General features: G+C 39.2%; 1 protein-coding gene across 4 annotated transcripts; it reads left to right on the forward strand.

Annotated features, from left to right (window-relative positions):
- Positions 1 to 18,919: 18,919 nt before the first annotated feature.
- Positions 18,920 to 34,460, forward strand: MBIP (MAP3K12 binding inhibitory protein 1). Of its 4 annotated transcripts, none has more exons than XM_082058253.1 (10): positions 18,920 to 19,077; positions 23,204 to 23,323; positions 24,135 to 24,218; positions 25,072 to 25,293; positions 25,401 to 25,497; positions 26,955 to 27,020; positions 28,680 to 28,832; positions 30,861 to 30,958; positions 32,393 to 32,431; positions 33,514 to 34,460. In XM_082058253.1, exons 1-10 carry the CDS (start codon positions 18,958 to 18,960, stop codon positions 33,622 to 33,624), a joined length of 1,110 nt encoding a protein of 369 aa, XP_081914379.1. In that variant the 5' UTR covers positions 18,920 to 18,957; the 3' UTR covers positions 33,625 to 34,460. The 4 variants fall into 4 exon arrangements, with proteins under 4 accessions (XP_081914379.1, XP_081914380.1, XP_081914381.1 ...); XM_082058254.1 differs by having other exon boundaries at positions 33,517 to 34,460; XM_082058255.1 differs by lacking the exon at positions 24,135 to 24,218.
- Positions 34,461 to 72,089: the final 37,629 nt, after the last annotated feature.

A 72,089-nucleotide genomic window follows, 5' to 3' on the forward strand; every position in this document is an offset into this window, starting at 1 on the left:
GTATTTTGGTTTTAATTTCTTCCAAGACCTATGCAGACATCTGTCTGAGACACAAACGTTATAGTTAATATATTATAAATGTGTTAACATCACATTACCCTTCAACCTCTTAATATATTTGAGTGTCTGATGAGAGGAAAACCAGGAAAAACATGAGAGAGATGGACAGGGTTAAAAGACTGACAATATGTAGGAAGATTTTTAGCGATTACCCTTGATATAGCCTTAATCCGGGAATTCAAACGTTCTCCAAACCATTTGTAAAAGATAGTGCTCCAAAAACAAAGCTCAGGAATGATACAAGATAGTCCTCTTAAAGAATCATAGAATCATTTTGGTTGGAAGAGACCCTTGCGGTCATCGAGTCCAACCATAACCTAACTCTGGCACTAAACTACGAACCTAAGAACGTTGTCTAAATGCCTGTTAAACACCTCCAGGGATGGTGACTCCGCCACTTCCCTGGGCAGCATGATCCACTGCTTCACAGCCCTCTTTGTGAAGAATTTTTTCCTAATATCCAATCTGAACCTTCCCTGGTGCAACTTGAGGCCAAGAAGAGATCTTGGACATCCAAAATTGTGCATTCCAATTCTGCATAAAGAAGTCAAGATAAAACTCATCAATTAATTACAGCAAATGACAAAATCTCATTGAGATTTAGGATACACACAGTTTGTACAGAGAGACAATATCTTCTGTAAGACACACCAGTGAACGTGGGAAAGAAGGACAAGCTTTCAGGCAGTCCCTGATCACAGCTCTGCAGGGTAACAGTTTGGTGAGCTGACTGCTCCCAAAAGCTTGCCACTCTCTTGCAGTTACACCAGCTGATCTGTTCTACCTCTTCCTCCATGCCCTGTATCTCTGCCTGAGTGCTTAAACAGCACAAAAAATCAAGATGTTGAGAACAGACTCGAAGAGCACAAAGAGAAGAAATTGTGGAATTGCCAAGGCACCACTGCTAGAAGCCCAGCTGAAAAAAAGTGGGGACGGGGCAGGACAGGGTTAATTGGAATAGGTCAATTATTAGCTTAAAATCAATCCCGTTGGTATTACTGAGACCTGAAAGGACACTCACATGACTGGGATGTTAAAATCAATGGTTATTGCTTATTTAAGACTGAAGGAGGAGAAGTGGTAGTCTGCCATAAGGCCGAGGCTGGCTCACTTCTGCTCCCCCTCAGAGGGCTCCTCTACAAGAACTCATGTTTCTGAAGTTTCCAAGATTAAAACATCAGTGGATTGCTGAGAATTCTTAGGTGATGATGTTTTTATTCAGATTGTTGCCTCTACCATGTAGGTTTCCATCTTGGACCTCACAGTAAGGAGGTAAAGGGCAATTATTTGCAGAAATAAGCATTAGTGGTTGCCTGGGCACAAGGGATTGTGAGGAAATTTGATGGTTGAACAGAATAAAATCCAATCTGGAAACAAATCAATCAAATCTAATGTGAGAAGAACATGAATGATAAAATGTGACCAGTAATTATGAGCTGCTTAAAAACATTTTAATAAGATATCTCCCAAAACACTAGCATAACAAGGAAAGAAGGGTAGACTAATTATGAAACAAATCAAGCCTACAGCCAAATGAAAGCAGCTGTATAAGTAATTGATAAGTGAATTAACACTTCATATAAAACAAATGAAGGAATAGAAAAATTAAAGGTAATGGATACAGAGAAGAAAAATTAGAGTAAACTAACAAGAATTTAAACTACACAGAGTTAAATTTTAAAAAATACTTTAAAAAATTGGGAACAAAAGAAATCCAAAGAAAGATATTGGAACTTTATTAGATTGAAATGGAAGAACTAGTTATAACTAAATAGAAGCTCTATATCAATATTTAGATTCTATATTTGGAAAAGCAAGATGATATAATCATAGTATCATCTGATGGTAATATTAATTCCAAGAGTAAGTACAAAAATTTTGGTTTAGGCCATCTCACTCAAAGGTCCTGCTTCCCAAACACGTGGCATAACTGCAAGGATCCAGTACAATTAGATCTCACCACAAGGCCTCGCCTTTTCTGACTGGGAGACATCTTCCATCTCTTGTTAAAACAGGGAAGAATATACAAGTCATAGACTTAGGTAGAGACAAAGCATGACCGACTCTGATTCTGGCTAATGTGATAAGAGGACTGAGATGGGAGGATGAGCTTGGGTTTCCTGACCCTGCTCCCCCGTAAGTGTGCACACATATACATCTCTGACCCACCCTCCTTGCACACCAGTACGCGCGTTGACCCCGCTTCTACAGGAGAGGACATTTCTGCTCAGAACTGCTCCACAACTGCAGGTATAGTCCTGTGGCTGGGTCATCCTAAAGGCGTCTCAGGCAGAACTGCCTGAGGAGAAACCAGTTCCCAAGTCTTCTGCATTGTTTGGTAATCAGGTTCAGGCAAACAACACTGTTTTTATATGACCTGATTTTGTCATAGGAACATGGAACCTCAAAGCAATTCTCTCAGTGGGAGACCCTGAATCAGAAATCTGCAAGGTTGTTAATAACTTCAAGCGTATGGCAGAAATTCAGATGAGATTTTTCCCTGAAACACTGTGTTCAAGCTCAACTTGTAGTACTGACAGCTCTTTGGGCTCTCAGTTTCAGATCTTTTCTAAGAAGGATGCCCTGAATTTGGATCAGGCAGTTACATCAAGCTACTGACATAATTGGTATCTGTAGGTAAATGTTTCAAAATCATGGTCATGTATTTTCTACCTTAAGAATGCCTTTCTCAGGAGCTGCATATCTAGCTCAGCAGGGGCTAGATGACATACCGCCCACATTTCAGTGTTGCTTTGGATGGATTTTGGAAATACCACTATCATGCTGGTAACACCAGCTATTCAAATCAATATTTTAAAAGCTTGACTTGTTGGATCTTTCTAGAGGTCTACTTCTTTTGGGCTAGATGATCTCCAGAAGTCCCTCCCAAACCTAATCATTCTGTGATTCTTTGTGGGGGGGTCCTTATCATCTCTGTCTGCTCTTTAGCAGCAGAATTCTGGGTTTCCATGGGGGGCTATGAGCTGTGGTCATTATCTTGCAATCCCATGCAGTCACATGCCTGTCAGTGGTTTTACTGTCCAAATCAATATCCAGGTGTGCTGGGTTAGCTGAACTGAGGTAATTTTCCATACAGTTAGTCAATTTTCTTCTTAGTAGCTAGCACGGTCTTTTGTTTTGGATTTAGTTTAAGAATAATAAGATAGATAAAGTTAATGTTTTCTTCCAGTAACTTTCCAGTGTTTGTGATTTTGTACAAAAAGAACATAAGACCTCAGTGATATCTTGGTGTTTCCCAAGGGGACAAAGGAATTTTCAGCTGTCCAGCTAGAGGTGCAAGACAGCCCCTGGGAGGGAACATAATGAGACTGGACCTTAGACTGACATCCAGGTTAATCAGTGAAGTATTCCATTCCATGAACATTACTCTCCATATATAAGTGAGAATTTGCTTGGGATGGCCTTTTTCTTTGATGGCCGCTGTCTGTGAGGTGTCCCACTCCCATGGCTCTCCTATGCCCTGCTATTGACCTCCACGTTTTACTAGAGTTGCTGCGCTCGCAGTGTCTGCCCTCCGGCATTCACTGCTTGGAGTGTGTGTTCCAGTGGCTAAACATTGCTTTGTATCACTCTTCTTTTATTATTGTTCTATTAAATACGTTTCCTTTCCAACCCATGAATCTTTCCTCCTTTTCCCTTCCTCCCCCGAGGAAGGAAAGGCAAGAGAGAGTGGCTATTTACTGTTTTGGCCGCTCAAGGCTAAATGGTAACAACAGGCTACTAGTACTGGGTAACATAACCCACAAGATAAAATAATAGCAAGATTCCCTTGACATTTTTCTGTACTTGTATCTCCTTAACCTTTTTCCAGCCTCTAATAATTACTTCCTTGGAAGGTGAGTCTTCCCTTGATGTCTTACTATTAATAATAAACTTCTTGTTGGAAAAGATTTTTGCATCAACTGTTTTCCTTGCCTGACAACATTTTTATCCCCCCTAATTAATTTAAAGCCAATACACGAGCTTTAGGAAAAATCCTAACTACAGCTATAGCCTACTTGCAATGCAGACTACAACTCAAATAATATAGTTCTGCTCTCTAACCAGACCAGATGGAAGTATAAATGTATTGAATACTTTTGAGAATACAAGGTTTAACCTAGCTCAATGCATATATATCAAAGATAACTGTGACCTCATGTGACCTGCACAAGTATAAGGGTATTGAGTAAAGGGAGAGGGTGTACATCACTTTTTTTTTTTTGCTTGCTGCTGGTTAAGCAGTTTGTTTCATCTCATGTATAGTACATTAAAGTTGTCTTTAAGGTAAGGTAGTTTGTATCTTAGCTACTTAGCATTTGTCAGATGGGTGTGCCTGGCAAACTAGAGCTGACTAGCTCAAGCAGTGTGAATTCATATGCTTTCTGCACACTAAGTTCTGTCTGTAGAGAAGCACAGAAAGAAAGTTAAAGAGTGATTTGTTCAAGTTCTATAAGGCTTTTACTAAAGAGAGATGAAGTTTGATCAGTATCTTCAATCTGGGCAAATCAATGTGTAACAATACTCAGTGGCTGAAATTAAAGGCTACATAAATTTAGACTAAAGGTCGCATATTTTTCATTGTTATGATAATCACTGAAATATCATACTCAGAGATTTGGTAGATTTTTTTTTTTACCTCTGGAAATGTTATAATGAATAATAGCTTGTTTTCTCAGACATACACTCTAATTCCAGAAGGAATCAATTCCACGAAATTCTTAGATCTATGTTATGTGGGAGGTCCAGCTAGAGAATTGCAATGGCTTCTGCTGGCTTTATACTATACAAACAACCTAAGAACCTGTGACTGAATAGTTGTTGCTACACCACTCCTGTTTGAGGAATAAGCATTACGGTCACAATGCTCTTTCAGTGGCAAAGCTCATTTTAACTACAGGCTAAAGTATCGGACCCAAGAAAAGACTTCTAATTTGGCAGTATCACCCATTCTGGCTCTTTGTATGCCTTTAGTAATTTCACGTTTCTTTCTGGTTTTACTAAATCACTGTCACTGAATAAACTCACAAAGAATTATTAATAGTTTAGTAAATTCACTCATTTATGATAGAAAATACTAATCTGTAATGTATAAATTGGCCCTTAAAGTATAGTAATTCAGTGATTAATGCATGACTCACATGTATATGTCTACCCAGGTAATGCAACTGTGAAATAAGCATTCAATAATATATCTTCTTGCCCAGTATTATAGTTTTAAATAATACTGATGTGAAGAAGACTGGCAATCACCTAAGACACCTAATTTATGTCTTAGGTGATGACAAAGGAATTACATTTAAAGCAAAGTTTCAGTAAATATAAACTCAAAAATCAGGCTATTACAGCATTTTCTGGTTATGCTGTAAGAAAGTTCTCAAGCACATCACTGTATGTATTTTAAATATCTGGCTCCTTCCACTTTTTATATGAAGACTGGTACAATTTCACCTTGGAGACAGCTTTAGGATAGGGTTTATGCATGAGATCAGCTTTTTTACTTTTCAAAAGCACAAATGTGTCAGGATCTGTCACTCTACTCTTTGTGAAGAATGCTAGGCTAACTGAATCTCATTCTTGGGCAAATGTAAAAATTGATCAGGATGCAAGGTATCCCAACCTTTTTAAACACTGGCATAATCTGCAGAGAGACAAAGAGAGGGAGAAGGAGAATGTGAGACACTGGTGAAAGAATTCACAGTGCTTAGCAGCCCCGATTATGGGCCAAGATCCTATTTGCATTGTTTAATAACAAAAGATGGTTCTTGCCCCAAAGCACTTACAAAAATGTGGACTTGAAATTCATTTTCAAGGAATGCTAGGGTACTTGTGTGTGTACTGTGTTTAATATATAGGCAACATACTTTTGGAAATGGCATGTGTTAGTGAATAAAACCAGCCTGAGCCCACATATTGCTAAACTCTGTTCACAAGATAAAAATTATTGTGTGGTATTGGGCAAAGACATAATTTCTTCATTAATGAATTCCAATTTTTAAACGCCTTTCTACATTAGCTATAGAATTTATGCACCTGACAGAATCTGAATGAGAATAATAAAAGATTTTGCATTCTGTCACAGAATGACCTTGATAATCATAATAGAAATTCGAAAATATGTTCTATATTTAATATTGCAGATGTATTCTCCGAAGTATGACAGTAATTCTTTTTAGGATCATCGTAATTGAACAGTCATTCACTTCTTCAGGTACTCTGGCCTTGGATGATTGCTTGAATCTTCACATGAACATTACCTGCAAAATGTTTGCATACTTTTTTAGTACTCCAAACTCTTTACTTTTCTTGAAATATGGTTAAAGATAGTGTGGTTTAATGAAAGGCCAGATGCAGATATTTCACGGTGTTTCATACCACAGCTGAAGTAAAATGAAATTACGTTCACAGACATTTTATCAAGTGTTTATTTTACTCTTCATTTTTACAAAAACATTTTTCTTTTCCCCTTTAAGGAAAGAAAAGAAGTGAGCTTCCAAAGAAGATACAACTTTCACATGGAGCAGCAAGCACCATTGTTTCACTCTCATAGGCTTGGACCTAGGAATTAAATTGTTCTCCACTAGACTCCATAGCTCAGTTCTTCACAGCACTGGTAATGGATGAACTCGTCCCTGTATCTCACTGTAAAATCATTAAAAACAGTGTACAACACTGCTGGCACCCTTAGGACCTTGCTACTCTTTTATGCACAAAGTACCTTCCTGACAGCTATGATGGCTGGTGGAACTCTTTGGGAATTTGCAGTTTGTTCTTATGTGTTTTTTTACTTCCACTCCCTGCCATCCACCCCCTTCTATAAGCTGATCTCATGAAGCTACTCAAGGGAACGACATTCCTTCCCAAATCTCCTCTACAGCACTGTAACCAGCTCTAATGTTTCATGCAGACAATTAAATAATGTTGCCTATAAAACTACTGGAGAAGCACAAAGCCTTCTCAGACACTAGGCTTTGGCTTGACTTCTGGTCCCTTAGTGTGTCAGTCACAGTAGGCACCATGCCCAGAACTCCCTCTTACGTTTCCTATGTTCCTTTGTTCCCTAAGCTATTTGAAGTTCTTGGACCTATAAGGTGCAAACTTCCTCTTCTTTCCCAAACTGCTTCTCATGTAAGCCAATGCCTGGTTCCTTTCTTCCTCAGATTTCTTTCCCCCCTTCAGTGAAGCTTCTCAGTCTCCCTCCTCTTGCATTTCTTTGCACATGGGGATCAGCAGCATTAGTCTGGAAGAGCTTACACCTGCGTTGTCTACTGGTGTATAAATGCAGTACCTACAGAAAAGTATAACTCACTGTGGCACCATCACAGGAAGGTGCATCTAATGTATCACACCACTTTTCTCCCCATGACATTAACCTCCACTATCAGAAAGGAGCTGTTGGGTGCATCTGAGCCCTATTAAGAGAATGTCAATTTCACAGAACTTAGAATGACATCATCCTGCCCTCCCAAACTGCAAGAACCAGTTCTACTCTCCTAGCTGTCATAGGACCACGTGACTTTCCCCTTGGCTTTAAAGATTTGTCTTTCTCTACTGGAGTCTGTCAACAAACCTGAGTAGATCTTCTGCAAATTTGCTTTAAGTATAGGTGATTATTTTAATACTGTTTATACTTATAGGTGGTATATTTATATAGGGCCTACACTTTCCCAGTATTTTACATCATTAAGTCCAACCTTTGCATCCACAGCAGCAAATGCAGGAATTCTTCTGAGCATTTACAATTAATTCAGAGCAATACTTCCTCTGACTTCTGCCTCCCAAAGTACCGTGTAATTGAGTGTAGCCTAAAATTGGCCAGAGGTACTTCCAAAGGTTATGCAAGGCCATGATTCAGAGAAATGGCACTGAACATCTATGTCAGAAAGTGAGCTGTGCTCAGCTGCATCCACTGACTCAGCTGTTACACAGACACCTGGCAGATACAGACCTTCAGCTGCCATCTGCGCTGCCTGTATTGTGCAATCACGTCCCTGTAATCTTAGAGTGAAAATGGAGGGGAAGAAGTAGCAATAACTGTGGAGAAAGGAGAGTGCAGTAAGTTTCATACAACCTCTAATATCAAGAAGTGTAGGTCACAGAGTAGTTGATTTTGCTTGCCACCAAAGCAATTGTCACAGTAGGTGATATACAAAATTATCCTAGACTCATTCAGTTTTCTAGAATAATTGAGGAGAATTACACACACAGAAGACTCATGTTCTATATAGGGCAGTAACAGCCATTACCATAGGAACAGTCTGTCATGTGCTGGCTTCCAAAGAATCCTTCAGAGACATCACAAGGAGAAGCCATTAGGTTTTTGTAATCTGCAAAGTGTAATAAATTCTGAGTGACACTATTGGTAGGTACTTTTTACAACAGCATCTCTGCTTGCCTATAACTACCCCTTACCTTCTCCCCCAGAATGAAAAAAAAAATTAGGATGTCTACCTTAAGTAAGAGGTTTTATTATTTAATACCCAGTTCTGCCTCACATGCACAGGACTACATCCCAACACCAGAGATTTGAGACAGGGGAAAGCAATAATGCAAAAGCAATGTGGTATTGTGGTGGTCTCCTCATGCCTTTTGGGCTAAAAGGTAGATAACCAAAGGTTGACCGTTCCTACAGTTAACGTTACCTCTTGCTTACCTTCCCAACCTTTCACAGAACTCCTCAGAGCTTTCCAAGTTAAGCTGGGCTGCTCTCAATATTAAAAGGTTTCAGAAAGGGGCTATATGGAATAAATGTGTTAAATTACTATATTCATTTGTACAATGGCAATCATGCCTTCAGCTTATATAATTGGGCTTTTGTTCTCAGGCCTTTTCATATGTCCTTTCCTTAGAGGTAACCTCACATGTGAGAGATAAAGCAGTTCTCTCATAGATAGCCCTTTACTCCCCAGACGCCAGGCACAAATTAGCCAACGAATTATTCCTCCCTTCATTTTCTTCTCTGTACCTCTGTGCTTGGTTTCTGTATCTGGCTTTGGCCAGATTTAGAGGCTATATGGATCACACATGTTCATTGTTGTATTTAGAAACTTTTTTGAACAATATGTGATTGTTACATGAACAAAATATATATATATTCTTAATATATTTCTCTAATTTACCTTCACTTGTTTTTTTACACATTAGTTACTGCATCTAGTCTTCAGGCTGAAACCAGGCTCTTCCTACATGTTAGTATATTCAGTATATTCAGTATGTAATGTGATAAGATTCTAATTTAAACTATTCTGCAGTTCTACAAAATATTAAATGATATTTCACACCTGTAACTGTCTTTTTCTTACAGAGTTGCTAAGGTAACATGGTTCAGTTCTGTGCAGCTGACTGTTTATTACATTTTAAAAATAAAAGATTTATTATATTAAGCTGTGTTTATCATTTCTATAACCTCTGCAATTCTCCATGGGCCTCTATGCCAGAGACAAAGGCAGCCTAATGTTTGGGAGTATCTTTTCTCAGGGGAGATGATGTAGGTGAGAGGTATATAGGATTAGACAGTAGATCTTTAAGTGACTTATTGCTCTTATGGAAGACTCAGGTATCAAGGGATATTTATCATCTCTCAAATTTCCTTTCTTTTGTCAGTACATGGTAGATGCTTGTTCTTCCTGCATGATTAGCCTAACATTTGGCATTATTCTTTGTTGAAGCCCTTTTCATCCATGCTTGGACCAGGCATGTCCTATCACCTTCAGGAGGAGCAGCAAGCCTGCCATAACCTGACTGTGCTGTTCTCTACTGGGGCTTTTCCTCTCTTACTGCTCGTTGGAGTACCTGGCAAGCTTGGGAAGTGCCTCTGTTGCATGTTACGCCAAGCGCAATCAGCTGGGCAGGCTTTGCTGCCTGTGCTTTTCACCCTGCCCATTGTGTCTACAATTCCACTTCAATGTCATCACAATTCCTTGTATTCAAGGGTTTCTGTGCAAGCCACCCACTTCAGTATGTATTTTACTGATTCATGAATATTTTAAAACACATTCCTCTTGGAATCATAGAATCCCATCTTTTAATTAAAAAGTCAGGTGACCATCAAATGCCTGTAGACTGTAGTTTCGTCAGATGCAGGCTGTTTTAACACACAATCTTTAGTGAACCTCAGTTTCAAGGCTTAGGAAAGACCTTTCTTACCCGTCACTTCAGTAAGTCAAACTTGCTGCTTCAATTGAATGGGGAAAATGGTATGAAAGTAAGTTCAATGTTTTTGTTCACCCAGTTTACTGCCTTCCCATCTGCCCTTTACTAACAGAGGACTTAAAATAACGTAGAAGCTGATGAGAATGCCATTATCCTGCTGGTGTCTATTTAACTTTCATTAAGTAAGTTGGTGCACAGCTCACACTCCTTCTCGAAAACAGCCCATCATCTAAAAGTATTTACATAAGACTCTTTGCATTATATACCAACTTCTGCAACACTAGTATTTACTACTAACATCTGCCAAGGCTGACTAGTAAGTGCTTTACAGTATCAATTCATCCTAAGCAAAAAGCATGTTTGAGTGCTGCAGTGCTCTTATTAACGCCAATAAGAAGTATCAGAGCTCATATGACACCTAGTAGAAATTAGTACCCACATTCAAAGAAAAGCTTTTGTTATTTTCCAGAGTATTATGTGGACTTTATTGAGATGACTGCATCTGACACCTGCTGTAATATAAAATGCAGCTATAATTAGCCAACTGATGCTCTCTGCAGTTTAGGTCGAATCCCTTCTGTGGGAATTATGCTTTAAAATATTCAGAACTCCAAGTGGCTCTCATTACATTTAATTTTTACTTAGAATTAGGTGGTCTAGAAAAAAAAAATTTAGGATTGTAATAGCCCCCCGCTGAATGCCACACAGCAACGTGAAAACCCATAGATTTTTTTTCCAAATAAAAAAATGAGAACAGCAGACTACACTACAGCCTTCAATTGAAGTCTGGCTTTGCTTAATTGTACTTTTTGCACTCATCAGTCTCTCCTCTTCAGAGCAAGCTACAAAAATTGCCTGAATAGCCAAAGAAAAGTTTCCCACAGTCACTGGCCACAGAAAAACACCATTGTCCTTCCTCACAGTTTGATGGACAACATTTCTATAAATGGGTAGCCAGTCTGTCAATGGTACCCTTGCTGAAAAGGCAAAAGAAGAGAACAGATTCTGCCAATATCTGACAAAGCATGTTAACACATAATCAGGCATTCACTAGTCAGGCAGCTGCCCCTGGGACCTTCATAACACAGGTGCCTTTAAGCCATTTCCTATTCACAGATAAAGGAAACAAGCAGGAGATACCTGGGAAAGGAGCAGTCTATTGTGGCCTGTCAAATGTCCATCTTCCAGGCTGCCTGCATAAAAACAGAAAGAACATAAAGGAAACTTCAGCCTGAGCTGCTAAATTATAAAACAGCAAAATACTCTCCAACTCCATAACTTTAATATTTGTGTAAATAACAAGAATAATTAAACAGTGTGGCAAGGGAGCACTGTGCTTTATAAGAGGCACTTTCTTAATTATTTTTCCTGAATGAAGCTGAGCAAAAGATCTGTCATGTCTCCAAGGCCAACAACTAGAACAAAGCCAGCAGTGGTGGTCTCAGAACTGTTACCTTCACCTACTGCATCTTTGGTATGGTTTTTTCCATGTCTAATCTGCCCACTTCTTCACCCAGCTGAGATTATTAAATTAACCTTTTAACTGAGGAAACTGGAATTTTCTGATGGACCAGTCTAGTATGACTAAAAGTTGACTAAGCTGCAGGACAAAAACTATTTCCTTCTTTTTTTCCAACTTCATATTAGTGAGCTTAACAAGCAAGTGACATTTCATAGTCAATGTTACCTAAAGGCCACAAAGTAGAGTGATCATTTTATCATGATGAGGCAAGAGCTAGTTTTATGCAAAAGAAAACATTTCTTTTTTTGTGATGGTGCATAAACACACCTATTTAATACACTCAGCATATTAAATGTCAAAATCTGTAACCCCAAGCAGGAACTCAGTTTACATTTAGGTAATCTCATTGATTTTTCAGGGCCAGCTGAAAACACAAAATGGTGATTTTAGTAGCACTGTCTGTGTGTTCAATGCTAAATATGTGAAAAAAAAATGAAATTCTATAGAGGTTCCTGATAGAAGCACCTCATGGAATCACTATTGAGAAAAAGGTTTTAGAAGATGTATCACAACCACTGGAATTGCCCTGATGTTTTTGGGAGGCTCTTGCAGGTGATGCACTGTCTCTGAGAACATAAACTGCTGCAGTGCAACACAAAGCAGTTGCAGCAGAATATGGCACAGTAAGAACAAGTAAGTGTGGAAAGATCTTCTGTGCAGTTCTTTATGAAACAGTGTTGACGTCATGCATTCTCCTCACACAAAAATGTTCCAAAGAACACAGTTACGATATCTCACAATTATCATTCTCTAAACACACCTACTCTTTTGTACAGGCTACACATTTATACCTATAAGAATTTAAACCAGGAACATTTCTGAGATCCTGCAATAAAGTTATGCAAATGGAATTCATAGCCATAATGAAATTAAGCTGAAGCCAAGAATTAAAAAGATCAAGGTAAAATGCAGTAATATAAAATGAAAACTATCTACTATACCCATTGTCACGTTTTCTTGGTCAGTTTTGAGAGTTCCATGTGCTACAAAGTTTCTTAGCACTGCCCATACCTGTGTAGTTGAACTGGAGTTATACTTCTCAACCTTTAAAAAGGACTGCTTGTTCTCTGTTGAATCAGCCTCAGGTCATTATCAAACTTACAACCTAGGCCCAGTCTTGCAAAGGCTTTTACACGCAGGCTTAGCTTTATGCACATGAATAGTGCTTTAGAATTCATTAGAATGATTTGAGCACAAAGTAAGCAGGTGCATGACCAGCTTCACTGAAGGATTGGGACCTAAAATGTCAGACTCCATATTCCCTATTAACAAATGCCTCTTCTGACAGGGTAAAGATGAGAGTGATCTTTTGTTTTGTCTGTTTACTCTAATACAATGGAGATCATTCAAATAACTTTATAGCTACTTTATTTCCAAAAAATGCATTATGTATTTACTTGTACAGATGTAGAAGTTGAAGAATACTGATAGTGGTATGAACACAGAGCGATATATCCAAAGGATTTAAAGGATTTAGGTGCCTATCTTAGATTGTAATATGGACCCCTTAAGGCTATTTTGAGAGGCTCGATTCAGCAACATAATATAGGTCTGTAATTTCAACTTGCAGTCCATGAACCTCCTAGCTAAAGCAGATCTAGATCTGGCTCCTGAAAGTCAATGGAGGAGCCTGATAGGATACTGAATGATTGACTGGACCAACTATGACAGAGGTGGCCTGTTAGATTAAAACTGTCCAGATACTGGATTATATACATGTATAAGCTAAACTGTTGAAGCAGGAGGTAAATTTAAATTTGAGCAACTTAACAGTTCCACAGAAAAGGCTAGGAAGACTTTATGTTCTGTAAAGGACTTGGCTCCCGGCTAAGCTGCGTGAAAAGCTTGTATATAGCACAACTGAAGAACCCTATTTTAAATATTCCTAAGCATCCATTACTTTTATTTCTTTAAAAATAATAGTCTAATACTAAATTATACTAATAAAGATGCAAGCTACAACTTTTAAAATCAAACACTCAGCAATCAAGGAATCCCAAAAGTTAAAGTTTCTCTGAAGTGAATGTGCTATATTCCTTCTTCCCTGTTAAATATAGATTTTCAAGTATCCCATTAAACCTGAGTTAAATATATAATATGTGCAACATGTACATATTAATGCAGTGGAAAATTATTAATTTTTAGACTATCTTCAGGTATGAGTGCTTAATTTCACAATGCTTGTGTCAATTTACTGAGAGTTTACAGACAAGGGAAACACTGTGAGCAGACACCTACTCTGCAAGACACCTTCATGGGATAGTCTCAAAAGGAAATTATAGAAAGGTTGATAATCCAAACTTTCAAAGTAGCTATAGAAGTCTAAAATTTGTGAACACAGAATAATTATAATAATAGCCCACTGACTTACAAGAGAGCTGTTGAGCTGGGCCTTGCAGAGGTCAGTTCTTGATCCCAAATTATATAACTGAACTGAAGAATTTTGTGCAGAGGATGCTAGTCTTATTTGCAGACAGCTGCAATAAAGAGAGGGCAGGCTGGAAGAGAAAACTACGGTGTAAAATTACTAAACAAAGTCATTAACAATAATGACCAAAGTAAAGCAAAGCATAGACCAGTATTAGGAAATCTCAAGGTTAAAAAATTGTTGGATTCAGACAAGAAGGGTCCCATGGGTCTATATGCACGTCAGGGTAAGGACACTAAACAGAAAGTGGGTAACAGCCTCATGTAGATTTTGCATTTTATTATTGTAGGAATGATAAAATTACCGCAAGATATTGATGGACTTTTTTTTTCTTTAAATGCAAATACATCACAGCTGTGTTTTCCACAGGGCATTTCATACAAATCCCGTTCCAATCCTGTCTGAATGGGGCTTTCAAAAATTTGATAGAGTGAGAGAAACACCAAAAGGTCAGCAAAGACATTTGCTTTGAAGGAATGCAGCTCCTATTGGAGAATTAGATTTGCAATTTACAGCCTTTATTTGACGAAGTTAATAAGCACGTGGCTACATTTTAGGGAAGCAGGATTAATTTTTTCAGCTGGGGTGGTGCTTAAAATTAGACACCAGCTTAAGCAACTTGTTGAATCCATAACCTTTGCTGGAGCGATGCCTTTTACTGGGCACCCAGGTAGCAACAGAAATGAAGTACTCTTCTTCTGAAATTAATGCTTGGAAAAATAAATAAACACTTTTATTCTGGAGGAGAGTTTGTTATGTCCTATTCTATTTTAATCCAATGGGTGGGATACTATCAGTTTTCTACATATAACCTGAGATAATTTAGAGCAGCACTGATAATCTGAATATTGAGGAAAACTACATTTACAGCAGTGAGTGCCAAGCTTCACCACTTGTGTGGGGCTCTGGGCAGAATTCAGGGTATTGTTTTTATCTTTGAAGCTTCAAATTATTTCACTTTAATTTTTTTCTCAAGTGTTGTCTCTTTTGCCTTTCCAGCTGACATAAGCAGAAATACACAGCATGAGCTTTTCAATTCAGGAGAAAAATCTGCTTATACGTTACACAGGCTTCTTAGCTCAGCACTTCACTGTCTAGCACAACGAACCTCAAACAGTGGTACATCCTGCAAAGCACCCACTTTTCTCTGGATGTTAGATAGGGACTAAATTAAAGTGTGAATTCAGACATTACGTTAACGTCGTATTCAGCGGAGGAAATCATGTTAGTAATTATGACAGTGGTGACCAGCAAACAGAATGTGTCAATTTAGTAAACTTTACTGTGATTGTAAAGTGCTTAAAGGCACCTAGAGTTGGAAAGAGGTGTATACCATTTTGTGAACAAATAAAAAGGAGCAATAGTCCAAAACCAAAATAAAATTATTTTCCATTTTGAAATAATTTTCAAACAACCATGTTTGCTATAGAAGAATTTAGTGGTTTGTGTTTGTATTTTTTAAGGTAGTTTTGGTGGGAGAGGCTTTTTTATGTCTCAGAGACCCATTTGAGGGATCAAAGCTGCAGACTCTTACCATGATAACTCTATCTCTGAATGTTGAAAGCAATTCCAGATTAATCCCTCCCTTGGTAGTCACATTATTAAAATATCTGAAAGCAGACATTACAGACAAGTTACACATATTTACATCTTCTGATCCCTCTTTCTAAACCAGTATCTCTATCTCTTGCAATCCATTTCTTGCGAGTTTTCTATAAATTCCCTCCAAATTACCAGTATCTTTCCAGCAATGAAAGGTTCCAATATTTCATTGTTTAACTATCTTTAGTGACCATGCCATGCAATTTCTTCTGTTGTTACGGGAGGTCTGGATTTACTGTGGCCAGTTTTCTGCCAGAGGTGATTGCAAGTGTATTCCGTTTTATAATACCATGCACTACATGGAGTGAGCATATAATCATCTTTTGGAACCATTCTGCTCCAGTCTGACTCTTCCATTAGATATGAACGTTTAACATATTTTGTTTTAGCTGTATTTGCACGTTTTTTCCCTATTCTCATTTTCTTATATGCTCTAATTTTTCTAAACTCTTAAATCACTTTGGATTATTTCTGTTCTGCTCATAAGGCATTATGTAATTTAATTTGTGCAATTTCAGATGACACCAAATTTATTCAGCTAGCAGCTGCAACACAGATCAACACCTTCTGAGACAGCGAAAGCAGGAAGAAAATCTGTGCCCTCTTTACCCATAGGAATCACTACTGTTTCTCTAAGAGCAGACATTTGCCATCAACCGGAAGAAGGTCAAGATCCAGCTTCTTCTTAGTAAATAATAGGTGGTCATCAGCAATTCTACAAACTAGTTAATGGTCTTTTGTCTACTTTGCTTGTAATGATCACTGAACAAATAACAGTACATCATTTCTGCCATCTCTTGATATCCTCCACATTAATTCATCCTCCCTTATATTTCCGTGTATACAGCAGTGTAACCCTCCAGCAACTTTCTGACATTTATGTGCTCATCTCTTTAGTTTTCATTTGAATAATTTTATACCTCAAAACAACCTCTTGCAAGAGGTAAGGATAAGATGCTGAAAAGCAAAGGAAAGGTCTCAGGTCTCTCAACTAATAAAGCTACATCTAGCCACTGCTAAAGTAGGCATAGACCAGCTCCATCATTTCAGGAAAGCCACATTTTGTGGAAGTGGAATTTATCAGGTATCTGAGCAGTCACTGCTTGAAGTTAAAACTTCGTTCAAATGTCTGGACTTGATCTACCTTTATAGGTCATTGGAGATTCAGTCAGGGCAAATTGCCTTCTCTGACACTGAGAAGCAACATCAATGGCAGGGTGTTACATCTGTGCTCCATATTCTGTTCTGGACAGTAAATTACTTACACGTTTATTCAGTGTTATAGTGCTGGTGGAGGAAGAGGAAAGGAGATTGTGTTTTCCTTTATTCTTGACAACTTCATGGTTTAATCCAAATGAGATTATTACATTTTGCAGACTTGCTTCAGCTGCCTGTCCAGAGAAAAAACTGCAAGAGGCAAGGCAGGCTGAAGCAGCCAGTCCTTGACCATAGGCTGGAATTAGCATTGTTGGACAGAATGGCGAAATAAGATTTCACAGTCTTTCTTAATTGACTACCATGTCCTGTGTATGTGTTCAATATATTGTCATTTGACAAAAACAGAACCTTTGCAGGAATTAAGTAAAATGATCTACATTTCAGAGCTTCCAAATCAGGAACACATTCTGCAGTAAGCATTTCTGAATCCAATGAATGGTTTTCATCATCTGAATCCGGCCAAATGCCATCTAGCTCACCTTAGATAAGATATTCTTGCAAAACACAGTTCTCTATGAAATTGATTTCTAGCCATTAGCATCAAAGTGCTCTTTGGAACTAATTTTCCTCTCAAACTGAGCAGGACTTACTCTACTTCTCTTCTGGGTCTTCTCAAGTTTTAAGTTGATTGCTGAATGAAGACACAGAATACCATGTCTTCAGGTTAGTAGGATTTATTTCCACTACATTAAGGGAAGTTTTATCTGGATACTTTAGAGAGGAATGCCTTTAAAGTATCCCTCTCCCACACCCCCCAAATATCAGTCAAATAAATTAATCTGCCTTTCTAACAGTTTTATTTAGGAGTGCTTTAACATTTGTATATACAACATCACTCACCATTTTGCAATGGAACAAAAAATGTTGGGGAGGGAACAGGAAGATGTATGAAGATTAAGGGATCAAAATTAGGGTATCAAAGGAAACATCATGTGGAAAATCTTTGTCAGCATTCATACTGTCCTAGGAAACAAATCAAGTAGACTGTCTTAGAGGGAATACAGTCCTGCAAGCTCCATAATTAGAGTACTCTGATAAACATGCTCCTTGATGAAAAACCAACCTTGCTGTAACCAGAAGAGGCAAGGTGTTGAGGAGAAGCACATAGGAATGTAAAAAAAATTGAAGGTATAACCAGAAAAGCACAGCTGAAACAAGCACAGTAATCTAATATCTTTAAATAAACGTGTGGTGGTGTTTCCTCCATGAACAAGCCCTCAGTGGAGGCACTCCTATAGATATGCCTGCCATGTGTCCATGCTGACAGGTCCATGGAGGCTGCTGAAGGACAAGGAGCCTGGAGGCAAAGAAAAGAGTGAGGCAATAAGTGACCTCACAGGGTGAGGATGCCCCACAGGAGCTGCTGCAGTTTAGGGTCCCAGCCTGGTGGGACCACAGCTGCCAAAGCAGCACACAGCTGTGAACCTACATCCCTGGACCAACACACACTGTGACTGTGACTGTGACCACTGAGGTGCTGTTTTGCCTGAGGGCTGCAACGCACCTGAGTTGAGAAAAGCTCCAGGGTGCCAAGAGAGGTCTGAGAAGTGAGCAAAAGCTAAGGTGCTTCCTCGGGCTTGGAAAATGGAGCTGCTGGCCAGGCTGGAGAGACAAGTACTGCGGGAGAGGGTCCTACACAGCACCACAGCGGGGAAACCCAGGGGCCGGGGGAGACGGGCAGGACCTGGCAGGGCCAGCCAGGCCTCAGGCTGCCTGCTCAGCCCGGGCGCCGAGCCGCGACTCCTGGGCGTAGGGGTCGGACAGCCCCTCGGCCCCGGCCCGTCCGTGTCACCCGGCACCCCCAGGCCAAGCCGCACCCATCGCGTAGCGCCGGCCTGGAGAGCGCAGCTCGCGATTGGCTGTCGCGACTGTTGATCAGCCCTGGGGGCGGGGACAGCGGCCACGGCCACCCGAGGCCTTCGTCATCACTGAGCGACGGTGGGAATGCTGCTCTGGTCGCGGCTCGGCTGGTGTCATGGCGGCCGTGCCCAGCCCCCTGCAGCCCGACGGCCACGCAACGGACGTCGGCGCCGACCCTGCGGCCTCGGAGGTGGCGAGCAGCGCCCTGCGCTCCCTGGCTGGGCTGGCAGGGCAGGTGAGTGCGGGGCGGCCGGAGGAGGAAGCCTGGGCAGGGCTGACCTAGGCGCCGCGGGCCCCGCACCCGGCCCCCCTCGCCTTGGGGCCCGAGCAGGACGTGCTCCTGCTTCGCCCCGGCCTGTGGGGCCCTTCCGAGCTCCAGGGATAAAGTGCGGCGCCGGAGAGAAAAGAAGCCTGCCACAGACAAGGGATCGGCCTCGCTCTCGGAGGCTGTTCGGCCTGCCTGCGGGAGCGGCGGAACGCCTGGCGGGGCTGCGGGCTGGCGGGGCCGGTCGGGCCGGCCGCGTCCCTCCGGACGGGGGCAGGCCCCGGGATGTGGGCAGGCCCCGCGGGCGTGTTCTGCTGCCGCGTCTCCTGGTCGTGCCTTTGCGTCTTGGTGACGGGACGTTTCATGTCACTTTGTAGTTTGACGGGCGATCTCTCCCATGAGAAACTGCAGTCTGTCTAATTGCGATATCTTAACAATGATTCTGAATTTTAAAGCTACTAGAAGACTGTCGTACATCAAAATAAATGATCCGGAGCTTGAAGTTAGCCTTGCCTTGGTAACAGCATACTGTGAAACACACGATGCATCTCAAGGGGTCAGACTTTTTAAAGCAGCTTTGCTCTCTGGTACTTTAGTTGAAACACCTACTTTAGATTAATGGCTGTGAATTATTTAATTGGTGTTATGGTAGTGGTGAGGGGCCCTTATAAGGAGAAGGTATAAATAACAGCTTAGTTATTACCATAAATCCTTTACAGATTGATTCCTTTTCCACTGTGGAAATACACGTCATTTTGTGAAGGCAGTAGAAATACAGTTTTGATTCTGAAATTAGCTGTTTGAAGGTTTGGGGCCAGGTGACGAGTGATATGTGTGGGAAATAACATAACTTACTATATGTTTGTGTTACAAAAATACTCAGAAATGTACTCTGATACAGAGGCATTTAAGCAGTAGCTGCTGACTGATGCTAAATTATTTTTAGAGCATTTCACCTCTCATCTTAATAGAATTGTGTATTATATTTGCATCTTATCTCAAAGTCTGCTAGTAATTGTTTCCATTTTCAAGCAAAAGTTGTCCAAAATTAAGGGCCTGAAAATTCAGGCAATGCCTAGTAAGAGTCTCAGTTTTCTTATTTCTAAAGTGATCAAGAACTACCCTAGCTTTTGAACAGGAGTGCAGCACTAAACATCTTGGTGGTCATACATCTCTGATTCATAGGATTACAAAGACAGGATAACTGTCTATGTATTGAGGATTAAATATGCTATAATTCTTCCTGGTGAAAATTGTAAGTGTAATCAATAAAGAACTAGTGACTGTAATTTTATCCAGGTGTGATACTGTTGTTCTTACAAAGTTAACATTAGTGAAAAGTTGAACTCTTGTGTTTATGAAAAACACAAAGAATAAAGGAAAACTTTCATAAGCTCTTTACTAGGCTACTCATCACAAGTTTAGTTGTTTTCAAAACTACATTAAATACTGTAGTTTCTTGTTCTCTAAACTTTACTCTATGTCTAGTATGTCACTGGCAAGAGCTTAGTGACTTTAACAATATTTGGGTCTGCACAGACAGTTACAAGAGACTGGTTAAGAGTTGCTACATCCCCTCCATAGAGTTATAGTGGTTATGGTGCAGAGTAAAAGGTCTTCATTGGCATTTGGAGTGTATTCTTCCCATGACAACAAAGCCATTTTACTGTGCACTGAACTATAAGTATGGGTCTGGTTGCTTCATCTTAGCTGAGAAGGCCCTTTTAATTGCTTGGTCATTACTGTTTCCAGTTGTTGATTTACACTCTTGTCTGCAAGCACTTGATTTCTGGTAGGTTTAAGTGCGTTGCTTTACCAGCTTACTGACTATCAATCCATCTTGCATTTTTGACTGAAACTACTGATTCCCCGTTTCCCTTTATAGAGGTGACTGAACATGTGCCAGATCATTAGCTGTCACTGTTTGATCCGCCATAGTAGTTTAGGTTGGATTTATGCTGGCAGGTTGGCCTGTAAACAGGAATATTTCTGGCACAGGCTTTTTTTACTAGAGCAGTTACAGCACAGTGACTAGGAGGACATCTGGGGAGAACAACTCTTAAAACCAATATGACTGTTGGTGAAAAGTTCTTTAAGCCCCAAGTGACAGTCAGTGTTTTTCATAAAACAATTTCAAAGGGCTGAAATTATTTATGATTCTGTAAGTTGCTACAGATTAGGCTGTGGACTTGCAAATATACAAAGGCTTTGAAGTTACCCAATCACAGAATTTGTAAACCTGATTGTCACAGTTTTTATAGGCAGAAAGATGCAAAATACTGAGAAAACTAATTCTATTGTACTAGAAACATGTTTCAATGCAGGAGGGGTTTATTCTTTACTCATATTTTGTTTCATTATGATGACTTACATCTACACCTTTTTTACCCTGTCAGTGGACTGTAATGTAGCAGATGTAAATCTAGAAACTTTGGGAAAAAATACATGCTTCAGATGATCACATGTGCACAGTGGCTTAGTTCTGAAAGTTTTACTAAATTCTAGATACATTCTTGAGTTTGTAAGGTGTTCAAAATTAGTATTTCCTAAAACATTATTTTTCCTACATCCTATGGAATTTATGTACTAAACGGGAATAACCATTTGTGTGCAAGTTACCTAAAATACATTATATATTTGGTCAGACCATCTCCCTTGCTATGTAATTTGTAATCTAACACTGTATTTAACAAAGCTGTTCTTTGACCAAAGACAGAAGGCTCAGGCTTACAGTTCTTTAAATAAAAAATTGTGATAATGCTGGGGTGTCAAACTAATGTAGAACAACTTAGTATTCACTATTTTGTCTTCAGAGTGATGGAGACATTCTTGTGTTTAGTTCTCGTTGTTTCCTTATACACTGTAGTAGTGGATTCAGGAAACAAGCACATGACCATTCTGTGTTCTTGTCCATATTTGATGCCATTAGAACTTAGATATCTTTAGACTGTATGTTAAAGGTCATTTTTGTAATCTGCTTGAGGTCTCTTTTTTTCCCTTCTTAAAAAAAAAAAAAAGGAGTGAGATGTAGACCTACAAGTATGCATATGACTTGGGAATTCTGTGTCTCAAACAGAGTACCTGTAGGTCCTCTTGATTTTAAACAAGGGTTTTATCTGTATTTAGAACTTGGTGGGGGTCACTTATGGGTTGTTTGATTGGAGAACAACCTACTTGGCTTTGGAAATGAAAGTGCTCATTACTTCCAGATCCTGAGAAGAGCTTTAGTGTAACAAAAATGGCAAAGGTGGTGTGAAAGTGTATATTTTATTAGTGATTATTAACAATCAGCTTTGTACTAGAAAGTGGAAGTTTTATTTTTAGCTTATAGAATACACATAGTTCCTTTAATTAAAACTTCAGATTCACTATGTATGTTACTCTGTATTGTCTTGGGAGTTAAATATTTTCATTCCTTGGCAAACAGAATAGACTATGGTAATTGTTATTTTTATGTGAATACTTATAAAGGGAAATAGTGTAATTTATAAATGGGTTTAATAGTGGTGCTGTGAAGTCTAGAGTTTGTTTAACCTCAAGTTTTTTTCAATATTTATTTTTTCAAACACTTATTTTCTAATATAAGGTCTCTTTTGGATTAGTGGCAAGTAAAAATTTCAAGAATGTGGTATGGTACAGTATCAAGACCTTGGTCATACAGACATAGATAGATTTGCAAATCTCAGAATAAAATGCATGAACTAACAAGAGACTGTCAACCCGGGTACGAGTTTTGTACTACTGATGGTTCCATCATCTGTTAAAAGAAAATATTTGAGACATTAATGTGAACAGTATATTTTCATACAATAGTTTATTGAATTGAGAATTGACTAAAGATCAGATTAATACAATGAAAGTGTGATGTAGTAGTAAGGAATTTTTAATTTTTGAATATATAAATACTAGCTTACTTTGAAAATGACAGCTGCTTGAACTATAATTAATGTCAAACCTCTCCAATGTCCTCATATAAAAATGAGGTCTGCATGTGATTGAGCATAGTTGTCGGCCTGTAGAAGTCTTGTATGCTTTTGTGATGTTAGTACAACATAACAACATAATTTTTTGTTGTGTTTGTTTTGCCCTCTTGAAGTTTAACCTTGGAGATGATATCGTGAAAGTTGTAATCGATTGGAGCAAGCTTCAAAGCATGTCAGCACTTCAGCCAACATTGCTCCTTAGTGCACTTCAGCAGCATATTTTATGTTTGCAGGTAAATATTTAATTGGACGCATTCAACTTGACAAAAGTGATCAACAACCAAATGTAGTTATATTATCTAAACTGTAAAGTTGTAGTCATTTTGATCTTATGTTGATATGTCCAATAAAAAACAATGCAAAGGTATTATACGCTTGGGATGCCGCTGTGCTTTGTAGATACCCACGCTTATGGATTTTTCAGATTAGTGGTGGGAATAGCCACTGTAGGCAAGCAGGCTGAATAAATGCAGCCTCATAGATTTCTAGACTCGCATTGTAAATGTGATACATTTCCATCTATGGTGGGTTATAATTAAGCAATAAGACACGGCAGGTGTGTGTCATGCTATGATAATGATTCCATGCGTTGGGTGAGTTTGGAGGCTTATGGAGTGCTTTCAGTGGTTCAAGAAGTGGCATTATCCCAGCATGACACATCCTGGAGTGTCTTACTGCAATTAAATATATTTTCAGCGTAGGTTGTTTTTTTTGTTGTTGTTGTTGTGTTGGTTTTTTTTTTTAAGAGTAATTTCTTTGACATTAATGTCTCATCTTGCCAAGTAGCCAGTCACCATTACTGTCATTTCTTTTAACTATTTGAAACTTTCCAACCCTGCCAGAAGTACATGTAATTTAGTTGCATGTCAGGGAGGGTGAACACTCAGTCAGCTGGTAACTGAACAGTGTTTTGACCTTGGTAGTTCTTCTCTAGAAGGTGGTGATTTGAATGCCAGTTTTTTGCTTCAGCTAGTCAATGAATTATTTCAAGTGTTTAGCACTGAGAGGGTGAAAAAGGAAGTTCCTGTATTTGCTTGTCTTTAGGTAAAAGAAAGACCCTTTATGTTTTCCAGACATCCACCAAATCTTTGGTGTGATAAACAAAAAGAGAAAATATGCAAGATAAAAGTAAGTTAAAATTACATACAACTGTAAGAACACTGCGAATAGGAATTTTATTCCATTTCAGAAAGTGTGGCTGGTTAAAATCATATTGTCTGTAAAACAAACAAAAATTCCTCGAGCAAAAAATAGCAGTGAAATTCAGACTGGATGAAACTGGTAAAAATTTTTAAAGGGGGTGTGACATATATATGTATTAAGCTTTTGTTATTCCATCTTGTCTAAGAGATATTGCGGTAGAATAATAAGCATTTATTTTTGCTGCTACAAATGTTAGTGCATTCTCATTTAATTTCATGACCTAAGTAGATAATCAACCATGTCAAGAAAAGCATGTGTTCAGGATAACCCTATATATTTCATGTCTGTGTTCTCTCATTCACTAGGGCAACTGCAATTTCAAGTGGAGAATGTAGTGCTGTGGTGATAAAGTAAAGGCTTTACAGTGTGAAAGCATTGGCTTTCATGTTAAGGAGGAAAAATACTAAGCCTTACTGTTCTGAGTAGGCATTTGAATGACATGTTAATTAAGTGGCATTGATGCCAACGATTGAAGCTTTGGTTTAGCTAGTAACAGATGAGTAGCAGGCAGATTTTCACTGAAATTTAAAAGTTTTCCTATACAAACCTCTAAAAGGCACAGGTCAAAAAGGCCAGAACCATGGTGTGCACAGTATTTGGAGTGATTGTTTGTTTAATTTTATTGCTGCGTTGCATGAGAGGCAGATGTTGTAATTCCGTAAACTATTTCGGTTAGTCTGTTTTAGAAATTGCAATAGTACTTGTTTTTTTACTTTTTATTTTGGGGATTTAAAAAAAACCTTATTTTTAACCCTAGCATACTGCTTTCTTTGTTCAGCCTCTTTTAGAAAGACTCCAGTCACTGATTAAAGTGGAAAATATAGGCCATGTTGAACCTGCAGGTAAAACAGAAGGACAAACTTGTGAAACAAGTTTAAATGTTTATGATGGTAACTGTCAGACTGAAGAAAAGTATGCAAATTATGACTTGGGAGATCTGAAGGATGCTCATATTAATTTTGATCCAGAGGTGGTCCAAATAAAAGCTGGAAAAGCAGAAGTAAGTGATTTACTCTACTTTAAAAAAAAAAAAAAAAAAAAAAACCTTTCTAAATTTTAAATTTAAAGAATTAAATAGATATATGCCATCATGTTTATTACCTGCAGATTGACAGACGGATATCAGCCTTCATCGAGAGGAAACAAGCTGAGATCAATGAAAATAATGTCAGGGAATTTTGCAATGTTATTGATTGTAATCAAGGTAACTGGCTAGCCAGACTTTAATCTTCATAGCAATTTAAGTTTTTTTATTTTATTATTTTATTTTTCAAAAGCACTTTTCTGTATTTAAAACAGAACTTTATTTTACAGTAACTTTGTTTTTGTTAGGAACTTGCATGTGCACTGCAGATGTTGTCAGACAGAAAAAGAAAGTAGTCACTGGATGACAACGTTTAATGCATCCCATACAGAAAGTTTATAGCTATTACTGTGTTCATTTTAAGAACCGTGATCTTAAATAATGTATTTTTGTAGCTATTGTTCTCAATGTTTTAGCTAGATGTTCCTTCCAAAGTCAACAGAATTGCAATTCAGAAATGTCTTGTGAATTGCATATTCAAATTGAAGTTAATTTAATGCTAGTTAAATTGCAAATAAGTATTTTTTGCAATCAATTTGAATTATTAGCTACTTAGCATAACTTTTTCCTTTCAACGTTACTTGCGCTATTGATGTTTTTAATACACCCAACTGGCACAATTGGCAGTATCTATAACCAAACAATCTTAAATCCATCTGATAGGCTGGATCCTATTAGCACAGTCAGTAACTGTGTCTAAATGTGTCTTAAAAGTGAAGACACTTTTATATGGCAAAGTAGTCAGAGATATTTTCTAAGTACCTGTGAACCCAGATGTGCATTGTCTCTGTGATGTACTTAAGCTTTTAGAGATCAAAGCTTATTGTTCCAAAAGCTTTATAGGGAGTTTAACTCCCTGAATATTAGTTGGAAGAAAATGATATCTGAAGTCTAGTAGAATATGCTACATAGTAAAATATTGATTCCTAAAATTTTTAATTATGTACAGAAGAAATTACGATAAGACCTTCCTTTGTATGTTCGGGAGTAAAAAAATACGTGTAAAGATTTGGTGTATATGAACAGAGATTAAAATACAAACATTAGAATAAATGAAGACGGTCTGTACTGTAGGTTTTTATGGTTAACCTAGTTAAAGAACACACAGGCATCAGAATAAATGCAGGAAGTTGAGGAAAGAGTGCTGATGAGTAAACTAGACCAGTCTAAAAATAGGAGAACGATTTCAAAAAAGGACATAAAACCAGAGTAACAGTGATTAGCAGGGAAAAGTCTTCTGTAAAAGAAGAAAGAAATAAGTTACAGAGAAACACAGTGAAAAGTAAGAACCAAATAAAATGTGAATGGGAAGAAATTTGGTCCTGATTCAATAAACTTTTATGTACATGTGTGCATACATTTATATAAGTGGCTTATCCAATTAAAACCAGTAGGTCCAAGGAAGTGTGTGGAACTATTAATGACCAAGTGTTTATAGAATGAAGTATTTTTAATGATTTTATTTTACAAAAAATTAAATTGGAGTTGTTAAAAGCCTCAAAGCTGAGGATGAGTAGAATATTTTGAATCATAAATACATAATTAGGACCTCACTTTTTATATTATTATTTATTTAGAAAACAGCTGTGCCAGAACAGATGCAATTTTCACACCCTATCCTGGATTTAAAAGCCATATAAAGGGTAAGCAACTATTTTAATACCCATTTATTAAGAGTGTCTAGGTAGAACAGCACTGATGAATTTTTGACTTAAAAACTTTTTATAGAATGCTCAAAGATGCAAACTTAACATATTGGGTTTTTACTTCAGTAAATATTTTTACATCTTTGCTTACTTCCTCAAGGTTTTCAATCCCATAACTGCTTCATTAAGCCGATGGTTATGCACTAAAGACCAAAACGAAGTAGCCTATTTTCATTGTCTGAAAAGAAAGATGCAAAAGATAAAGCAGAGCAGAGAAGCTGAACAATTCTTAGCTTTTCTTCTAAGGTGAAGCCAGCCATCCGGAATTGAGATGATATAGAATTAGCTTCTATTCTTCTTTAGTTGGTGTAAGTGTATTGAATTAGAAAATAGTTTTGGCACATGGTGGAAATTCTGGCACGTACATTTATGAGAAGTGACAAGCTGGGTAGAAACCTTACCACTGCACTACATTTTGGAGAGGAGTAAATAGTGTAGAAATTATTACCCATCAGAAGTTATGTATGAAAGATTGGTTGTCCACCTACTGCTTTCTAGGTGTACATAAGTCACTCTGTGTTTAAAAACAAACAAAATCTCCATAATGAGAATGAAAGTAACTCTCTCTTCCATTTTTGAGAATGCTTGTATTCAGTTATCCATTTGATACTGATTCTAGAAACCAATTCATTATTCTGAATTCTAGAATTCAGAATAAATACTGCGAAGGATGATTATAAGCATTAAAATGTCTGGTGAGCTAAGAGGGAGATAGGGAAGTGATTTTGAGTTTAGAATCTTTCACTAAGAACCCCTTTCAGTAGTTCCTTTTATAAACTGAGTGCTAGTTTGTAACTTGGATGGTAGCATATTACAGCAAAAAAGAAAAGTCTGTATTTCAAGTAACTAAAACCCTAACAGTGCATAACTGAAACGTGGATAACACTTAGGAATTGGAAGTAAAACCATCATAAACTGAATCAAGAATGTAACATGTGGCCTTCATGAAGTAAGAAGGTGTGTCTGGAGTTGCCAACATAGTCTGTAAGTCTGCAAGTCTGCAGCAGTCCTGTCAGGTAGGACATGAGAAATTACTGTAGTTTAAAGAGGAGTGACCAAAATCTTCTCATGAAGACACAGTTCAGCAAGGGGGAAACATAGACCCAGAAGCAGCTGAAGAGTCATAAAAGCTGTTACCCAAACAACAAAAATTAGAAGAGAACTTCCTTGCTGAGGTTTGTAGTATTCTTCTAGTTGTTTATCTCCCTTCATCTTCATGTATTTATGATGCTTCCTGTAATGTTAGGTCTGGCCTCTTCTTTGCATTCACAACAGCTCACATGTAACTGCTGACACAGCTACTGGGTTTTCTGCTGTATATCAGCAGCTGATGACAAATCTTGGTATTGTCATTCTACGTGAATGTATGAGTAATTCTTTTACTTTGCATATGTGAAGTCCTACATTTTTGTTTACTTTAGGAAAATTCTTTTACTTGAAACTTTGATTTTCGTGTGTGTGGGGTCCTTCATGTGAGAGACTGGTATGACATTTATTTAATGCAGGTTTTCATATGTTAATATTTTGATGGTTTTAGTTAGATGTACTTTTGTGTGTTGTGTGCATACATGTTACATTTGTATTCTCTTTACGTAGTTTCCAGGGTGGTAAATACATATGGTCCTCAGACTAGATCTGAAGGAGCACATGGGTCCAGTCACAAAGCCAATGTACCCATTCATGACTGTGGAAATCAAGCTGTTGAGGAGAGATTGCAAAACATTGAAGCACACTTACGGTTACAAACAGGTTTGTATCATGCTTTAATTTTCACATTGGTATGCCAGTTTGTACTACAGTTATCACTGCTTTAGTAAAACTGGGCAAGTCTTTAAAATCTGTGACTGTTAAAGCAGTGGATAGATCCACTGAAGGGTTTAGTCACCCCAGGTACTACAATCTAATGCTTAGGTTCTAATGCCAACATAGAGTCCAGATTTATGCCCAAATTAGGGTGTTGAGTTAGTAAATTTACGCTTGATGTGGTAGCAAATGACAGAGAGGCACTTAAAAATGGGATTTAAAACCATCTGTAATATTTGGAGGTAGTGGTTTTCTGTAGCAGTGGAGTCCTTCTACCTTGACCCACTGAACAGGAAAAGCTGAGGTTAGGATTCAGTCCTGCTTCATGGAGACCTTGTGGGTGGGGGATAGGATGAACCTAAAAGACAACCTGAAACCCTTTCCTAAAAGTGGATGATTCTTGAAATACAGTTAGGTAAGAAGCTTATTTCCCAGCATGTGCAAAGTCGTCATCAATATTTGCCTTTAGCCATGCAAACATGAGTCCACACATTTAACTAAAATAAATGCCACAGCCACTAGGCTACTGACTTTTTTAAAAGTTGTTTTTCTCACCCCAGGCCCAGTTTTCTAGAATATAAATAAATGAGGCACTTGTCAAGGAGGGATCTCTGTTTTTCCTGAACAATGTTTTCAGAACAGAAGCCCAGATCTTCACCTAATAAAGTGAACGTTCTACACATCACACTGCAGACACACGCTGACATTTTTTGTCTTCTGAATAGATGCTAATCCATTCTCTAGGAATATGGTGAACATTCACTAGTTTACGAGATTCCTGTGAATGCATACTGGATTGAAATCCTCTGACAGCAAGGAGAGTAGAATACTCCTGGATACTGTAGAGGCAGCAGTCAGGGCTTGACAGCTGTGCAGCTGTCTCAAAAGTAAGGAGTTTTGCATGGAAATAGAATTTACAAGTGACTGGCTAGCATTAAGGTTACAACGTAGTAACTTTGGAGTTTATGTGCTTCCAGGTTGTTCCTATAATAGGTGGCATAATTTTGTTTGAAAGTCAGATAAACTACAGCATAGGGGAAGACAATGAAAGTGTGCAATTCCAGATCAACTCCTGTCCAAGTCAGCATTCCTGAGGAAGGGCTCGAGATCATTTGTTGCTTACCCCAACAGCTCTGCAAAAGGTTTTCATCTGAGTAGGTAACCAGCCTCAGTTACCTGCTCACCAGTTTTTATTTATGGTGACTGAGAGAGTTGTTCTTGACTCACCTGCTGTTTTTCAGAACAGCTTCTTCTGGTGCTAGTACAGCTCTTTCCCCTTTACATTAGGAGACAGCAATATGAAGAGTGAGAGGTTAGCCAATTTAATTAGTAGCTGCTGCGTGACAAGTAAAGAGCAGAACTGAGGGAGGGAAGCTACCTGCAAAATTGTTTATCTGAAGTGAGGAAATAGATGAATGGCAAAAAAGCTATTAGTGCTTATTTCAGTAGTTTGTGGAATAGAATTGTCTTACGTAACAGACCTAGAAATAAGTGGAAATGAACTGGCAAGAGAAGAAGTAAAATCTTGCGAAGGCCTTGCTTGTCACTACTGTTCAGAACCAGACTATCAGTAGTTAGTTGTGATAAACAGTGATTTCTGTTTATAGAATACTATGTAGCATAAATCAGGTGCTCTCCAAGGCTGATCTTTTGATCAGTTCAGATCTTACACGGGGAAACAAGTCCCAGCTGCTGTAGTATAGCTGCAAATGGTGTGTGACCAGGGACCTTGTCAGACGTATTTCAACCACCTGCAGAAAGTTGTCTGTTGCCTTCACTGATGACACTGGCTTATCAATCAGATTTTACCCTGAATCATATTAATTACCCTTTTTATTATCATGTCCACTCATTTTGTTTCAGCTTCTGGTTAATTGCTGGACTCAAACAATTCGTCTGTAAATTTAGCAATCTTTAGTATAAAAAGTTATTCAAGCACTTTTCCTGATTTCTTATTTGTACTGGTGTATATAGGTGGTCCTGTACCAAGAGACATTTATCAGAGAATTAAGAAGCTTGAAGATAAAATCCTTGAGCTGGAAGGACTGTCTCCTGAATATTTTCAATCTGTAGTAAGAAATTATCTCAACTTCTTTTAGCATACCTAAATGCATTCGGGACTTTCATGCTTAAATCTTTGTAGAGGAAAAAACCTAAGGAGTTAGATGGCAGACGCTTTTGGTAGACAACTCTGGCTTGGTGTAATGGTTACATTTAATGTGGACCATCTGTATACAGGGTGTTTGAAAAAGATTGACCCAATTTGAAATCACTACTGCTTTGAAATTGGGTCCATCTTTTTAAAACAACCTGTAAGTTCATAAATTCTACCTAATTTCTCTGTTGAAAAAAAGTAGTGTTTGTTGGGGGGGGAGGTGGAATTTCAGGCACCCAAGCTTAATTAATTTGTAAGAAATGTACTATAGCGGTTGGATTTCTCCCGCCTCGACCTTGCCTTAAAATATGAAGTGTTTCTAAAGACAAGAAGATTGACTGAAGTTTTGATCTCAATACAAATCATTAATGGCTTAAATCAGCTTAAATCCTTTCGGCTTTTGTACATGATCTGGCTACTAAAGATCAGTTATATGAAATAACTGTTCCAATAGGATGAGAGAGAGTAAACCCTTTAAAAATTGTTTATTGTGATTCTGTGACTTAGATTTATTTGTTGCTAATTTTCAGACAGAGTTCTCTCTCATTCTGAGTAGTAAACCTAATACTTCATTCACCAAAAATTAAGACAAGGAGAACATTAGTTGTTACTACATCAGGCTCTGCTTAACTATAGAAACTTCTTGTCTGTTGTCTTGCTCTTCCTTCTTTCCCCACATCATGGTAAGAATGCCTCTTTTACTGTTGATGGTATTTTAATTTGTATCTTCTCCCTTGAGACCAGCCAAAGAAGGGTCAGCATTTAAAAATCTGTAGTGGTATTATACATTTTTGCTTTATTTTTTTTGTGTCAGAGACCAATTAAGTCCTTTATTTGTGAGGCTATTTCTTCAAATTGTTGGAAACTAGAAGTTAAAACATATGCTTTCATAATCTAAAATTTCCACAGAAAGCACTTTAGGATCTCCTCTACAATGGGGATCTGGGAAAAAAAAAAACTTGTTATGGTGGCAATAGTAGTATTGGTAGTATTGTGCAGCTATTAGCAACTTTTTGCGCAAAGTTTTGCATAAGTATTGGTGTGGATACAGGAAAATTTTAGCGAGAAAAATATTGACAGTTTCAAATGCTGGATGTTGATCTTGGTTTTGCCCAAAGGAAGCTTCAGTTAAGTTGACAGTTGTTTGCTGCCAAATATGGAGAAGCTTCAACAGCTTCTGACTGCTCTCCAATAGTATTTCTTGTGATTGAAAGTACACTTAGATTTCATTAGTCTATAGAATGGCAGTCACTGTTCTTTTGTCTGTTAAACACTTGTCTATGTTACAGAGTTACTTGTGGTCCTCTGTCCATGCAACATTAAATCTGTTTTGATTATGTCTTTTCTTTAGAGCTGTTCGGGCAAGAGGAGAAAAGTTCAGCCTCGCCATGTAAGTGCTGTTAACTTTTGCTTACCTTAAGTTTGGGATGCTTTGAGTGAAAAGTATTCAGACGTTCTACAAAGCAAATATGTACCTTCTCAGAAATAGCTGGATAACTTGCTGGTGAAGAAAGGGTGGGAAAGAGAAAGAAAGTTAATGGATATCGCAATGAAATGAGTCTCTAAGAGTCTGTAAATAAATCTGTAATGATGTAAATCAAGCTAGGGGTAGCAAGCAATTTGTGAATTCTGATCAGCCTCCTAGTAATGACTTCTCATTTTCTGTTGGGGTTTTTGTTGTAGTTGTTGTTTTGTTTGCTTAATCAGTTTATGAAGAGACCATAAAAGTAGAAATGGGTGGCTCAGCAAAAGCGTTGCATAAAGGCCTGACAATATAGCACATATTAACTAAAGTCAGCAAGACTCACTGTTTTCACACCACCGTCACCTAAGGGAATGTATTAACAGTGTACCTTAGACTCTCCTCAGTGCAATTGAGACTGTAGCTGGAACACTGTTTGCTACCAGCTGTCACACTGGGAGACACAAGGACTGGGGAGAATGCTGAGAACGGGATGTGGGCCATCTGAGACTCAAGGAAGTAGGCTTGTTTACATCAGAAAAAAATCCTTCATAGGGTGAAATATTTTTTTATAAAAAGGATGATGACTAGTTCCTTGTGTAAGAAGTGATCAAAAAAATTGTCAGGTTAAGTGGGCACAGAGGAGATTGATGTTGGGTAACAGGGAAAAACCCCTTAAGTTGTAAAGCTGGGTTATTCAAGATCTAGATAGTCTCATCTAGGATTTTTATTTTTTAATTATTTATTTATTTATTTTAATGAACAGGTTAAACAAGCATCTAATGGAAATAGTATGGATATATTGATCCATGATTAGGACTGTCAGTTTCCTCTAAGTTTACATTATTTTTCTTTTAAGTTTAAATAGCCATAGACTAGATTCAGACAATTCTGCAAACATATTTCTGTCATTTGGTGCAATATACAGTGACCTCAAGTATCAAGTGCTAGGCCACTTCTCTGGCAATTACAAGATGTAAATGATTGTGGTTTTTATTTTGTTCTTTTAGCAGAACTATTCATTGGCTGAACTTGATGAAAAGATCAATGCTATAAAACAGGCATTACTGAGGAAAACAAAAGAAAGCAAGTCCAAGGAGGCTGAGCGACTTCTTCGATAAAAAAAAGGCTCTTCAGATCCTCATCGCGCTTTACACATACCTAAACCACAGGCCTGAGTAGCGTTTGTCAGGGATGAATTTAGCAGTGAAAACAAAGCATGAATATAAGCTCCTTCTGGATGATCTTGGAAGCTTGCCTTCAGAAGAACTTGTTTAGAAACAGTCTTATTAATTAAATAGTTACTTTAAAATGAAGAATGTTTTAGGAATAGCATTCTAATAATCCATTCCCTTCTGTTGTAAAGGAGGATTGCAGCATTGTTCGTATGTGGAAAGTCTTAACCTTCATACAAAAGCTACATTTCACATGTAATTCTTGATGACTGAGTATACAAAAGGGTCATCTTTTGAATACTTTAATGTAAGTAGTTTACATAGACTTGTGAAACAAATTTAATTACTTCCTCATAAGGAAATTTTCTTTGGAAAAAAAAATTACAGAAAATCTTGCAGTATGCATGTTTACCTGCATTTTTTTCCATATTTGTCACTGTTTTCACAGCTGTTAGAAATGCAGCAAATTGCATTTCTGTTTGAATGATGATTATAGAACTCCTGTATGTGTAGAAAACCTGTTCTTTCCTTTCTTGGTGTCCTGTAGGAATTCAGACTTCATACCCTGCTAACAAAACTTATTATATTCTAAAGATCACTCTGGGGGCGGTTTTGAGGAAGATGACAGCAGGCACCTCCTTCTCTTCCTTCCATACGCATGCTTACCTGACTTCTGAAGCATGGATGCTGGGTACATAGTTTAAATTAAAGTGAGACCTTTAGCCACATACTGAAGTGTGATTTTTTTTTTTTTTTAAATAAACCATTTTCTATTTATTCCAGTTCTTTATTTATTGTCTCTGTCTTTATTCCAGTTTAGAAGAAAAGCAGCTGTTACAGAGGGAGTCTTTTATGTTAACTGCTCTGCTTAGAGCAGTCGTGCTATCAATGTCCCTGTATCAGTCCCTGTGACAGGCATTATGAACAGTACTGACTGGACACAGCGTTGCACTGTGAAGAATATGAGGAGTTTTCTGTGGTTCCATGTTCCTACCCAGACTAACATTTGTTGTAGCAGCTGTACCTGATGCTTCTGTAAAGGCGAACCAGTGGAGGTGGGAGACAAAGCTGCTTGAGCTCTGGTCCCAGCTCCAAGAAAGAAGACAGTGTGATATTTACTTGTTCAGTGTGGATATAACTGAGCCTGGCATCACACGCTTCACACATTAATCCTTGGAAGAGTGGTGGGAGGTGACTGTTACGACTGGGAACAGAAAGGAACATGACCACAGGGATTTAGGTTTTATAAAGCAGCAGCCTCTACTCATGTGCATCGTAATTCCAGTACTGGTGGGACATGCTGGTTAAGTTTACTACATTTGCACTATGCAGTTTTTTCTCTAGAAAATTCTGGAGTGAAGCCCTAGAAGAGATTTATCAGTGGCAGATACCTAGTCTGAAGGATTTGTCTAATATTAAGTTATTTGTTGTTAGTTTACTTTAAAACAAATGCATATGTATATGTACAGAAAAAAGTAGTACTTCAGTCCTTATCTGGGGTCAGTTCTTGGAATAAATTGCAAAGACTGCTGATTTCCTCAAGGGAGACTTGTTACAAAAAGGCTGCTTTAGCAGTTTCGAAGTGGCTTTTTCTGTAGTGAATTGCCTGCTACTTGAAAGATCTCTTGCCATGGGATTCTCCTCTTTATCAAGATGGCAGCAACACAGCAGTTAAGGGTTGAAAACGTAATGGAGATCCATTGTAGCAAGACAACAGCTAAGGAGACAACAGCAGAAGTACTCTGGATGATAATTTATTAGCCCTATATACTTTATCAAATAAATGCTACAGATACACTTGAAAAATGTCAAGGTATTCAACTTGCTTTGTTATTAGACCTTTGCCATTCTTTCATTTCAAGTTGCTAATTCCTTGTATGCTTACTGCCAATGTGCCTGTCCTATAAAAATTCATGGGAAAGATACTCTCTGCTGTGAGTCGCATGTTAAAAGTAGTTGCAGATTTCAGAGGACTGCCAAGCTGTTGGAATCTGTTTCTCTTCCTCTGCTATATGACTGTTATGCAAGGCGGGGGTGGGGGAACAGGACACTACAGGACATTACCAGTTTATCCTAGCTTGCCTGTTGTCTCTTTGGGCTTTACCTTCTATTATACATCTAACTTCCACTGTAAGGACTTTCTGCAGAAAAAGATGAGCTATCCAATCCACCACAACCCCCTAATAAAGGGAATGCAGAATAGACCTTGTACAGTATCCATTAATTGAAACTACCTATTATGCTGTTTTTTTTCTGCACCTGAAACACTACAGTGCTTGTGGATAGGTGGGGCTGCAGTAGCTGAAGAAATCTGAAAGACAACCACAAATGAAGCACAAGCAGGGAAAGTGTTTATCCTGTTGGCATGTCTCAGTACCTTGACCAAGAGCTGTTTACTGCTGTGCTTATCTACACTCCCTTTCCTCTAAAAGGACACACCAAAGCATTCTGGAGAACTTTATGTCTTTGTTAAACATCATCATTTCCTTTTCCAGTAGCAGCTAGAGCTAGCAGTACAAGGTAATGCTGAGGATACCTTCCCTCAGAATGTTTTCCCCTCAGGCCACTCCTGGCATCCAGAAGCCTGTGTAAGGGGAAGCCCTGCTGTGGCTGCTGCTCGCTACAGCAACGTTTCTCACTTAGCAAAAGCTCACATTTGAATCTGAATTGGACAAAGGAGTGGTTTAGATGTGCAAGTTCACTCCAAAGATGAATTTACTGAACAGATAAAACTATACAGAAGCATTTTTGTAGGTCACTTGTGTGATCCAGTTCACCATGCTCCAGCATACATAATCCCAGTGATGTTAAAGGTTTGCCTGTGGAAGGACATTAGCACGTTTGTGGAAGCACCTCTACTGCCTGCAGCTTGTCTGCAGCGTGGCGAGAACAGCTGTTGTGCAGCAACAAGCATTCTGTCTGGCTGTCAGGCCAGAGCTCTTCCATTTGGAAGCAATTCAAGAAAACTTGCTTCTGGTTTTCTTGTAAGATGCCGTACCAGTCCACGAGCAAGCACACTGCTATAAAAGTGATAAACAGGGCAGATTCTTCATTAATTTAGGCTCACAAGCAAGTGTGCTGTTTATTAGAAGTCTAACTCACCTTCAGCATGTGAACATTTGAGAGGAAGTCCCAGCATCAATACCCACTCCCCCCTAGTCAGTAGGGGAAATCCCATTGACATACATCTCACCCAAGTGCCATAGCTGAATTCTGGGATTTGTTACTGTAGTCACACAGGAGTAAGAAAAGCAATTATCTTAGGACAGTGTGAACCCCTAACTTGCTAGTAGATAAAAATCACCTGGATTTGGGTTACACAGCAGCAATTTTGCATAGAAGGTTTCCCTGTTGAGGAACTCTTGCACTGAACATAACTGCAACTCATTGCAGAATGATACATCACAAGGTTCAGGTGAAATTCTGTGAACCTTTTCCACATATGTCCAGTCTATATATATTAAAATTGCAGGTAATTAGGAATGGCATTCCTTAATTAACTTACCTAGAATGGTTTTACCATTGTTCTAATGTATTAATTAATTCCATGTTATCAGCACTAACAAGCTTATTATGTTGTAAACTGGCAGGAAAAGAAAGAATGACCACATTATGACCTGCTGGAGAGAGACTGCAAAGCATACCAGTCTGCCAGGGCTCTTACCTGAGCTGCATCTATTCTGCCCTAATGTTTTCAAGGTGCAGATTTTGAAGGGAATGCTTAAAATCTCTGTAGCCAACCAAGCATTGAAAGGATAGCTTGGCTTCCACAAGACAGACTCATACCCCAGATGCAATCCATAAAATTTCACAGATAAAATGAGATATTATGTCTTCTTATCTATGCTTACCTGAGAGCTGATGTAGAGATCTTTCAAGGTTTTGCTCAAGTCCCATAGCCTGTGCCTCACACTTCACCTCAGTTATTAAGGGCTTCCAGTTACAAGAGGAAAAAAAATATCCTACAGCACTGTAAATTTGGCATTAATTATCTGAGGAAGATGCCTAAGAGCATAACTTTTAAGCCAAGAATATTTGTGTCCCTTAGGAATGCTTCACGTTGCTGATTAGCACCTTGCATGAGAGATGTAGTAAAACACTGGAGCTTGTGTTACTGTGCAGTTCTGCAACATATGCATGATCGGTTTCTTTGCTTCAAGCTCCCCTAAGTAGGGAGTGATTCATCTCTAGGAGGCTAATTTCTTACAGCTGAGTGCACGTTTTTAATAAATAAACCCAAAAGTGAAGTGCCCTTTTGAACAGCCCTCGTATCAGCAGGTAATATCAGTAATTTAGGAAACTCTAACCATTCACCATTCCACCCAATGTATTGTGATCAGTGCTGGATTTTTTTTAATACACCATAAGTTGTCTCTTTTGTTTTAATTAGGCCTAAAAACACCACTGAGAAATTTTAACCCCAGAATGCCAAAGATTGATTATTTGAAGGAGAAATAGTCAAAATACTGAATAAAAATATTTTTTTGATTGATGAGTTTACAATGAGAACAAACAAAACATTTTCTTCAGCAACACATGCTGAACCATCCTCTCCTGAATGAAAACATGGGGAGAGGGCTTTGAAGAGGAAAAAAGTCTCTAGAAATTTTCCCTTCCCGACAACTTTTCCCTTCCCCCATAAAAACAAGTGTTTCTCCTAACTCGCTTAAGACCTGCTGACTATTTCAGCTTCCTGTAGCTGTCAGAATCTCTCTACCTTGATTTCGTCTGTGTTACAACACGAACCCGAATAATCCTCTCACAATTGCTTTTATCTCAAAGCATGGCATAAATTGGCTGAAAACTACCTCGGGTTGCCGAGGTTCCAGGTGACCTGTCCAGAAATGTTGGGGAACACATTGCCTTTGCTGCCAGCATTGCTGGCATCCTTATGGCTAGGGATAGGATTTGCTCTCCTGGTGGATAATCTGTCTCACCCACGAGTAGTGGGACCAAACTCAAGTGGTCTCCAGGAGATGAGTTGTCTTGTCATTGCTTCCTAGGATATAGGGATTGGAGTTCTGACTTCAAGGGTTACTGGACTGGGGGGAGAGGTAAGAGTATGTGTACTGTAGAAAGTCTAATGATAGAGAAATAAGAAAAAAGAAAAAGCACATTTAAGCAACTACCCCTGCAGATCTTCTAATGAAACTGCTTTGTCATGAACAAAACACTTAGAAGTAACAATGAAAAGAATAGGCATTGTTTGAAGCTATTATTTAGAAATCATCTAAATTTTTAAAGGTTAATTAGTGTAATTTACCCATCTTGGTTATTAAAAAGGGTTATACATGAACAATAAGCATAAGAGTTCAATCAATTTTATTTCCACAGTTGATTCATCCACATCTGTTTAGCTTTTTATGGCCATCTAATTGATTTGTAGAATTCTGTCCAGTACAGATGGGCTACTGTTCATGACTACTTTCATACCATTTATATTACTGTTGCTCTGATTTTTATTCAAGGCCAAACAGAGGGGAATATAAGAGTGTGATGTTCACCTAAACATAACAATGACATTAAATTTCTATTTGGCTCTGAGACAAGAATAGATTTGTGGAGACAATCCACTATGAATACAAATAAGTTGTTTATACATAAATATAATAAGAGTTCTTACTTAATTATGACCTATTTTACTGGTTCTACAATGTACTCTGTTATTATGAAGTTTTGTAGCAACAGCCAGGCTAAATCAATTGTCACAAACTCATTTGGCTCAAAACTAGAATTACACCCCTACTAACACTTGTGAGAGAATAAAAGCTATGCCTCTGTAGCCTGTTCTATGATAATTCTAGTAAGTCTATATGTAGTTTTCCTCATACAGCTGTACATGCATATGCTACATTATCTTATACATCGTTTATACATACAGATATTTGCACCTGTGGGGACTGTCCCACTTCCCTTTGAGTTGTGAAAATGAACAGAAGCTGGCTAGATGTTTTCTGCCAAGGCATCTCTTCTCTTGCTGTGAAAACACATAGCATGAGCAAGTCTTCACCAAGCACTGGCCTGTAAAGCTAGCTCTTGCTATGTCTTGTTTCTGAGTCTTCTGGGTATAAGGGAAGTAGTTTGAACAAGCTACACTGTAGTTGTCTTTAGACAGAAGGATTGTTATCAACCCAGATGTTGGATCACTGGAATCATTCAAAGAATGAAGAAGGTACCTTTAATTACCCAGTAGTCCCACCTCTGAGATATATGGTTGGAGCTGCATGCATATAACCTATGTGCATAACAGCAAAAAGCGAGATGTATGCAGAGTCAGTGCAGTAATGAGAGGTACACTTTCATGCCAACAATAATGTACACATCACACTGTAGCTTAAGCTACAGCTGCTTTGTTTGACCACTGCACAGGCAATTCATTTTGTGATCAGTCACAACCTCTGCCACAAATAACTCGGAAGAAAACCAGCAGGGAGTCTTACTAACCAGATGCTTCTCTGGCCAAGAGGTTATGTAGTATCCAACAGTGTGAGAGGAGAGCAAAAAGAGCCTTCTGTTAAATACAGACTAAACTACTGTTGTGGGAAGGTAACAAATGACACAGCTAAGCAGATTCTACTGTTTGTAACTTCTGTTGCAGGGTGCAACAAGGAGCCTCACGCTTGTTTGAGTTATCTGTCACTGAAGAGAGCCAGGAGCAGGAAATCTCTGCTGGCCCACTGCAATACCTCACAACAAAAACATTTCTTACATAGCGGAGATGAGAGAGATTCTCATTTAGAGTGAATTCTTCATTATTACATGTCCCAAAGAGCAAAGGAGGAAAAACACTGCCAAATGGAGGTGTTTTGGAGTATTTAAAAATCAATATGTTAAAAGCTGCTGAGGTTAATTGCTTTCTTACCCATAGAGAAACAGTACTGATAGACCCTCCAGCACAGGCTGAAGGAAGCATTGGTTCAGACCCCACACTTACAGGGAATGTTTCATCTCTGCTTTGGTTTCACAACAATAACTCATCTCAAACAACAAACTGTTCTGGCCTGTGAATTCCACTTTAATACAGCACAATAGCATTTGTGTATATGGACTTGTCTTTTAGCTGTGCCGGAGTGTTTCACTGAGTGCCCCTAATGCAATTACAAGGCAAGCAAGCAGCAGAGAATGAGAAAAATAGGCATAGCAAAGGTGAAAAGCTATTCCAAATGCAATTTGAAACAAGACAGAGAGTCAACAACAGACAAAATAAGGTTGTTCGAGGTGGTGGAGCTGCAGAAGAGAAGACACTTACCCAGCACGGATAGCTGTGAGGGTAGAGAAGAGACCAGGGTGATACAAGATGGGCCAAAGGAGAGCGTCAGAGATTGACCTTGCGGGATGCTACACAGAAGGGTTGTTAGCACAGAGGAGATGAAAATAAAGAAAAAGCAGTTTGACAGGAGAGGAAGGAACCAATTCTGGTTACAAGACTCGGGCAGGCTGCTGCTACTGAGGGTTACACAGACACCAAGAAGTCTAAAGGGTATCAGGTCATTAACTGCATAGAGGAAAGCTGTTTTTGTGCAGAAGAAAACCAGGTTATTAGTCCTTCAGAACATCTCAGTGCAAAAGGTATTTCTGACTCCTAGTGACACAGAGCCCCAGGATTCTGCCTGCAATGGTTACGGGCTTCAGGAGCCAATTTTCTCTCAGTATCAATGCTGCATCTTACAACCAGGGTTTAGGGCTCTTGGAAAGCTACCTGAGAAAGGAATTGGCTTCACAATCTAGTCTTTAAGGAGATTGTTGTACTCATTCTTGTAATTCCACAAATTTGATTAATTTCAAAATATTTGTTACATATTTCCAATTTGTCAGTCACCCAGAGACTGCTGTGTGACAACAGTGAGTTTTGCCTGCTTGCCTCCTTCTGAGGGAACAGATTTACTACAGCAAGAGTTAGAAAAATAGGTTTGCCAGGTACTAATCACCAAGAATATAGCACACCTTAATGGCAAGAAGGAAATGCTGTCATTCTTCCACAGTCCAACAGTCCTCATCATATCCCAATATATTCTCTATGACTGCAGCTGCTTTGATTTATTTTAGTCACTCCCATTCTGGACAATTTAGCTATGCAATGACTGCTGCCGTCCCCACCTGCTCTCCCTTGCTCAGATTACTGCACTCATCCTCCCTTTTTCTGCCATGCTTTTGGTGATCTCATTATTCAGTGCTTGGAACATGTGAAAAAGCCCCCTGGGATAAGGGAAGGTCTTGGACTGCTGCCAGTTGGACTATCTATAGGGATGACATGTGTGTCTCCGTTTCACAGCACGGCACCTTGGCTTCATGTGGGGTTCTGTAGTTGACCAGAAGTCAGCAAAGCCTTGAAACACAAAAGGGGTAGAAACACTGAAAAATAAAGAACTCAGACTAAATACAAATTTCTATGCTCTGTGAGAAAGGATGTTCTCATGGTTACAGATCTCTGTTGAGATTTTGCAGGGATTGGTGCAGTGCCTGGCACATCCACAATTTTCTGGTGAAGTTCTATGCAAATTGTTCAGTCTTTCCATGCTTAACCCTCAGATCCTGGTAGGTAAATATGGATGATAAAGACTGGCGGTCTCACAAGGTTGCTGTTGTGATACATCAAGAACTGTTCAATATGTGTTTGGCTCCATCTGCACTTAAAAAGGTGCTACCACATGTATCCGGAGCAAGAAGAAGCAAATTTTCTAATAGGATTTTGTTTTAATAATGCTACAAAATAGAGATGCCAGATTTATACTGTATTCTGCCGCAAGACTTCAGATAAACTGATTCTGCAGCCAAATCCAAACAAACACAGTTTTACAGGCAAAGAAGTTCAAGCAGAGCTAATGCCACAGGCAGTTTGACCGTGAAATATCATCATGAGCTCCTTGAATCCTCATCACACTTTCGCCAGGCTCTGCTCTCCCCGGGGGTCCCTGCCAAGGGGAAGCTGTACTCTGCTTGTCATGGGCTCCTGGGCACCCTTGGCCCATGGCAGATGCTGCTCGCTGGGCAGTGCTGCCCGTCATCCAGGTGAGCCCACACACGGCAGCAAGACTTCAAGTGGGAAACCATTCCACGCAGCACAGCAAAACTTTTCTTCTGATTTGAACCTGTCTATGTGGCTGTTTAAGAATTTATAGTTATTTTATTCTTTTATTTTTTTTTTCCCTGCCCTAGGAGAATCAGTAAAAAAAAAAAAAATAAAACCCTCATTCCTTTAGGAAGACATCATTTCTGAAATCATTTCTTTAATGGAAAATGAATTACTGCCCAGTCAAAAAACCACTAGTTATACCATCCTCTCATCTTAATACTTAGATGTCTCAAAAAAACCAAAACAAAACAAAGCCCAAACCAAAAATCATATGTATGCTGTTTCTGTCTGTGTTTATTTCACTGCAATAATGTTTTCAAATTGAAAGGAATGAAGGGGTGCGGGAAGTATTGAAAAGTCATGAATCAATTTCAATCAATTTTAATTCCAGTATAAGAGGAAGTAATGCCACTTGTTGAAAACAAAGCAATCATTTCTGACAGCTAAATTTGCAAGAGACTTATTGCTGTCTGGAGAGAGGTAAAGCTGGATGCTTCCCTGCTTCTACCTCTGCATTAATTGATTTTCAGTGCTGTTTGATTTATTCTAGTGAAGTTTCTCTGTGTCCTGTGACTCCTGATTTTCTTCCCTTAAATCAGCACTGCCACACAAACTCCTCTTTTTCCCCAGAGTTTTAACTTGAAACTTGGACTTGGGTTTGCAAAAATATATGCAGATGTTTTGTATAAGTACTTTTCTGTATGAAAGATATCTTGATTTAAAACAGTTCTTAGGGAAATCTGGAATGATAGTAAGGCCAGAAAAAACAAATGGAAGTAAGGATAAGATTAGAAAGATCATCAAGTCCCACTTTTGTGTCATTTTACTATTTTTTTTACAAGCTCACTTTTCTGGCCTGTGTGTACTTTGTGGTTTAAATAAGCCAAAATCCTCTTACAACACATAATCATCATTTAGCACCCAATAATCATTTGGTTGCTGTCTGCCTAAACATTTTACTGATTCTGCCTGAAATATATGAGGGTCATGGATTTGGCATTCATATATTAAAAAGTCGAATGATTTTGCTTTTCCTGCTACAAAACAAACAAAAAAAAAAGGCGGGAGTCTCCTCCTTTGGAGGAACAACATAAGGACTCGCAGCCCTCCGTGAAGGTTTGCAAGGAAAGCACACCAGTGGGTTCAAGAGCCTGGAAGGGGAGACCCACAGTGAAGGAGTTTGCCCAAGTATCTTTGGGGTCTGAGCAGCAGGTCTTGGCTTTCAGCCTTTTGTTCATTTATAAACTGGTTCCTTCCCATACAATGGGCTCAGGTAAACCACTAAGCAAACATCCGGATGGCAAACACCGAACATTGGCTTCATTCAATAATGTATTCAGCACTTTGTTTTTTCATTACTGATTTCAAGTTTTTGAAATGAAGAGGAAAATATCACCCCCTAGCAGAGCTGCCACCTTCCTAAGAGGCAAGACCATGCCTATACCTGAAGATTGTTTTCTCCTGTACCACAGAGTTGCCTCTGGCGGCAACAGGACTTGAAGGACACACACCTCCTTGTGCAAGCGCTGAAATTGTTACCAGCAGTGACCAAAATATCTTTTTTACTGTTGTAAGTAATTCTGAATATGATGTTTAAAAATTAAAATACATCAATCTTATGTTTATATCTGCAACATAACTTTCCATAAGACAATTTGAAGGAAGTAATGTTTTGCACCAAATATTGAATGCTGAACATAAGAGGTTAACAGAGTCTAATTTTACTCTAACAAGTTAACAAGTCTCTAGTTTCAAACCTCCATACCACACACCAGGACTGCCTATGAACACAGAATTCATCCACACCCTGGCAGGCATCAGAAGTCCTCAACTCTCATGGGTGTTGAAAAATCTCCAAGAAAATATCAGTGGGAAAGCCTGAAAGTTTTGAATTTGGCTGGAGATGTCAAAAAATGGGGGGAAAGAGAGCTTTGTGTAGTACATTCAAAATATATAATAGCAGAAGAGGGTTTGACTTGGAGAATTAAATATTTGAAAAATAAATTCAGTTACTACACTTGAACAGTTAGGTACCATTTTAGCTCTGTTTTTTCTACAAAACATATGTTTTACGCATGAGGGAAAAAAGCTTGGTCTGTGCCTCTGCGCCCATTACTTATGCGAGTAATTCCTTGCAGTGCAGTGCAGGCGGCTGTAAAGGCTCCTTGCATCATTAAAGAGTCATAGGACAGGGCCCATCTTTTGTTGTGTGTGTTGAGACTGAGATCACTGTAACGAGGATCTTTCACAACTTTTAAAACACCCAGAAACAAGTATTTCGTCTTAGATTTTGCCCCTGACGTCCATCATTACCAGTTAACTAACGGTTCCCTCCCAAGAGAGCCCACAATACAGAAGTATATTTTCAGACATTCAAGAGCCTGTCAACGTGACACCCAGTCTTCCAGGCAAATTCATTAGGCCAGAATTAAACACTTACTGTGGAGGAAAATATAGGAAGAGAAACTTCAGCCTTTGTCACCCATACTTTTGTTAACCTAGACTTTGCCAGATTTGCAGCATGTCACAACCGGTGCTTGCGGGGGCCATTGGGGCACCAGGAATGCATTTGCTTTGTGAAGAAGTAGTTTCCGCTTGCATGTGACAAAGCAGCTAGCTGGCTAGTCAGCCTCAGTCAGTGTCTATTTATGGCAAAATGTCAAAAAAGAATGTCCTGCATTTGTGGCTCAACAATAATGAACATGGCTAAATCTGAAAATGAACAAAGGGAAGTGAACAGCTTTTTAAATCCTGAAGAACATTCGATTCTTGGTGTCCTTTTTGTTCCGATTGTTTGGGCTGAAGGCTGTGAAAGGACCACCTGTTGGGCTGCCATTTTGAGATTGTGTTAAATGCAGTGATTGCATGAAAGAACACTTTCCAAAATAACCTAGTATTATTATTCACTTATTTTATAGTAAATCTGCATTCAAAACCTGCAGGAAAGTATAAGGCTTTTTTTTTTTTTTTTTTTTCCAAAGTGAAATTTAAAGCTGTAAGTTCTCTATAAAAGTGCTTACTGGGATGCATGATTTTATAGTGGCAATCATGATACTTTAAAACGAGCTCAATTAAACCTTTGATGCAGCAATAAGTTCCTCTGTAATAGAGAGCCAGCCATTTGAAGTAATATATATAAGATGAAGGGGAAATTAATTTCTACAGGACTCAGTATCTCTGAGGATTAAATTAGCAAGGACTAATTACCCACAACGTAACTTATATCTTTTTAGTAATGTAAATTAGTAATGTAAATTTTTAGTAATGTAAATTATTTTTAATAAGAATGTCCTTGGACATAATGTGCTTTTCCTCAAAAGACTGCATTGAATTGTGGGTTGATTTTACTGAGTTTTGAGAAACTTTACTGTAAACCAGCATGAATATTTAATTTAAAAATATGAAAGCTGTATTAATTTTTTAAAGTCTGTTGTTTTGTTTTCTTTTTTGAAAGATGCTATATATAGTCAAGTGATAATGATTATTTATATAATAGAATCAGCAGAAATGTTGCCCATATTAAAAAAGACAAACTGATTTGTGTTTTATATACACCAAATCATCCAGCTGTTAGAAGTTGAGATAGATGAATCCATTTGCACAGTTTAATATCTTTTGATATAATACATAAAACCTTCCACCTGATTCCAATAAACATACTCATATTAACAAAGCCAATACTTTCCCTGAGTGTTAAATAACCTTTGTTTACAGCCAACGTTAATAATACTTGAAATTAATGCTGGAAATATGTTTTCCAAAGTAGGTTTTCTTTTAACACACAACATTAGTTATGAAGTTATTTACATAATATTCCATATATTACCTTATTTTTTTCTTAAATATAGATGTCTGTGTAAGCTTATTGACACAGGTTTGTTATTTACCAGGATGAGCAAAGAGCCCTCTCTGTGTGCATCTGAATTTACACTCTCACCCCATGCTACACAACACACATTTCCAAAAACTTTGTATGAATTTCAGCTGGGAAAGGACTTCACCATTGGAGCTGGGTTACACAATTAATTGGAGGGATAGCGGAAAGGGAACTCTAGATGAATAGCTGTATATATTTCCAGCTGCTTTCACCAGTTTCAATCACAAAAGTTACGGCTAAAACTCAGGAGTTAAATCTCTTGGGTTTTGCGTATTTTTTATCCTCAGAGAAGTAAAGGCAGTTGCATAAATATATTGGTATACAAAAGAAAGAGTTTATTTCCTAGCAACTCCCTGTATATTTCATACTAGCAGAAATGTAGCTTAATATATCACAACCACTACTTTTAAAAGTTAAAACATGATTTTAAATATATCGCGATGGGTTAAAGTGACTTTTAGAAAATCATGTTTTTGTTGATCAAACAAAATTGCTAGCCAAGCAGATTTTTACATGTGAATTGAACTATGTTTCCTACATTAGAGAAGAATGAGTTTTTATGTGACTATCAGTTCAGAGGGGGAAAAAGGTGAAGTGGAACAGTGTACAATGCACAAGTATAAATTAATGCTTGGGTTTATTGTTCACTGTGCCATAAAGAACATGTACTACACACAGCTATTCTATTAGGGAATTATGGAAAGTGAGGCTAGTGAGTGAAAATGACTTATATCTGAATAAAAATATGTATCTTTGGGAGAGATACAATATGTTTGGAAACCTGAGGGTTAATGAGAGGTAAGCTGCTGAAGGGGGAAGAGGAGATAAGGGAAATAACAGAAGGTGAATAGATGAAAGAAGTGATTCAGTGGGAAGCATTGTTGATCACAGCTAGGTGTCAGAAACAAACTAGAAAAATGGGAACTGCTTGAACATTGGCAGGAAAATAATATTAAAAAAAAAAAAAAGAACTTATGCTATATACTAAAAAGGAAAAGAAAATAAGAAATAATAAAAGGCTTTCAGGCTTCCTTTGGGACACGTCAATGAAAAATAATGCAAGTAAGCAAGAAAGAAAATGCTGAAATGGAACCTTCTCTGAAGGTATCTTGGGGAGAGGGGCTCATTGTCCCATCCTTTTCACATCAAGAATTTAATTTTGCATTCTCTTTGTCTGTCTTGAGATATACTTGCAGTTATTCTGCACTGGTTACTTTTTCTTTCTTTTCATCCACTTAGGTAGTTAGTCTACACTGGTGGAGAGACAGTCAGAATGGGAGAAATCTAGCCATGAATTAAATAATCCAACTGCCCCTTGCCAATGTGATTTTTGCCTGAAGTTTGAACTGTCCTCAAAGGAAGAGCAGGATCCTTTCTTCCCAGATACTAGAGGGAACTGCAGTTCTTCTATTTCCCTCATTTTACATTCCTGTTTTTAACATCTGTTTTTACAGAGAAATTATCTCTATCTGGAGCATCCAGATTTAATTATGCTTCTGCTACATGGATGCAGATACACCTTACAGAACGTGATTACCTCTTTACCTATCTTTCACTTTGCACAACTTGAAAAACAATTACATTTTCCCTCTGGAAAGACCCAGGCTAAAATGTTACTAGCAGAACATTAAAAGCTCCAAAATGCCATTTGCTTTTTAGTGCCAGGGACATTCCGGTTCCTGTGTATTCTGTTTACACCCATCCCCCATGAATTCCTAAGACAGTTTCTCTTCTATTAAGCTTCCTTCTGGTGCCCATAGCAACACCATCTAGTACTGAAATGTTCCTGCAGGATTTGCAGGAGTCCTTTCAAAACAAGATGCTGATTCTGCAGTTATTGCACATCAAGCCACTTGTGTCAGGTTCGTAGTCTGAGCGCTCGGTTGCACGTTGAAGGCAATTCATCTGACCACCGACTATCCTCACTATCATTAGGGATGAAACACGTTAGGTATGTTCTGGTTTGTTTGAATTTTCTTTCCGTAAGAACAGCCAACTTGTTTATTTTTTGTAGTTTACGCAACCATGTGAAGAAATAGCAGAAGGTGGCAGGGTTTGGAGATTCTGCTGTTTTATTTACATTTCTCCATCTGCAAATTGGCCTCTGCCCTCTGGAAGGTGGCTCAGCAGCCACTTTCTGATCTTGAGGGCAATGGTCCCTAGGGTGAGAAAGTACATTTGGCTAAAAATCAAACCAGCATAAGTTCATGAGAAGTCCCAATGGCTGCCTCGGGCAGTCTAGCTTTCACCAGAGCTTGTGTACTGGGAGCCCACCTCTCTTGGGACACTTGGTAAGGGTCAGAGCTGCCTACATTGAGCTGGACCTCAGCAGGCACTGCAAATGCATGTGGTGGGGTGAAAGGGAAGGGCTCACGTCATTGCCACTGTCCCCTGTCTCCCTATGTGACTTGGGATTGAGGAGGTTCAAAACCAGCTGTGGGAGCCAGTTTGCCTCCGTGCCTCTCCCCTGCACACTGGAGATGCCAACAGATCTCCAGGGGAGTGGAAAAGGCTGAGGAGCTACTTCAAGGCATTCTTGGAATCTCTTAGCTCCCCATTCCAAATCTTCAGGCTGAAAAGGAAAAATGCTACTTCCAAGCACCAGAATCTTGCCCAGTCATTTCTATGAGTTTGGCTAAAAAAAGGAAAGAATGAGAGCAGTGATTGACACGATACACCTTGTTCATTCATTTTGAGCATGGCATTTCATTTAAATTCTGTGTTGTGCCACGCTGCATGCTAGGAAATGTACCCTAGGATATTTTTAAAGCTATAAAAGTTCAGTAAATGGAGACTTCCCTGCAGGACTCAGCTATTAAATCTTTGCTGGAAAGTGGGAGCCACGTCCATTAAAAGAATAATATTCTGGTGAGACTAATCACATCTTTGTACTACTAAAGTATGCTTGAATTCAGATGTTAATCACGTAAATATTTGGCAGTTATACGTCGTGTAGAACAAACGCCATGATTTAGAAGAGTTAAATAACCCCTTATCACTGAAGTTATCTCGAGAACATGGAAATATTTGGGACATGTGTTCAGGATGAAGCCAGAACATTTGCCATGGTAAGGCAAGAACAGTTCCTTCCCTCGCTGTCATTCAACAAGGGAAAAATTCACCCAGAGTGTAGCTGCAGCCACCCTCTGCAGCATCCCCCTGCCCAGGGAGCAGCCAGCAGCACCCACAGATGGAGCTGGATGGTGGCAGTGGATATAACATGGGTATAAGGTTTGGGTCTTTGAACAGAAAATGTGCGAAGGATGGAAAGACCCCACCCAGCCCCACTGGTGCTCTGAGCGATGCTTTGCATCATGGTGGCAAGGAGTCAGATTTCAGGTAGGCAGGAACAGAAAAACAAGAGCTGGGAAAATGGAAAACTTGGAACTCCTTTGGAGGAGATGAGTCACAAATCATCCTTCTGTTCCCCAAAAGATGTAAAGCTGTGCAAATGGTGGTGTCCTGAGATGCAGCATAAGCTCGTTTCTTCCTCGCAACCAGCACATGTGCTGTGAACAATTTCTTCATAACTAACATTTTACGTTTAATTCTAGATTTACACCTTTTTTTAAAGAAAGAATAAGATCTTTATGAGTCAAATACTCTTTTCCACTTGCCAGGAGATGAAAGTGACTCCTAACATTACTACTGGACAACTGTATTTTTATCTGATGTCATTCTCCCTACCCAGCCTTAAATCCCCCATTACTGACAATTAACTCCTTACTTGGTCAAGCAAGATCAAGATATAAGAAAATTTCTTTTGTTTCAGTGACTGCAAAATGGCCAGCATATCTTACCCATGGGACAATTTCTTCCACCCTCCTGGGAATACTGCTTGGACAGGGCAAAGCAAAATTGGGGGAATATCATATGTGCCACAGGAATGGGAGGTTGCTCGGGGGAGGGAAGGAGGAATTTGCAGCCCAGCTTGGATCTGGCAGGATTTCTTTAATCATTTGATCAAGAAATGCTGCATTAACATTACTATACTGAACCAGCTCAGAGCGCCAGGTTGGAATTAGAAGTGGTGTCCAAACATAACTAATTTGGTGATCCCAGCTGGCACAGACAGGTCATGATAGGAGTTTTAAAAAATACAGATCAAAAAATCTGTGTCAATGCAATTTTTTACAAACATAAGGGCTAGAAAAATAATTTTTACAATTCATTCATGCTGCGTCTCAGGATTCCATCCTGGTGGTGGTTTTTTTTGTTTGTCTGTTTGTTCATTTATTTTGTTTTGGTTTTTTTTTGTACTTTCCTTTATAACTTATTATTAGGGAGTATTTCTTTTATGGAAAGGAATCCTGATGCTACGTAAACCTTCAAGGAGAAAAAAACATTTTTATTGTCATGGGTTTTATGTAGGAACTGCAATCTGAAAGAATTGTTTATCCTCAATTTCTTAAGAAAACTCTTCTTGTGAAGATATATTAATCTTGCAAAGTTAACAAATCAGCCAGTTTACACCAGACAGCTTCTTCTTTGTATTTAAGATTCTGTGGTTTGCTATTTAGATCTCAGAATAGTCCAAGATATGGAGCCTGATTCATCACTACATTAATTTTGGTTTATGCTTGTATAAAGCTGTTGCTTTTGTGTTAATTTAAATTAGTACAAAAACTTTTCAAGATGCACGCTACCTCTTTCTAAATGTCTAGAAAGTCCCTGGCAAAACTCAGAAATTCAAAAAAACTCAAAAATTATCTCAAGATAATTTTTAACAACGGAAATAAATTGCATCCAAACTTAATTAAAACAAAAAAATATCAAGTGCAAGAATGGTTTAATTCAAGAGCAAAACTGCATAAGTCAGGACTGCAAGGTTCCTCTCAATGCTAATTCTTGTCCCAGTTTTTAATGCAGACTGGTAGTCTGTGTTTATTACAATGGAGTTCCTAGCACCCCTTGCAAAAAACTGGTTTAATACCTGTAGGTGCTACTGAGAGAAAATCTGGGCTTTTGCCCAGCTATCATTCCTTTTAAAAAATTCTCTCTGCTAATAGTCGGAATCAATATTTACCAAGTCAAAAAATGCCATTCCTTGTCTGAACACTCTGTATGCTTGTCCCCAGCTATAACCCATCCCTTTGTTATCACTTTGCTGTGCTGAACAAATGTAGGTCCTGTTCTTAAGATAATGAAAGATCGGAATTGTTGATAGTATAAGTTATTTTTAATAAGTAAAACAATAATCAGCTATCTGATATACAAGTTTTGAGAATGAAGCGTAGTTAATTTAATACGAATTATGAGTTTCGTCCGCTGAAACTATAAATGCTAGGCAGATTAGTTGCTTTTAATCCCATTTAACTAAAGCTCCCCATTTCATTCTTCTGATCTGTCCTCATAAACAAATCCTTCCAAGTTCTTAGTCATGTTTTCTATCCTCCTTGGAATTCCTCTCTATTTGTCTACATATTTTGAGCATAAAGAGAGGCCCAGGCTGAATGCTGGATTCTAGGAGGGAGTCCGTCAGCATTGTGCTAAATCCGTAATTAAAAAGGGTTAAAGTTAATATATTTAAGCTACAACAGCAAATCCACTTGGTCACACATGACAACAGAAGTATTTATAATTATAATGATTATCTTACCTCTCAAATGATCAGACTTAGAGTGTTTAATCTGTACGGATTTGTTTTCTGTAACGAAGATATTAAGGACATTTCCAAGGTAGTGCAAAATTCAGCTTGAATTGGGGAAAGATAATTATTTTTAAAGGATTTCAAAAATCTTATGCCCTGGCAATTTTGATCTGCAAATAACAATCTCTCCTCTGCCTTCACTTTAACACGGATCTTTCTGTCTGGGTGTAGCAGGACCTGTACCTTACAGCAGTAACCTCCGTGCGCAGGCACACAGGACGATGCACAGTAGGAACAGCAGCTGCAAATAACATTTTTGAAACATTTTTGTGCACTTTTACTGAAATGCTTAAATAAGACCATGGAGATGAGGAAAACCTGCGTGTTCATTCCATCAAACATTAACTGAATGCAAACAGTTTGCCAATGTAAATTTCAATATTTAAATGCCCCCAAACTAAGCCCCAAAATTGGCTGCATACAGAAACTCCAAAGCTGTTGACTGCAGGGGTGTAGTACTAGGCTTTGAGACATCATAGCTTATGATTATACAACTGTAATATGTTTGTTTTATTACCTATCAGACACAGGGCTCAGAAAGTTTGGGGTTTTTTATTTGTTTGGGGGAGTGGAGGGATTGGTTGTGTGGTGTTGTTTGGTGGTGGTGGTGGTTTTTGTTTGTGTTTTGGTTTGTTTTTTTCTGTTTTTTGGGTTTTTTTTTTAGCCGGTCATGCTATGGAATTAATCCAAACCAGCTAACTTGTGAAAATAAATTTTGTTCTCTCCAAAGACTAATTTAGAGGTATGAAGCACATATGCATGTGTACCTTACCCCCCCACACACCTGCACAAGTACACACACGCACACATTTACATGAGTAGATTAACTGCATCTAAAAATCAATTACTTATCTGTATGCACACGTGTTATTAAGATTTGTGAAGACTGCGCATAGATTTAACTACAGGTTCTGCTTACATTCCTAAAAATTTGAATCAAAGTATGGTTCTGGTGCTCTTCATCTCACTACTATTTACCTACACACCATGCGCATGTGATGTTCATTTGTATACTGTATATACAGGTGTCAGGATGAAGATGCATATAGATACATCTATCTATGTATCTGTATGTGACCATCATGCATTATTTATAAAATGAGTTTATTACATATACAAACAATAATTATTCTAAACATGCAATTATATATCCATATTTGTTTGTCTATATAGATTTTTTTTTTTTTGTGCTTAATGGAAAACTTGAACTGCAAGCAGCCATGTCAGAACTCAGATGGTTAACATTCACTTCTTGCTGTTTTATTGCATATTACTGTGCGCTCCTGAGCAGCAGGAGCAGATTCAGGCAATTACAATCAAGTCAGGGCACACGCCGTGGCTGAGCAACACGATCATGATGAGGATACTGATGAGGCACTTATCGAAAACCCCACATCATCCACACTCATCAGCCACAACATGTCACCCCAAATGAGGCATCAGCTGCCTTCAAATGGCTCATTGCACACTGTTTACAGCTTTCTTTGGACCCACTTTTGATTTTGCGGTCAGGACTTAGTTCAAACAGCAGCTGACTGGCACTGGCAAGCCTGGGGATTCAGCAGAGCCGACTTCCCAGGAGTCAGGAGTGTTTTGACACGGGGTCTGACTGACAGAGAGAAAAGGTCCTGGCTCAGTCCCCCCCAAACATCAGTCCCTCTGAGTGAAGGAGGTGAGTTACTTCAGAAATGTCTGAAATCAGGTGAGGAGAGGCAGTGGGCGTGAGGGGGAAAACAAACAAACAAACAGTCCATTTTTTTTTTATTACAAACAGCACTTTTTTTTTTTCTTTTTCTTTTATTATTAAGAAGTGGCCAGCAACAGGAATTCAGGCAGAAACAGATACCTGACTTTTCTGAGCCCGCTTGAGCCACATTGACAGGGTAAAAGGGTCCTTAAAATGGAGACACAAGTAATGGGTTCTCTATTCAAAACTGTCTTTGCATGGGAATTGCACTAAACTGGGCAGAAAACTTTTCCTGGTTTGCAAACCTTTCCCTGTTACTTACTGGAATTCAAGAAGACCTTTCTTTCTTATGTAGTCATTTCTGCAAAAAGCAAGCAAACAAGAAAGAATCAGCAAGGAAGGGTGAGAATCCATGGGCGGTTCCCGGGGATCAGCCCTCTGCTTGAGAGAGGGTCAGGGGTGACCCAAAAGGAACAACTCCAAGACAGATAGACTGAGACTCCCTCCAGCCCAGCTGATGGGCATGTGAACAAGGGGCTTAGAGACTCATTGAAGTAGGAAAGACCCTTGCCTAAATCAAGTGGAGTGAGATCTCTGAGCTGAATATTGGTTCCTTCTGCAGAGCATCCCTGTGGGCTGAGACGCTTTCTCCTGCCATCACTGCCTAGAAGCAGATATTTCCACAGCACATATTAAAACTAATTTGCTTTGACAAACAGAGATTTTTCTGATGAGAAAGTGCTACGTCATGGAGTCGCTGACACTCTGCCGAAGAGAGGTGAAAGGACCTTAGGCTGAATAAAAATCTAGTCCTTGAACTTCAGATGTAAACTGATGAAAAAGTATACTAATCAGTTATTGTCAGTTCATATCAGTTTATCTGAGAGACTGGAAAAAATTATTTTACTTTGCCAATCTTACTCTCCTATCTCATAGTATCTTATGAAATTAATATATTAATTTACAACAATGATGAATGTCAAAGGTCCTAGATAATTGTCTTCTATACTAATTAAAAATCTTATTTTACAAATAGACAAGCTTATGAAATGAAAGTTGAAGTTATTCAGCCAATGTTATAAGGCCAGCTCAGGCCCACAAAGTAAATAATTATAGAACACTCCCTCTCCTGATTGTTCAAGGTGTAGGTATGTATATATATACAGTTTACGGTTACTGTCTGCAGCCTGTCTGCCTCAATAGCTCTCAAATTCTAGAACACAGCACACTCCCTTCAGATGCCAAATTGTAACAGCATATTGCATCATTAAAGCATTTGAAGCAAAACCAGAGGATGCATGGAGTTTTCCTACATTTCTACATACATCTCAGAGTTTTTTTCCTTGCTGCTTTAATTTCTAACCTGAGTTGCACAATGCTTTTTCTCTTAGGAACAGATTCTCCCTGCTGCTAACTAAGATTTTATTTAATGTTAAATAGATTAAAAATATTTTCCAAAAAGGCAAAATAGATGGTCTCAGGAGAGACAGAAATTAATTTGTACAATCCATTTATTAGTCTTATTTACTAAAACCTATTTTTTCTTTCCCAGGAATAGCTAACATTCTACACAAACCTTAAACCCATTAATTTCCTCAGAATAGCTTACATTTATTGTTGGGACTCCTATCACGCTATCTTCTCTGTGGTGCTCAGCAATATAAGCAGGGGGAGGAGGTAAGGAAGGTGCATGCATTAGGATGGCGCAGCATAAAATCCCTCAAAACTGCTTGGCCGAAAGAAGATTGAACTACCCCTGCACAGCGCTGCGAAGACACGAAACTCTGTGTGAGTGATGCTAGATAAGAACTGAAGCACCAGTGGTAAAGCATCCTAATTACAAACCTGCCGTGCAGGCAGAATAATGGACAGAGTAGCAGCCCTGGTAGCTGTGTAAAAAGGAGTGGAAGTTCCCATTTTTGTGGCTGTATCTTGAATTGAAGTGTGTTTGTATGTGTGTGCGTGAGAGAGAGAGAGTGTGTGTGTGTGTGTGTGTGTGTGTGTGTGTGTGTGTGTGTGTGTGTGTGTAAAGAACTGGTTTTGGGTCATCATCTTACGCTCTTTGTGATGCACATTCTAATTTAGGCAAAAGGGATGCATCTTTCAAATGCAGATCATGTTTGCATTAGAAGAGCAATGAGAACACTTGTCACTTTCAGAACATTTATGTGCTAGAAGTACTGTTAGCAGAAGAGCAGTTTAGATAAATTCAAGACTTTTTTCTGCTGATCACAAACATTAAGCTTCACACCTGAAACCCTCAACCCCCTGCTGTGCTCTAATCCTAGCACCATTCACCCTTAGAGACTCAAAGTGCTGTGCCACTGCTCTCAAACATTTGATTGCCCTTACTTTGAATGCCACCACCTGCAAAAATGCCTTTTTATTCCCTTTGAGCCTCTTGAGAAGGAAGTAAAAATGATAATTCATGACAAACATTAATTAATTGTTTACAAGATGATCTTTTCTTTTTCTAACTTCTGTTCAGCAGACATGTTGAGCTGCAAGACTCCACGCTTGATGCCAGAGCTTGTCAAGAGGTCTGCATTGTTGTTTATCACTCAGGCATAGGATAGACTGCAGGTCATTGTTTCTGCAGTTCAAGTAGGACTGTCTAGTTCTTGTTTGAAGAATGGAAGTGCCATGCATGAGTTCCTCAGTATAAAAGAACTACCGGTTCTAAGAAGGAACAGGGATTTAGCTTCTAATGCAGAGTAAATAAACATTTTTCACCATCTCTTGCTCCATGTGATTTTGGAAAGGTCAAGAGGTGCCATTACAGTATTTTAGAAGCTTCAAATTATGTTTAAATAACGTATCACTAAACTGAGAAATCTTATCAGAATTTAAGTACCTATTGTCGTTGTTTTAGTTCTTGAATTCATCATCAGAGGAAGACGTATTTTGAAAGGAATGCGCTGTTGTTAGGAAGGCTGAGATTCACTCAAGGCTTGGACTCGGCTTCTCCCCCAGGCTAAAGCACAACCCCCCCACTCCAACAATGCAGACTTAATTTAACTGAGTCCTTAAATTCAAGAATTAGTTCTACCAGAGATGTTACACCATGCTAATAACTGATCTTAGTATCCCAACGACAGGCTAAAAGAGGAAAAACACAGTAAAATTTAAAACAAAGCTGCCAAAACATTGAAGTCAGGGGAGCAAAATTTAACTCCCCAACTTATGTGGCTAAAGGTGAGCAAACAGGTTTGCAGAGAAACCAAGCTGCCACAACCTGGCTGAAATAATTAGAAACTGTGGTGAACAGCACCTCTGCAAATCAGACTTTTTATTTACCTGTATAGTTTTTTAATGTGTATAAACCTATGTTTATTTACACGTGTGCAAGAAGAGGTTTTGGACATGTTGCTCTGTTCCTCTTGCAACAAAATAATTCCAAGAACTTTAAACCACATCAAAAGTTGGGCAAAAAGGCAAAGAGAGTGAACGGCCTTATTTGTAGGAAGTGTACAGTAATATAGCTTCTCACGGAACTCTGGTTTCCACATTCCAAATTAGGAGCCCTTAGATCACGGCTGCAAGGCTAAAAATCAATGCTATATTTTCTGAGTTAATACTAAGGGTTGCACTTAACAGACATGGAGACTAATAAGGTATGCAGAAGGAGTAAAAGCAGTGCACAAAAAATTCAGGCCTTCGTCTTGGCGATGATCCAGCACAATGATGTTTCAACCAGATTTTGAAAAAAAAAAAAAAAAATCAATAACATCTGTGGTATAATGGTTAATTAAAGAAGCTCTTCAGCAGAGCTCAAGATGAGAGGCTCGGCCTGAAATTCAGACAGCTGAAGCTTGATTATCAGGAAAGAATGCTTTTTTAGCTATGAGTGGATAGGCCAAAAGCTGCAATGTGTGGAAATGGGAGAATATTTATTTTATTTTAACTTTCTTTAAGTAATCAATACATGGTTTTCACCTGCATTAAGAGCTGTTTAGAGAAAAAAACTCTTTCTATACTTCTACATAAATATGATCTACTGCCTTTGGACCTATAGATTTAAAAACAACAGCAAAGATAAGCAGGCTGGCTGCCTGGTCTTCATTCATAAATTCTCCAGCTTCCCTCCCCATTCCCAGCCCCTCCGGCTGTGCCTAATGTACAAAACCCATCCCACGGCAGATCCCTCCAGTTACATTATCTTCTTATTTAGTTTAATTAAGACCCAAGCCTTTCGAGATCGAGTCTAAAAGAAATGAATCGAAGACTGAATATTAAAGCACAGTATCTCAGTAACCAGACAATTCTACCATCAACCTCTGCACCTTTCTATCCTGTTCTCTCTACCCTTTGATTTATCACATCTATCTAAAATGTATATGCACAGATTTACAGCCAGGAAGGACTATCCTAATCCCTTGCATGACATGGGACAGAGGTTTCCACCTGGTAATTCCTGTGCATTGTCTATATCCCAGGGATGAGCTGGAAGACACATTAAAAAAAAAAATAAATAAATAAAAATCCTGATTTAGAGAGTACAAATGACAGAAAATCCACTCCATCTCTTGGCAAGTTATTCTGAAAGTTAATTAACACCACCATAAAGCTGCCTTATTTTTAGTCTGAATTTTTTCTACCTACTTGTGTCTTGGTCTGCAAAGTTCAAGAGCCCTGGGCTATCAGAAATCATCTCTCTGTAGAAATTACAGACCGTGGTAAAGCCTGCTCTTCATCATCTTCCAGATAAACTGAAAAAGATGGTACCTCTTTACTTTCTTACCATAGACAGACTTTCTTTCTGTAGACAGATTTCCCAGATATTTGCTTGTAACTCTTTTCTGAATCTATTTCACTATGCCAGGGTCATTTATGAAAGCAGATAGGCAAATACAAGCTCTTCTTCCAGTAGCAATCTCACTAATACTTAACATTAGGGATCTGGCTTCTGCTTACTTTTTCCCCATTGATCCCGTCCAAAAACTTCTTAGCTGCCAACTCTCACACTAAGAGCTCAATTATTTTCAGCCCAAATTATTTCAACCCTATTTTCCCAAATGCATCTCCCTTCCTCAAAAATAAGAGCAGCATTCCTTCTTCCAGAAGATGAAAATACCTCATATTTGACCCTGTTATAATAAATCTTATTAGAAAGCCTCTGCAAATATATTTTTTTTCATTCTGCAATGATAAGCAAAACAACTCCAACCTATTACAACTGTCAGAAACTGCATTTTTTGTTTTCCAAGAAATTCCAAAATGGAATTCAAACAGATAGCAAATATTTTTTAAGTTAGCCAGCAATTGAATCTTTAGGCAGAACAATTTTCCTGGGTAAAATGATTTATTTAAATTATTAAACATTTAATTCAATTTTTAGTTTTTAAACTAATATTGTTTCTATTTACATATTGCATCATAAAATACACATAAAAATTGTCAAAACCTGTTCCAAGAAGTTAAAACAAAGTGCTTCAACACTAGCAGTGTTTTCTTTTTTTCCTAGGTGCAATCTCTTGAAAGCATTACTTTTTCCAGACTTCACGAATCTAAAGGAAACAATACTGCTCATTAAAAAAGATTGTAATACATGAGTTTAACTTTCACTAATGTAAATCTAAGTAGGCAGGTCTTCTGTTTTAATAAGGTACAAAGTAGCAGTACAAATAAAATCAGAAGTTTTGTGAACTCAGAATTTTCAGGGCAGGGCTTTCAAAAGCAATCAGAATCAATTTACTTATGCTTCCATTTAAATCAATGTTAGCTTTACGGCTGTCTTCAAAGGGTGCAGAGTTAAGTCAAGAGAGAGTGCAAAGTAAAATCCTGCCCCCTCAAACTTTCTGTCAGAATTCTTCAGATTGCTCTGGAGTTCAAGTGGAATTTTCCTCAGCAAACAGCATACCCAGTGCAAAGATCTTTTATGTCATCAGTGCCGAAGAAATGAAAATATCAGCAAGTACATATTTGGAAATATAACTGCATTCGCGGTCAAAACCAAAGGAGACAAATATTAAGAAAGAGCTGCACCTGACTTATTCTATGTCAGATTACATCCATCGGTGTATTTTGTTGTATGTGCCAAACATATCTCAACATGCATTTATTTTTTAACAGTTAAGCTTTATTTGATATACACATATGACATCTAACAAATCCATAATCATATTTTCTTTTTGGACAAGAAAGGTTCCCCGCTCCTCAAAGCTGCATTGCAAAGCATCACTGTTAACTGTTCTCCTGCAGGCACTGGACCATTTCCAGTTGCCCTGTCTCACACAAGGCGAGAAGAGCACTGGTGAAGCCTCTTTGCGTTCCCACAGCATCCAAAAGGGCCAAACACTCCACTAATAAAATATTCCTTCCTGTAGACCTCCTCACATGAATTGACAGCTCTCCACTGTACAGTAGCCTGCTATGAGATGCCTTGCAAGGGTCCTTTGAATAGGCGGAGTCTGCTAAGAGATGACACACCAAAATGGTGTAATTTTTAAACCTAGCCTTAATAATGATCTGGCATTCAAGTAGCTCCATCAGCCCTACCTCCTACAGTCCCATTTAGGTAATCAAGTAGTTCATTATTATTTGGCATTTGTCAGGCATACACATTATTCCAGGGAGAATTCCTCCCAAAGAGGACCAGGGCCTTCAGCCAGATTAATAGTGTCTGTAGGGGCTGCAAGGGCAGGCAATGGGATTAGCACTGGACTAAGGATTTGAGACAGTCGCACTGACATTGGTGATGCCAATAATGCTCCCAGGATCATCTAGAAAGCCCAGGAGACAGACTTCTATCTGAGAAGCTGAGGTGACCTGAAGATTGAATGTCATCCACACAGACTGATGTGTATCAAGAGATAATCTCGAACTTCTCTGACCTTTGCAAACCCTCTAACATACCTCAACACCAGACTGCCTTTCCTCTCTATTCCTTCCGAAGGTGTCAGTGGACTGTGGCATGTCATTGCTCTACTATGAGTACCCTTCTAGGTAAGATACTGAGCTCAGAAAAGTTGCTTAAGGGCTGGATTTAATGTATCTAGTCATAAGAGAACAATCTGTTTCCTGTGGTTTGTTTCACCCCTAGCTCTCCTAGGAGGTCAGTTTATAATGCAAAGTGGCAATCTTTGAAATGTGGAAAACATACGCACCAGGAAACAAGCAGATCACCAATATACTTCATACACTGTAGCCCACGAAAGAGACACCAAAGGAATCTTTCAGCTACTGCAGAACTGAGGGGGTGATGTAGAAATACAATGCTCTGTATTTAACATCTAATTTCTCTGAGACCAAGGAGTAAATCAAAATGTGCATTGCAGTGGTTGCCCTGGCCTGCAGGTGGAGTAGACTCTCCTCTACTTGCCTTGGTCTGAGCAAAGACCGGATTGTGAATTCTATTCCTTCTTCAGGCTGAATAAAGAAGCCACAGCAGGTATTTGCGTCAAAAGAGGAAACAACTGGCATGGGATGATCATGAAATTCCAATGTGGTATCAGGTTTTGATTTTTTTCCTCTCTATGCTTAGAGCAGGTATACCAAAGGAACACTTTTGATCTGAATTAATGAGAGGGAAATTTCAGCATTACACTCTGCATTTCAGCCTCTGAACTCTAACCAGCAAAACAAGATTCAACGCGAGATCCTCCCACACTGTTTCAAATGTGAACACGTGGATATGCACACACTTCTGCAAAGTCTGAAGCAACATAGCAGCTGGCAAAATCAAGAATTAACAGCCAAACTGCATTCCAAAAGAGCTCTTGCTCAACAGCCTCTCCTTAAAAGTACTAAGAGCCACATGCCTCACTGATAAAAGATATCTCATTTCTGCCTGTTGTTTCTGTATCTCTGTTTTGAATTTTGCAAGTTTTCATGCTTCAGTGTTTTGGAGAACACCATATGAACTGCAGTGAAAAATTACAGGCAAAAGTTGATATAAGTGATAGAGTTTAAATATAATCTACCTGGGTCAGGGGAGCAGTGAGGTAATGGATCCCTTTATACAAATGAATCCAAGAAACAGAAGTTTCAGTTTAGAGAATAAGCTGCTTTTAATTTGGCCAGAGCTGATTCATCTATACCCTGATTCATATATCCAGATTGATGATGCCACCCCCATCACTGCAGAAGAAACACAGAGCAAGAGGCAGACCTTTGCTATCTTTGCAGAAATCTGGAGCAAGTCTGTTGACTTCTGGGAATTACTCCGGGTTTACAATGAAATAAATGAGAGCGAAATCTAGCCCATGAAACCATAAACTCAGCTGTTATTGGGCAGAGTCTTAGAATTCACTATTAATATCTGCACTGAGAGCTATTCTGATTACAAACGCAAAATAATATTTTATATCCACTTTTACTATCTTATTCAAACACAGGAAATGAGTCAATCTTCAGAGAACAGAAAGACCAGCCAAAAGAATTGGAGAGTCATATAATTCAGCATCCAACTTTGAAGTGAAGGGAAGGAAAACTGGTTCCTGCAAACAGTCTGCAAGTGGGAATGTTAACATATTGCTAAAGGTCATACCCATAGACTCACTTGGTATGGTGGTTTCAGTTGTTCTCTTCAAAGCACATGCAGTCATGTGGATGTCCCATTTCACTAAATGCAGAAGGAGTGCAAACACTGCTGAATAAAAAAAATGGCGACCAAAATTTTTGTACAATAATTCACTGTGAAGTAACTTGGGATTCTCCGGATGAAGAAAAGCAAGGATGGTACCTGCAATTCACATCACTTAAGCGTTTCCATCCAATGCTAACTATAGCTCTTTTAAATCTGGGACATTTCAGTACTCGTATGTTTTGTATAGTTCCCACTTACAGATGCATTTTCTGTAAAACACAACTAGAACCAACTCACTTGCTTTTCACTATAAACAAAGTGTTAAAAATAGAAACCAAAGCACTTGGCTTTCCCTGGTGTGAAGGCTCAAGCCAGCTCTGCTCTCAGAACTCAGACTCTCTTTTCCTTTAATGGAGTATTACAGGCATGACTCAAAAAAGAGGCAGCAGCTAGTTCTACTTTTGTCCCTTATTTTTCATTGAATGCTCATGCCTTCTAACGCTTTTAAGAAACCCAGTTCTTCATATTTGCATCATGTGCTCACTTTCACTGATGTGGCTTTTGCTGTGGGAGTGAAGTCACAGAGGTAAAAACCGGCTTGAGGGCAGGTTGGGTATGAACTCAGGTGCTGGTTCACTACATGCTGGTAGTGTCATTCAAGGCAGAGTTTAAGCTACTTTTACAGGACAGCTGCGGCATTAAAAAGAAGGATACAGGAGCCATCAAATGCCAAAGAAAGCTTAAGGAATCATCAGGAAATAACCTTAATTATATTCTAGCCAAAGAGCCAGGAACCGTGAGAAGAAGCTCTTGCTCCGAGTCTGCATTCAGAAATTGCCATGGCAAGGAAAAAAATAGGTTGCTTTAGCTGGTTGCTTGCCATTTTTATTAACCTCCAACTACTGCCCTAGAGATTGCCTGAGAAGTCAAGTATCACGTCTGTCCTCTAAAAGAGCAGTATTCTTCCTCAGTGGACTGAGAAGAGCCTTGCTGTGATCTCCTCCCTGCCCAGGGCTGCTCCACAAGAGGGATGGTGCAGCAGAGCCTGGGGTCTGATGCAAGGGCAGCAACAAAGGTGTGAGCTTCCCCTCGGAAAGATGGGACAAGTCTTAAAGAGTAGTCTCTACAAGAGACCATTTTAAATTAAAGGTTTTTCATAATGGAGAGGAACATTATTTCTAACATATAATTCCATGTATTTTAAGGTACTGCCTCAGGGTAATCTAGCAGGAGGCACATCAGAAATCCTTCGAAGAAGAAAAATTGTGAATTACAGACTTGGCTGATTCCTCCTAAAAAGCAATGGTGCAGCTACTGTGGTATGGGTGTCCAGGCCACTTCTCCTATAGTTCCCTTAAATGTTTTACTTTCAACAGGAGAAGGACTTAAAAATGACTGACAAATCAAATGGGCAGCAATGACAAGCAATGTGCATTGAGCGCCCCAGCAGGTAAACTACGAAATCATTTAGTATGTTGTTTTCAAATAACATCAAACTCTAATTATCAAAATCTCTTTTTTCTCAGTGAATCCAAGTTACCAAGGTCATGTTAACTACAGAACTCTGTGGTGCCTGACGTCATTGAATGGACTATGAGACATAGGTGTCCCTTCTTGATTTTTTTCCTTCCCATTTTCTTGTTGGAGCTGTTTTGGGTATTTTTAACCTTATGGACAATAAGAGCAGACTGTGCTTTCTGGCTCCATGGGCAGGCAGAAGCCCATACAGGCTTGAGGCTGCTGCAGTCCTTCCACAGATTAGGATTGTGATTCACCAAGAGCGGGGAAAAGGGAAATGGCGTAGCACAGACCATGCCCGCCAGCACGCACATCCTCCTTGCCCTCTGTACCTCCTCTCTGGGAGCTGAGGACTTGCTGCACATTGCAGCAAGCACGTTATCTCCATCTTCAGAAGCCTGAGGGTTAGTCTACACGGAGGCCCTCAGGAAAGTTAACTTGAATTAACTAAGCAGAGCAGTTTAAAATGAATGCACTAAGCTGCCTTAAACCCCTATCTGCTCTCATCTGTTTAAATCGTAAAGAAGTTTTGTCTGTTCTTTTTCCATGTAAATTAGTTTGTCCAATAAAAGATATTGCTTCTTCCTAAAAACCTTCCCTTTCTTATTCGCTTCAGCCCTAAGACTCCTTTGTTTGATAATGAATTAGCTTTTGTGTACCCCTATCAAGGCAATGGCACAAAAAAATCACTTTATAAAAATATAGAAATATATCATTGCCCTAAGAGATAAGTATTTTGAACTGTATATCTGTTTGGCTAAATTAATCCTTAGTTTGTAATAGAATTGAATAGAATATTGATTAACTATTGCATAAAGCTGAACCCATAAACTATTTGTGTTGCAGCTGAAGTAGGACCGACAGAAATGTGACCTGATGGCATAGGGTGTTGCTTGTGTCAATGCTTGGTTTGGGCGGGTGGGAGTTATGTCCACACAGCAACTCATCCCTCTGTGTGAGTGATCTTCAGTGCAGCAAGTGTTCACCCATGCGGCTGGAGAGGTTCAACTCATTTGCAGCAAACAATGCGATGTGTTGCCAATATGTCCTCTCAGGACATCTCAGCTCCCTGAGTTTCCTGCCTTGCATCTGTTTGCACCGTGGTCTGATTGTCAAAGGCTTTTTGTTTGTTTGTTTCTTACTAGGGTGAGTGGGAAGGTGAAGGAAGTGGATCTCTGCTTTAATACAATTTTTGAGTCTTTAAGTATGTCTCATATAGTTATGTCTGCCCTTTGAACGTGAATTATATCTTTTCCAATTTTAATTAACAGTTCACAAGTGGATAAGCTAAATAGCCATTTAGAACTGTGGAAATGTAATTGCTCCACCATCTGGTCAGCTGTAATATTTTATGATGACTATATGAAGAAACAATGTTGTTTTTTTTACCACCATTGTAAACCACCATGATGCTTTCAGATCATAGTTGTGTTGATTTGGATTCTGCCCCAAGGCCATCCTTAAACCTGAAGACCAGCTTCCTGGGCATCATGGCTGATGGCCAGGTAAAGTATCATTTATATTTCCCTTAAGTTATTTTGAAGTTAATGCTTACAGATGCTTTGGTTTAGTTTTGACCTTTCTTAAGCTAGCAGGAGCACTGAATGAGCTATATTGTGTTTTAATTTTTTCTTATGCTGTTCTGATCACTGTGCAGTATACAGAGTTGAGGCAAAGGAAATATCATTCCAAGACCAATATGATATTCTTTGTATTTACACTGCTTCTTCAAAAGATAGAAAAAAAATGTCATTACCATAACAATGTGCAGTTCATGTATCACAACTATAATAGAACTCTAGTAACTTGCTGGCTACTGAGTCTTGGAAATGTAAATGTAATAACACAGTTTTGCTGCAAATGTCTGGTGGCAGAGGCCATTTCTTAGGTGCTATTGTAGAAAGGATCTGGAATGGAAATGTATTTATTCTTTCTGAAAGGAAGGATAATGGTGCAAAAACCAGGAAAATTATCTGCAGAAACTGACTTTTTTCTTCTAAGTTGATGACTGAAAAACATGTAGATCTTAAGAGTGCAAACTCCCAGATACAGCTTTGGTGAATTTAAAACTTCAATGGGGTCTTATATAAAGGGAAATAGTGAATAGATGCAGTATACTGAAATCACTATGCACAAAATTCTGTGAAAGTCACTAGGAATTTTGCCACTGACTTGAAAGAAATCCTGACTTCATCCAATACTGGAAAGACCTTAAGAAGATTCAACAAGTTGAACCCAACTCATTATAGTGAAGTGTAGTGAGGGACAAAGAATGGGCAGTTCATCCTTACAAAATGGTATTAGAACTGAAGCAATCAAGGAAAGGTAGATTAATTAAAACAATAGTGACCGTTATTTTGCAGTTAGAGTAGACAAGAGCAGTAAAAACAGGTTAGGAATTTGCTGGTGTTTGTTGGTTTGGTTTTTGTTTGGTTTTTTTTAAGGGTCCTTTAGTATTTGCCTTTGATTCCTACCAGTTCTGCTGGGGGAGGGTGTGGGAGCTGTGGCTGTGTGATGAACCAGGATGGGGATGCTGCCCCAAGGTTGGTGCTCATGCAGCTTTCACAGAAGCTCCACCTGCTTGGGGAGGATGGCAGGGCCTCAGCTCCTCTCTGCCTTTGACCATCATCAGGCTGTTCCATGAACCATTGAATGAGTGAAGCTGATTACTGACATATCTGTGTTCTCACCCTCACATCTTCATGCTGCTGGAATGCCAGCACCACCCATCTGCTCTGTAACCTTGCTTCTGTCTGCTACATCTCTAATTTTCCACTTATACAAAGAAATCAATTCCATGGCCCTAATCCCTCCTACAGTCTCCTAACTGCACTGCTGGGGGGATTTCAAGCCACGTGGCTGCTGACTTGCCAGCCCCCAGACTGAGCAAAACAGGCCTTGGTGGGCTCAAACTGGAGCTTCAGCCTTGGAGAAGCGTAAGCTGGGCTTCCCTGTCCTTTTGCCAGCCACCAGTTTTTATAATACTTGTGGTAAACTCTGACAAATGTAGTTGAAACTGGCCAATGGCCTCAGAAGCTGTGAGATGAAAACATGAGGAGTGGAGGGAGAGAATGAAACAAGGGAGAAATTAGAAAACACAGAATTAAAGTCTTTACAATTTTATTCCTACCTTACCTATAGCAACTTATCACCACAATCAAGGAACTGAAATACTGCCAACAATCAATCTCTTATAGGCCATGGGATAAATATCAGGTAACACTGAGTAAAGCAGAGAGAGGGCAGATAACTGTGCATAACATGCGCTAACTAGAACACCAGACACAATACCAGGACCAACAGAGGACTCAAATCTGTGAACAAACTGCAAGTGTGACACGCATGTGAGCTGCGTATGGTTGATGAGGACTGGGTTAGGGAGCAATTAAGCAATCTGGATATCCATTAATCCATGGGCCCAGACGGGATGCACCCATGGGTGCTGAGGAAGCTTGATGAGGGCCACTCTCCATCATCTTTGCTAAGTCGTGGGAAATGGGAGAGGTGCCTGAGGACTGGAGGAAAGCAAATGTCACTCCAGTCTTCAAAAAGGACAAGGAGGAAGACCCGGGTAATCACAGACCGGTCAGCCTCACCTCCATCCCTGGAAAGGTGATGGAAAAACTTATCCTTGGTGCCATCTCAAGGCATATCAAGGATAAGAAGGTCATTAGGGCAGTCAACATGGCTTCACCAAGGGGAAGTCATGCTTAACCAACCTCATAGCCTTTTATGAGGATATAACAAGGTGGACAGATGATGGCAGAGTGGTGGATGTGGTCTGCCTTGACTTCAGTAAAGCATTTGACAGTCTCCCACAGCATCCTCACTGCTAAACTGAGGCAGTGTGGTCTGGACAATTGGGTAGTGAGGTAGGCTGGGAACTGGCTGAAGGAAGGAAGCCAGAGAGTCGTGGTCAATGGGGCAGAGTCTAGTTGGAGGCCTGTATCTAGCCAAGTCCCTCAAGGTCCAGTACTGGGACCAGTACGATTCAACATATGCATCAATGACTTGGATGAGGAAATAGAGTGTACTATCAGCAAGTTTGCTGATGATACCAAGCTGGGAGGAGTGGCTGACACGCCAGAAGGCTGTGCTGCCATCCAGAGACCTGGACAGGCTGGAGAGTTGGACAGGGAAAAAATTAACGAAATATAACAAGGGCAAGTGTAGAGTCTTGCATCTGGGTAGGAACAACCCCAGGTTCCAGTATAAGTTGAGGAATGACCTGTTAGAGAGCAGTGTAGGGAAAAGGGACCTGGTGGTCCTGGTGGACAGCAGGATGCCCATGAGCCAGCACTGTGCCCTTGTGGCCAAAAAGGCCAATGGCATCCTGGGGTGTATTAGAAGGGGGTGGTTAGCAGGTTGAGAGAGGTTCTCCTCCCCCTCTACTCTGTCCTGGTGAGACTGCATCTGGAATATTGTGTCCCGTTCTGGGCCCCTCAGTTCAAGAAGGACAGGGAACTGCTGGAGAGAGTCCAGCGCAGAGCCACAAAGATGATGAATGGAGTGGAACATCTCCCTGTTGAGGAAAGACTGAGGGAGCTGAGTCTCTTTAGCTTGGAGAAGAGGAGACTGAGTGGTGACCTCATTAATGTTTATAAATATGTAAAGGGTGAGTGTCACGAGGATGGAGCCAGGCTCTTCTCAGTGACAACCAATGATAAGACAAGGGGCAATGGGTACAAACTGGAACACAGGAGGTTCCAGTTAAATTTGAGAAGAAACTTCTTCTCAGTGAGGGTGACAGAGCACTGGAACAGGCTGCCCAGGGAGGTTGTGGAGTCTCCTTCTCTGGAGACATTCAAAACCCACCTGGACACATCATCTAGGTAACCTCATCTAGGTGTTCCTGCTCCAGTGGGGGGATTGAACTAGATAATTTTTTGAGGTCCCTTCCAATCCCTAACATTCTGTGATTCTGTGATACACAAGTCACCAAATAATTTTTTCACATAAAGAGACAAGATATTGCACTGTGCCATGATCTGTCTAGAAATTCTCTTCCCTTACTGGCAAATTCATATATCTTTTGTAGTGAGAAGTAACACAAAGAAAATATCCCACTTGGAAGCTGGCACTACAAACTTAATTGCAGACTACTTCAATGTTTGCTGGCCAGCACAGAGGGGATTTTGCCTGTGATTTGCACAGGGAATACAAGGCTCATTCTCTTGCACATATGAGGAAAGAATTAGTGCTTTCAGGACATTTCATTTTTTGTCAGCACTAATAGAAATATCAGATTTTGCTACGAAGTCATGGAACTCCACTCCGAGCCTCCTGTGAAACATGACCCTGCGCAAACAGCTGGAAGTGATGCAGTACAAGAGGCCCAGAGTTATCTAGACTCCTAATGGCCATGTCTGTGTTAGCATTTGGGTTTGGAGGAGCCCTGAGGTTTTGAAGCAAATCCCCCAGTCATGTCCACTTACTGTGCGTTGGTTCAGACCACAGGGCAGTTTTGGTGCACACTAACTGAATTCCCTCCCTTAACACATCTGTGGCTGCTCAGAGCCTCCTGATGCTGCTGGGGTTTGGTTGTAGCTCCCCTTGTTTCAGACTTTTTTTCAGGATCTTTTTCTTTTCTTGAGCCGTGCAGTCCTATGGCACAGCCGGGATCAGTTCCAAGGCTTGTGCACTAGAGGGCAATTATACTCGTACACGCGCGCCAGTTCATTACAATAATATTCTTGCAGTAGTGCAGAATATGTCAATGCAGATATCCTCAATTACCTGCAGGATCCTGATGACTACAAATCATTCACTGCAGGCTAGCAAACGGTACTTTTTAGCTGTCTCCATTGTATCAGATAGCTTTGTATTTTGAAAATTACCTGAATATCTTATTTTTATCCACCTAGAAAATGAGTCTCCTTAAATAATCCTATTTTCTATTGATACCCATTTAGTTATGATTTCTTTATCTATCTTTTTTAACTTCAATTTAAGAATGCAGCACCAGTGATTATATGTCTCTGTAGCCAGATATTGGAAAACAATTCAGAGTTCAAATTGCTGTTTTGTTGCATTAGATTTTATCTAAGGTTGTACGTCTTTTGGAGAGAAATATTCCCAGTTCTGCACTGAGTATAAAGGTATCTTCTGTAAGAGCGTGATTTAAAACCATTTATACCAGTGCATTTTTGTCATTTAGTTCAATAGAAACAGAGAAAGCCCCAAATTTCATGTTTTGTTTTTGTCAAGACATCAATTAATTGGTATTTTCTAGAAAAAGTTTTATTGTTTTATGTTAGAGAATGAACATGTACTGCTTAGAAGGAGTATGCATGTCACCTGATTTCTGGTGACATTGCGACTCACTTCCTAGCATTTATTAGCCACAGCAGCTTGTAGGTAGGTGTGATGGAAATACTTTTAGTGTCTGCTAGGAGAAACTTATGTGAAGAGTGAAGCAAAAGGAGCTGACACAAAGCTCAACAAGACCTCAAGAAAAAAAAAAAAAAAAAGGCTGAGAATAATTCTTCACGTGAATTGTTGGAGACCAAGAAGGTAAATGAGAGCTTCTGGAGCTGAAGGAGGAGACAATTACTAATGACAGAAAATGAGCAATAGTGCAGTTTTCCAAGATTTGGTCAAGCAGAAGTCATGTGAACTTTTAGTGAGGTAGTGAGGACTGAAGATAGATCAGAAGGATCTTGGATAAAATAAGGGGGAAAGAAGCAATTTATGCTCTGTTATCACTCAAGTAAAACAGTGTCTAAAACAACAAAGATCTGTTCCAGAATCACTTGATCCATGATTGTCTCCAATAAAGAAGGTAAACTTACAATTGTGGGTCACCACAGACACAGTCCATAGGAATTAGATCTGGAACGCAGAAATAACAACTCCTGGCCAAAGTCCTCATTTGACATAGCTCTTTTCACCTGAAGATGTGAGCTAGACTCTCCCTTTCTCAAGGGAAGTCTCAGGACTGCATTCTTCTCTAGCTTCCAACTTCCCCACAGCCCAGAGCTCACCTCTGCATGTCCACCAAGACTCTTCCTAGGAGCCCACTTCTCTGGTCAGAGCAGGTATCAGAGGAAACCACTCCTGCAACTGGCTTGTCCAAGAAGTGTGCAACTTACTGCCTCCAGTCCCTGGAGAAGTAGTAACTGTAGTAACTGTGTCTGTTGATGATATTCTCTCAGCTGAACATCACCCATCTTTCTTTTATTTGCAAAAAAAAAAAAAAAAGAAGAAGGAGGAGAAGAAGAAGGTGAAGTAGTTGTTCCCAGGCTGCTATCCTTACTGTTGTGTTTCGACCTCTTCTTAGACTCAGGTGTGGTTTACTTACCAGTATTCCTCATGCCATTTAAGACTACTGGCTTGTTTTTTCTCCAGAAAGCTTGTTCACTGAATATATAGGGCACTTCTTCTGGATAGAAAGACCCAAAAATCTTTGAAAACTCAAACAGGATCCTTATTTGCAAGTGTGGTTGTTCATCCCTTTTAGCATTCTTCTTATTAGGCATCTAGAAATACGAACAGCTTTTCTGCTATCCCTTTATAACAGAGATCTCTCAGATGTTTAAAAAGAACAAACTCCTTAGGTAAGAGCAGCTTAGATTTTACTTCAGCTAGACTGTCTGTGTCAGGCTGCAAGGGGCATAACTAATTTATGGGTAAATTAGTTACAAGAAACTTAATGGAAAGAAAAGTGAGAGGCCTTGGACAAGGAAGAGAAGATGGGTAATCAGGACAGGACAGGGAGAATATGTAAGAGAGGCAGAAAGAAGAAAAACCCAACCCTGAACATTCAAGTATCAATGGGTGGACAGAGACTCATATTGTGCCCCAGAAGTCTGTGAATACCCCTGCCAGCTGCAGTTTGGGTGAGTTGTCCTTGTACTTTGTCCTAAGGATGGAAATGAAGTAGGACAGTACAAAAGAGGAAAAATCCTCCCCAGGCTAACATGCTGCCAGTGGGGAATGTGGAACAGTGAGGATCAGAGTGGGGAGCAGAAAGGGCTTTGCTGTACTCCAACTGGCTCTGAGTGCAAACCTTTCCCTTGCTAGAAGTCCACTGGTCCACAAAAATAGCCCTGAATAACCAGTGGAGGAGGCTAGTAATTC

This window comes from Streptopelia decaocto (genome assembly GCF_964273445.1).
Source record: "Streptopelia decaocto genome assembly, chromosome: 7".
NCBI classification, from domain to species: Eukaryota; Metazoa; Chordata; class Aves; order Columbiformes; family Columbidae; genus Streptopelia; species Streptopelia decaocto.

What these genes read in the sequence shown, in the direction of transcription:
- MBIP (XM_082058253.1), top strand. Translation starts at nt 18,958, where the DNA reads ATGGCGGCCGTGCCCAGCCCCCTGCAGCCCGACGGCCACGCAACGGAC. An exon ending in AGAAAATATGCAAGATAAAA is followed by an intron (nt 24,219 to 25,071) that starts GTAAGTTAAAAT and finishes TTCTTTGTTCAG; the next exon opens with CCTCTTTTAGAAAGACTCCA. An exon ending in ACACTTACGGTTACAAACAG is followed by an intron (nt 28,833 to 30,860) that starts GTTTGTATCATG and finishes TGGTGTATATAG; the next exon opens with GTGGTCCTGTACCAAGAGAC.